The 68,524-nt window shown below is 50.4% G+C and overlaps 6 protein-coding genes across 9 annotated transcripts in view; 4 read left to right on the top strand and 2 right to left on the bottom strand.

Moving 5' to 3' along the window:
- Positions 1-5,036, bottom strand: part of gmps (guanine monophosphate synthase) — a 10,563-nt gene extending 5,527 nt beyond the window's left edge. Inside the window, exons 1-9 of the mRNA XM_018736114.2 lie at positions 4,885-5,036; positions 3,286-3,464; positions 2,861-2,975; positions 2,354-2,451; positions 1,833-1,936; positions 1,544-1,737; positions 1,196-1,361; positions 942-1,093; positions 135-308 (exon numbers count right to left, since the gene is read on the bottom strand). Coding sequence (XP_018591630.1) covers positions 135-308; positions 942-1,093; positions 1,196-1,361; positions 1,544-1,737; positions 1,833-1,936; positions 2,354-2,451; positions 2,861-2,975; positions 3,286-3,464; positions 4,885-4,911 — 1,209 coding nt within the window. The 5' untranslated portion in view covers positions 4,912-5,036. The remainder of the gene's footprint in view (positions 1-134; positions 309-941; positions 1,094-1,195; positions 1,362-1,543; positions 1,738-1,832; positions 1,937-2,353; positions 2,452-2,860; positions 2,976-3,285; positions 3,465-4,884) is intronic.
- A 3,858-nt stretch (positions 5,037-8,894) lies between these two features.
- slc33a1 (solute carrier family 33 member 1) lies at positions 8,895-13,343 on the top strand. 2 transcript variants are annotated; one of them, XM_018736112.2, is made up of 7 exons: positions 8,895-9,623; positions 9,901-10,687; positions 10,882-11,057; positions 11,242-11,426; positions 11,546-11,663; positions 11,798-12,016; positions 12,136-12,519. In XM_018736112.2, exons 2-7 carry the CDS (start codon positions 9,946-9,948, stop codon positions 12,301-12,303), a joined length of 1,608 nt encoding a protein of 535 aa, XP_018591628.2. In that variant the 5' UTR covers positions 8,895-9,623; positions 9,901-9,945; the 3' UTR covers positions 12,304-12,519. The 2 variants fall into 2 exon arrangements, with proteins under 2 accessions (XP_018591628.2, XP_018591627.2); XM_018736111.2 differs by having other exon boundaries at positions 8,896-9,623; positions 10,834-11,057; positions 12,136-13,343.
- A 2,082-nt stretch (positions 13,344-15,425) lies between these two features.
- Positions 15,426-18,974, top strand: c18h3orf33 (c18h3orf33 homolog (H. sapiens)). Of its 3 annotated transcripts, XM_029255272.1 has the most exons (6): positions 15,543-15,591; positions 15,720-16,242; positions 16,590-16,649; positions 17,134-17,287; positions 18,147-18,307; positions 18,407-18,974. In XM_029255272.1, the coding sequence occupies exons 2-6, from the start codon at positions 16,231-16,233 to the stop codon at positions 18,659-18,661; spliced, it is 642 nt and encodes a 213-aa protein (XP_029111105.1). In that variant the 5' UTR covers positions 15,543-15,591; positions 15,720-16,230; the 3' UTR covers positions 18,662-18,974. The 3 variants fall into 3 exon arrangements, with proteins under 3 accessions (XP_018591634.1, XP_018591636.1, XP_029111105.1); XM_018736118.1 differs by lacking the exon at positions 15,720-16,242 and having other exon boundaries at positions 15,426-15,591; XM_018736120.2 differs by having other exon boundaries at positions 15,509-16,117.
- Positions 18,975-24,819: 5,845 nt separating this feature from the next.
- plch1 (phospholipase C, eta 1) lies at positions 24,820-55,679 on the top strand. The gene is given in 25 exon segments (XM_029255583.1): positions 24,820-24,875; positions 25,023-25,114; positions 35,588-35,734; positions 36,505-36,748; positions 37,881-38,010; positions 39,517-39,687; positions 39,901-39,994; positions 41,309-41,512; positions 41,648-41,664; positions 41,666-41,769; positions 42,430-42,601; positions 43,620-43,727; positions 44,679-44,840; positions 45,441-45,509; positions 45,606-45,685; positions 46,300-46,397; positions 46,477-46,656; positions 47,155-47,262; positions 47,616-47,740; positions 48,200-48,284; positions 48,439-48,585; positions 50,643-50,722; positions 51,024-51,083; positions 51,809-52,139; positions 52,899-55,679. Coding segments are annotated over 24 exon segments (5,004 nt in total). The 5' UTR covers positions 24,820-24,875; positions 25,023-25,035; the 3' UTR covers positions 54,908-55,679.
- Positions 55,680-56,231: 552 nt separating this feature from the next.
- Positions 56,232-60,113, top strand: LOC108924622 (extracellular calcium-sensing receptor-like). The gene is made up of 6 exons (XM_029255584.1): positions 56,232-56,300; positions 56,385-56,661; positions 57,236-58,051; positions 58,165-58,374; positions 58,857-58,959; positions 59,169-60,113. Exons 2-6 carry the CDS (start codon positions 56,413-56,415, stop codon positions 60,077-60,079), a joined length of 2,289 nt encoding a protein of 762 aa, XP_029111417.1. The 5' UTR covers positions 56,232-56,300; positions 56,385-56,412; the 3' UTR covers positions 60,080-60,113.
- A 1,561-nt stretch (positions 60,114-61,674) lies between these two features.
- Positions 61,675-65,304, bottom strand: LOC108924621 (extracellular calcium-sensing receptor-like). The gene is made up of 6 exons (XM_029255585.1): positions 65,138-65,304; positions 64,650-64,941; positions 63,601-64,413; positions 63,206-63,433; positions 62,951-63,074; positions 61,675-62,585 (listed from the first exon to the last, which is right to left on the bottom strand). Exons 1-6 carry the CDS (start codon positions 65,245-65,247, stop codon positions 61,675-61,677), a joined length of 2,478 nt encoding a protein of 825 aa, XP_029111418.1. The 5' UTR covers positions 65,248-65,304.
- Positions 65,305-68,524: the final 3,220 nt, after the last annotated feature.

Here is a 68,524-nt window from a genome sequence, read left to right as displayed (position 1 = left end):
TTTCACTTTCACTAGTTAACCTCTTAAGGTGTTCATATGTGACTCATACACAAATATGGAAATGTCCATCTTGTCATCTATGCAGTCGACCTGATGGGAGTGTCAGATGAAGCAGTTCTCGGGGCTGTAGGCACCTCATCTCGCAGCTTGCGGATGAGCTCTGTGTCATTGTGGTGTGTCTTGATGACCTCAGCCTTCCCGCTGGCAATGATGGAGGCGCTCTCAATCAGGTCTGGCCGCAGTGTCCCCTGAGCCAGGAACACGTCCTCTGGTTTCAAGTTCATCTCCCCAATCACTTCATTGGCCACCTGCAGCAATCAGGACAAACAGTGGATCAACCGCAGATCAGTCACTTGTTAATCTGTGCAAAACATCCTGTTATGTGACTAATGAAAATCACGCACGCACGCACAGCTTTCCACTAGGGACAAAATGCTCTTTTTCAGAACATAAGTGGCTCCCCACAGCTTTCACTCACTCATTCATTCTTTCCAAACTAAGGGTCTCCTATGATGGACAACAGGTAGTGTAGTGAATAAAGTTGCCACCTTTGGACTCTGAAGTCCTAGGTTAAAATCCCAACACCTGTTGTACCCCTGAATTGGTCCAGTAAAAACTACACCACTGTATGAATGGGTAAAACAGTGCAAATAGTATAACGCTGTACTAATGAATGGGGGCACAGCGGCACAGCAGGTTTGGCCTGTGCCTGCTCTCAGGTGGGTCTGGGGTTCGAGTCCTGCTTGGGGTGCCTTGTCATGGACTGGCATCCCATCCTGGGTGTGTCCCCGCCCCCTCCAGCCTTGCACCCTGTGCTGCTGGGTTAGGCTCTGGCTTGCTGCGACCCCGCTTGGGACAAGCGGTTTCAGTCAGAGTGTGTGTGTGTGTGGTAATGAATAAATGTCAATTTAAATAACAGCCCACAGCTTGCATACACTAACCTTGACAAAAGTGTCTCCAATGATCTTCCTCTTCTCTTCTGGGTTGGTAGTCATGTTCAGTGTCTTGCTGATGCGTTTCCTGGGGGTCCTGTCCTCCTCTGAGATGGGCAGGGTGGTGGTGCCATTGTAGAACGTATGAGCAGCGTTCACGACTGCAGCGAGAGCAAACCCACAGAACAGAAGTCGAGTGGGTCAGCGAACGACCTGTGGGGATGACTATACGATCCTTGAGATGCCGGTGTGACTCTGCTCACCCTTGACATTGATGCCCAGCTTTGTCAGCGCCTCCTCGACGCTCTGGCTCTCCTTCTTCCTCATGAAGCCGTTGTCGATATGCACGGCGATGACCTGCTCTTGGTTCAAGGCCTTGTTCAACAGGGCAGTGCACACCGTCGAGTCCACACCCCCGCTCAGCAAAACCTGGAATGTGCATGTGACTGGTCCATAGGTGTTTCACCCAAACAGGCCAGGTATTCCACAACATGCTGACTGAACACAGGCTGGATCCTGTGGTTTACATCAATAGGAACAGGAAGCATAAAACATAGTGCAGCGAGATTGAAAGAACACTAATGCGGACCAGGGTTTGACAGGTGTCTCACCAGCACTTTGGACTTCTGGACTCTCTCCTGGATCTCGCAGATGCAGCTCTGCTCGCGGTCCTGCACAGTGAAGTTGCTCGTGCAGCCAGAGATCTCGAAGAGGAAGTTCTTGAGCATCTGCATTCCACGCTCCGTGAGGTCCACCTCGGGGTGGAACTGTGTGCCATACAGTTTCTTCTGCTCGTTGGCAATACCTGCGTACACGTGGAATGTGTGTTGCAGTGGGTCGAACGGAAGTGACTGTCTGCATGCTGTGATTCAGGAACAGTCACATGGACACAGCCTGTACCTGTAACGATGTTCCCCGACTGTGCCACCACTTTGAAGCCATCGGCCACCTTGTCCACACTGTCTCCGTGCGTCAGCAACACCACCTCCTCCTTCTGAAGACCTCTGCACAAGAGACAGACAGGAAGTCTATACACAGGCAGCAAGCAGCAAAAAGAAAGGATTTCTAAATAACAGATTCCTGTGCGATGTTCAAACTGTCTCTCCAAGGCTCTTCCAGACACGCCGGCTGCGCACACAGCTGACTAACGTGAAGGACGACTAACTTTAGCATCATCTGGTTTTTGAGGGTTAGGAAAAACAGCCAAAGTCACCCAGCATGTGGCTGACCCCAGACTAGGGTTCAGACGTGACACAAGCAGTTATGTGGCAGCTCTCTCAGTTGTTGAAATACAATACACACAAACACATGCACGGCCATCCTGAATAGTCAGTTCCTTGAAACTACTGAGAACACAATCAAACAGTGCTTATACCCACAACAAGTCTCATTTCTGTCACTCCAGAAGAGGGGCTGCCTACCTGAAAAGAGAGCAGGAGTTGTCAAGTCCTATGCTGAACACTCCATCCTCTCTCATGATCTTCTTGTGCACAGTTCCTCCAAACACTTTATTCATCATCTGTGTACAGGGGTGATCCAGGCAGTGATCATGGTGTGTATGTGTTGAATTCTCTGATTTCTAACTTTCAGTACAAACCTTCAGAACATTTGTCTCAACAAGACTACAAGACAGTCACAGGACACAAAATTATCTCAACATTTCAGAGAGAAGTCTCCTGTAATATTAGTCGGTTAATGCAATTTGAGTATAACTGCCAGTCCCAAGCAGAGCTCTTTAAGTAAAGATGAGGGTCATAATAAACAGGTAAACCACATTGTGCTAAAGATGGCAGGAACATAGCCAGAGGACCTGAACGACCCTTATCTGGGGTGCCAGACTGCAATTGGTCATTCCAGGAAAGGTCACGTGATGTCAGGTTAGGTGACGCGAAAGAGAAAGACGGAATATGATGTAGCTCTCCGCCTACCTGCATGCCATAGCAGATGCCCAGAACTGGTTTCCCAATGGTGAAGATGGCAGGGTCAAACCAGGGCGCATCCTCTGCGTAGACAGAGTTGGGCCCCCCAGATATGATGATCGCTCTGAGAAGTCAGACCATGGTAACAATTTGTCTTTAAGGACCCGTAGGGACAGTTAATCTACATGGCGCTTCTCCCTGTGCCTTTAAATCTCTGAGTGGCATACCATTTATTCAGGACAGAAAACAGGACAAACACTGAACCAGTAAGACCATAAACGCTCGTGCACAAGGACCGTCACCATGGAATTCACAACTCCAGCGTGCTCTTTCCGTACACAAGTTGGTTCAAAGGCTACAGGAATAGGAAGGGTCATCCTCTGATCAAAGGGGAGTCACAAGCAAGCGTGTGGTGCCCTCCGAGTTTCTCGTACCTGAAACCCTGCTCTCTGATGGCAAACGCTGGTGTCTCCAGTGGCAGGATCTCTGACTGCACACACAGCTCCCTGACACGGCGGTCAATCACTTTGCCATACTGCGCACCCGCATCCAAGATGGCCACGGCTCCCTCGTAGCGCCGCAAGCTGTCCTTCGGCTCACCGCTGATATCCAGCTGTAGAACAAGCACACAAGTTACTGAAAGGTCAGAGGTCAACTGAAGTTAACCAGGAGTGAGCAGGAATCCTTAAACACACAGAGAACAGCAGTAGGTGCAAAGGTGGGAGTCGCTGCCTTAAAACTCAAGACACGGTTTTGAATCCCATCTCCTGCTGTAGACCCCTTAATCAAGGTACTTGCCTTGAAATGACACAGTAAAAATTACCCTGCTGTATAAACAAGTCACTGTAAGCAGCTTAACACCGCAAGATAAATAAATAAAGACTAAAAAAAGAAAAAACTACGAGGCTGGGAAAAGAGTGGAACTATAAGCGCATGGTAAAGAAGTCACTGCTACTTATGATCTGACGCTTTTCTACAAGAAAACTTTACTATGTGACAATGAACGACACTGTAATTCGGGCCATATATTATCACCCATATACAGCATCTTATTATATATTATGCGTCTTATGAGTAATTTCTATGGAATCGTTTCACAGTAAGCACCTTGATCAAGGAACTACAGCAGAAAGGGGACCTGAACAAAGAACTTTAGACTGCAAGATCATGACAGCTGTAACCACTACGCCACCTGCTGGCCCAGGTGGTGCCCTGCAGCTGTGTGGGGACCATCCGCACCCACCTGGTCAGTCTGACTGTATGATACAGTGTATCCAATCAATGCCTTTGAAATGAAGCTTTTGCACAATTTCAGCCATAAAAGGCAATAATAAGACAGAAAACGTGATGAAATTCTGCATCCAGCTAGACACGTGTGTGAAGGTGCTGACAGTGACAGTGTGTCCGCTGCTGACCATCCCGCTGGACACGTGGGTGAACCCAGTGAGTGAAACTCGCGTGTCGTGTTCCGACCTGCTAACCAGATCGAGTCCCACACTGACTAACCACACAGCACGAGCCACTGACTGCACTAGAACTTAGACCCAGCAGTGGCACGAGACGGGTACAAAACAACCCAGGCAGCGCGTGTCGCGCTTGCACCCACCCACACACGTACCCCACCGCTTCGCGCCCTTCGCGGGCGCGGGCGCTCCTCCGCACGCGGCGTGACAGCCTTACCGAGCACGACACTCAGTGTCGCTCAGCTCAGTCTCAGACACCGCGGACAACTCTGCTGGACCGCAGCGCACTGAAGTTGCGCGGCTGATTCGTGGGTTTTTCGCTTTATCGCGAGCCGAGCGAGACAGTGCTGAAACTGTGAGAAAACGAGGCTATTCCTGCGTCCACAAACCCGCAGCGCGCTCTCCGACACAGGAGCAGGCCAAACCCTCAAGCCGCGGACTTTCCCAGCGCCTAAGACCAGGAGGGAGGCCCAGATGCTGAGGGTAGAGGCTCCCGCGCCGCCGCTAGGGAACCGGCAGCTCACGGTAAACCCTCCCCGAGAGCGAGGAGCAGCGTGGCGACGCACTCACCTTGGAGTCCCCGTTGCACAGAGCCATGGAGGAGCGAAGCGGACAGCGCGGTGTCTTATGCGGGTCCCGGTGAAGGAGCTGACTGCGGCTTGTCGCTCCGCTCGCTCCCGCGGCCTTTCCCACAATGCCGCGCCGCTGCGCGGGTCACTCCTCCGGCCCAGGGCTCGCTTTGGAGGGGCGGGGCTTGGCTTGACGTCGAGCGCATGCTGGACGTCGTCCGCGTGGCCCTTCTCGCGTGAACTGGATCGAATGGAAGAATTAAATTAAATTAAATTAAATTAAATTAAATTAAATTAAAGTAGAATAAAATAAAATAAATTAAATTCCCTAACAGACTGACCGGTCATTTGACCACCGGGCTCATAAACTAAAGTCATTAAAAGTGCCTTTTTGAGTATCTGAGGCAGGAGACACACAGCCTGCGATCCATCCATGTTCATTTTTTTCTACGCCAGGCAGGCTTTGCCTTTGCCTTTGGCATGAATTCTTCTGCTCCTGTGACCCAAAGCAAAAGTGTTCCTTTGTACTGCACCAAACCTCTGTTTGTCTACTGCACTGTCTAATGCGGTGCTCTGTTAAGATAAAGCAGGTGTGCGCGCCATTGCTGTGCCTGTGGTGCTTTAACTGTTTCGTGTGTCCGGATGTTTCTGTGTCGCTGCCATTCCATTAGGCCTCCCTTCGCCTGTTTTGTGCCTCATTAATCCATAAAGTAATAAGAAGGGGATTCGCAGTACAGTATTTGCTGAAGTCCAGAACATGAGCAGTGTGGTAGAGGATTCGATCGATGGGCAACGCGCTACCTTCCCTCAGCGCATCTCGCAGTGGTACTCAGGGCAACAAGAAGAAAATTATCGCATCTCGGCGTATTTCAGTCTTTGAATATAAGGGCGTAATGACACCCATATGAATGGTCATATTTCATATTAAATCGGACGGAGCAATTAGTTCTGTTTTCTACAGTGCTAGCTGGGTCTCGTCGCGTTGATTTTGTGGGCTCTTAGGCGACATGTAGCTACAACATGTAAGCGTCACGTTGAAGAAAAGGTGGCGAATGCGTAATGTGAAGTATGAACTAGAAGAAAGCTTGCTGTTTCCTACAAGCATCTAGTGTCTTAGAGTCACACTTGTACAACGGTTATACGGCGCCCACAGGACAGTCTCCATCCACGGGGCGGGGGGGAGGGTGGTTGAGTTCAGCGAACATTTCATCCACTTCCAGTTACTCATTACACATTGGCCTAAAAACTGTGTAAAATGCTCTCAACACAGACGATTTGTGTGCGAGCGGGGGCACAGTCATGGTCAGTCAACGTAACCAGTGTCACATGGATTCACGATCCTGTGACGTGCCACACGGCCCGCGACCAAACCTGCATGAAGCCACGTGGTTCTTGACTAACTGGGACATGGAGGCAGAACTTTCACGAAATGTGCGTATTCAGTGACACACTCACACGGAGAAGAGATCCCCTCGCAAACACCCTCAAGATGGTGAAACTTAAGACAACAGGATGGGATGGGATGGGATAGGATAAGATAAGAAAATACTTTATTAATGAGACATGAAACAGCAAAACAACACAACAACAACCAAATTGAGTTATATAAGAGGAACACTTTTGAAGAGGAAGATGACATGGCAGAAGTTCAGTTTCGAGCTCAAAAAAGTGTGTGGCTGCTGTACCCCTAGGCAGCTACACTGTGCAGTACCAGAAAATCTGACACAAATAGGCTCAACAAGACTGAGTCCCGAGGGGAGCAGGTCAACGGGCCCTGCAAGCCACCAAGGTGTCACATCTCTTCGGCTCGATTTCGTCACCCTGTAACAAGGATGAGGGCTCTGATGTGACCAGCCTACTATTTATAGCCATGAAATATATACTGTATATTATTTGTTTATTCCCGGTGGTGCGTTTACAGAGCTCTCCAGACACTTCTTCCACTGCTAGTCAGGTAAGCACAGCAGAGAGAAAATTATTTAAATGAATGATAATTATGGCATGGACTGAATGGCCCTGGACAGCTCATTTGTGTTCTGTAAGGGGCCATTTAATGGATGTTACGAAGAGATTGGTAACAAACTGTTGGAGGAAATGATGCAAACTTTAAAATCACATATATTCAAACTCATACATGGGGACAGCTCATAGCAAAGTGGTTAGAGCTGTTACCCTTGGTCCCAGAAATTGTAGGTTTGAATCCTGCTGTAGTACTGTTACATATGGTACTTACCAGTATAATTAGCCAGCTGTATAAATGGGTAAATCATTGTGAGTTGTGTTGGAGAAAAACATCAGTTACATGGAAATATTTTATTTTGGAGATATAGGTTGGTTTGATTGAGTGTTCACAGAATTGTTCTGCAACCAGCCAGCAATGGTGCGTCTGCTATGAATGAACACACAGGGACACTGATAAATGTGCCCGATGAATTCACTGTCAGACAGGTATGTTGACCAAACACATTTGGTACCTGAAAATCATTGAGCAGTTATTTAGGAGGCAGCTGGTAAGAGCTGTTGCCTTTGGACCAAAGGTTGCAGGTTTGAACCCCACCTCAAGCTGTCATACCGTGAGAAAGGTACTTGCCCTAAATTGCTCAAGTGGAAAAAAAGAACCCAGCTGTATAAATACACAAATAATTGTAAGTAGCTTAACACTGTAAATTGCTTTTGAGAAAAGCACCAGATAGTTAAAATGTAGGGGTACTGTTCACAGATTAGCACTATCCTAAATTTAGTTATAATAATGCATGTATAAACTAAAATTAGGTAATATATCTAGAAAACTTGTCATGGTCCTTGGACTGCTGTTTTGTGCAAGGCTGAATAGCAATCTGGTAAGAACTGTGCATATTGTAATGGCAAGAAAACAATTGATACGGTGCATATATGAAATGTCTCAGAGCGCAGTTGTGATGTAACCCTGTTACAGGACTTGCTGCAGACCTCCTGGGACCAAGCCACTGCGGCCTTCTACTGTTCTTCTCATGTACACATGTTGTCCTTGTATCTCCATGTGACATGACTCCTCCTGATAGATCATCATGAAGATACCCCCAAACAGATTCTCTTCTTATTTATTCATTTATTTGACACCTTTGTACACAGGAGCTTAAATGCATTTCACACGCCAACACAGAGAAAAGAAGGCAGAAACCGCAGAGTGGGACAAAAGTCCTTCATGAAAGGGACAAACATCAGTGGCATCAATTTCTGGTCTGTCTGATTAATGAAGTGCGTGTCAGCTAAATACTACATAGTAATTACGGTACTTTGCGAGGGGGGGGTTAATTCCCAGCAAAGGCTCTTTATCTGTATGCACCAGGCCCTGGTGGCACCAACGTACTCACGCCGATCGCTCCACCAACTCTGCAGGCCAGATTTTGAAGAGGCGCGGGGACCACACACACCGTAGACTGTCCCTCTACTTGCTTGCGCTGCTCCAGCAGCAGCGGGGATGGACACTCGTCCTCCCGGTGTCCCTCAGGACCTCCCACTAGAGTGCTTGGTCACCTACGTGTGGGGAACCCGCGCTGATCACTGCGGTCACTGTCCCTGCTTCAGATACTTTACTAGAAGTCGGGAAACGTGGTCCCACACCCGGATCTTTGGCAAAAGGCCGAGAAGCAGCGGATGCCCGGGGGACCGGACGCTGCAGGTTCAGTAGCGCTCCGGCGGCACCCTCCGGTTAGGGTGGCTTCCGGCAACCGGGTGGTTCCCCTGCGTCCAGCGCTACCGGCACCGACGTCCCGGCCTCCCAGCATCATTTCTACCAGATGATGATGGCTCCGCCGTCCTCCGCCGCTGCGGACCGGCTTCGTCCCGCATGCCGGTCACCGGTTCTCCGCTTGCCGTCTTCAGCTAGTGCCCCAGACTGAGCCGAGCGTCTCGTACCTGACGACGTTACCGCACCTTGACCTTACCTTACGCCACTTCACTTGTGGCACCAACGCTACGTATGAGCGGAGGGCGGTGAACAAAGCAACCCGGCCGGGATGGTTTTCGTGAAGCAGTCAGTGTTAACAGGAACACAGGACAGCGGGGAGAGCAGCAGGTACACATATAATATTGTTTGAAACCCGAGGAGGCGCTTTGCTTTTCAGCCAATGGAGCGAGTGAAGTCTTGGCCCAAAAAGTGGCCTAGGCCCCTAAGCCGACTAACTAAGTCTAAGTCATAACGTCACCGCCGGGGACACAGACAGAGTCGAGCCTCTTGTCAAGTGCCTTAACACACTGACAGTGTGACACCGTTATTGCGACTTTGCGATTCAGTGCCCTGTTTTCCCCTCCTCCACACCATCTAGTCGCTGCTGCAGGCTCTTTCTTACCGGCGAGCGCGCGCGCACACACACCTCAACACCCGGCACGAGCGGCGCTGCGCGCGCAGCCGGTGGCGGAACTGCGTTTCGGCGCTTTCTGACACGTCAGCCAAAGCGGCCGGAAGGCTTTCACTGTGACACGCGCACCGGGGCGGAACCCAGTTCACGCGCTGTTGCAGCACGGAGCGCTTTCGCGGTGACGCGTTCGACGCGCACTGGACACGGCGGCTGACCGGCCGGTTGAGCGGCGGAACCGTTTTCGCGCGGCCCTGTCGCCACTTTCGCCTGTTTCAAATTATAGCTTCAAAGAGCAGCTGGCGGCGCTTTGAACGGGATGTCATCATCATCATCATCACCACACACACGCGGCGCGCTGCGCGGGCTGTGTCCGTCATGAGGCGTTTCGCCGGCGCACAAGGTTGGTACCACCGACCGTCCCCGCGCAGGCTTCCAAACGAGAAACTTCCCAAAACAAAAGAAGAGGTGATTTTATTATTTATATGCGAAGCGGGAGTCACTTTTCACCTTCCTCTGCTCTGCTCAGCGCCTCAACTAAAGATGATGTACATGTAGGAAAATGTGTCCCTACCGCATACTGAGTACCTGCACCTGCCTGGGCCGCGGGCGGGCGTCACGTGACCTGCTGTCCCCCCCCCCCCACACCACTTCCTGTTGGCCCCTTCTGTGTGTTCCAGGTTCCTTCAGAGCTCTCCTGGGTTGATGTCCCACTCGCCTCACACATGGATCTGCCGGAGTCCAGCACCGCTAAGAATGGCCGGCAGAGGAAGACCGTTGTCTCCTGGGAGATGAAGGACGGTGAGGGCAGCTACTCGTCCAGCTTGCCAATGGAGGACGAGGCGCTGCTGGGGCCCGGCCATGAGGATGACGAGGGACGCCCCAAGGGCCGCGGAGGCATCGGGACAGAACTGGGCAGCGTCTCCCTGCTGCTCTTCCTGTATGTCCTGCAGGGCATTCCCCTGGGCCTGGCGGGAAGCATTCCTCTGATCCTGCAGAGCAAAAACGTCAGTTACAAGGACCAGGCCTACTTCAGCTTCGTCTTCTGGCCCTTCAGCCTGAAGCTGCTGTGGGCCCCCCTGGTGGACGCGCTGTACTTTTCTCGATTTGGCCGAAGAAAGTCCTGGCTCGTCCCCACGCAGTACCTGCTGGGCTTGTTCATGCTGTGCCTGTCGGCGACGGTGGACTCGCTGCTGGAGAGCGACAGGGGGCCGGACGTCATGACCCTGACGGCCGTCTTCTTCATGCTCGCCTTCCTGGCCGCCACTCAGGACATTGCGGTGGACGGCTGGGCACTGACCATGCTCTCGCGGGACAACGTAGGCTATGCCTCCACCTGCAACTCAGTGGGCCAGACGGCCGGCTACTTCCTGGGCAACGTGCTTTTCCTGGCTCTGGAATCAGCTGACTTCTGCAACAGCTACCTGAGGTTTGAACCCAAGGCCACCGGCATCGTCACCCTCTCCGGTAGGTTGGGCAGTCTGACGGCTTCTGTGGTACCATGAAGTGTGAATTGGGGTAAACCTGGTGTCTGCGTGGTTTTCATAACTATTGACCAGTTAAATGCCGATGGTACCAAGTGGGTCGCCCTTTGTTTCCTGTCCTGCTGTTAGACTTCCTGTTTTTCTGGGGGGTCGTGTTCCTGGTGTCAACCACCCTAGTGGCCATCTTTAAGAAGGAGAACCCCAGGCAGCAACAGCATAAGAAGAAGAAGAAGAAGATGATGATGATGCCCCTGGATGAGTCCCAGGGGGTCATGGAGACCTACAAGCTGCTCATATCCATCATCAAGATGCCTGCAGTCTTTACCTTCTGCATCCTGCTGCTCACCGCGAAGGTACATGTGGGATTTGAACCCAGCATGTTACGGAGTCACTGAACAGTCGTATTTTGTTTGACTCCTTGTTTGTCGCCTTTTAAACACGTGGAGCTGCTTGCTGTGAGAAGGGTTTCATGTGTCCCACTGTGGTACAGTGTGTGTGATAGTGACCCCCTTCCTCCTCCGTCTGCACCTGCTCCAGGTGGGCTTCTCGGCCGCAGATGCGGTAACGGGACTGAAGCTGGTTGAGGAGGGCGTACCCAAGGAGAAGCTGGCACTGCTGGCTGTGCCCATGGTGCCCCTGCAGATCCTGCTGCCTCTACTCATCAGCAAGTACACGGCAGGGCCCCGACCCCTGGATGTGTACTACAAGGCGTTCCCCTGCAGGTACGTACACACACGCACTCTATACAATCCCATTAGCTTTCTTCCGCTGTGCTTGGTCTTCCTGTGATCTGTGTTTTTGTCAGTGACCCCCGCACTCTCCTGGCTCTTGTTGAACGCAGGCTCCTCATTGGCCTGGGCTATGCTGTGCTGGTGTGGTGGACCCCCAGTGTTAGGCAGGAGAAGGACTTCCCCCTCTACTACTATGCCGTGGTCCTGTTCAGCTACGCTGTGCACCAGGTGGGCCTTCTGGTCACACTTCCATTCTTTTTATTCTAGCAGAGACGTGGAGACTTCCTTTGGATTAGTGCTGTTTCAGAGTGGCTGCTTTTTTCCTGACGCGCCGCCTCTGTCGTTCCTGACTGCTCCAACAGGTGGCGCTCTACAGCATGTACGTTGCCTCGATGGCCTTTAACGCCAAGGTCAGTGACCCTGTGATCGGAGGCACCTACATGACGCTCCTGAACACCGTCACGAACCTGGGCGGGAACTGGCCGTCGACACTCGCGCTCTGGCTTGTGGACCCGCTCACGCTGAAGGAGTGCCGGGGGGCGGCGGCAGCGCAGAGCTGCGGCTCCCCGGAAGCGGCCGAGGTGAGTTCCCACCTGCACCACCCGCTTCGTGTGCGCAACTGTCCTGCCAGCGTGTGCCAGCGCTCATGTGTTTGCTCGTGTTTGCGGTGTCACTGAAGCATCCTGCCCTGTGTCCCCAGCTGTGTTCCCGCATGGGGGGCACCTGCGTCACCTCGCTGGACGGCTACTACGTGGAGTCACTTGTGTGTGTGCTCATTGGCTTCAGCTGGTGGTTCCTCCTGGGGAAGCGCCTGAAGAGCCTGCAGGACGAGACTCCTTCGGCCTGGCAGTGCCGGACGCACAAGTGACGGCCTTACCGCGGTGCTCCCGGCCTTACTGTGGTGCGCTCCACCTCCCGCTCACTGTGAACGGTGTGCTCCTCACGCCTTCCGCTGGTCGCTCTCGTCTCGTATCTCCTGCTCCTCCGTTGCTCCCGTCTCTTTGCTGCACGAACCACGCAGGCTGAAGTGGACGTCTGGGACGAGACTCATCAAGTCCTTCTCTCACATCACCTCAACAAATGGATCGATTGATTGGAACTTTTTGCACCATCTGCTGAATACAAAATGCATTTGGCTGTAAATCTGGTGCAGTTATAAATGGTTACTTGATGCAGAAAACACAAAATTGTGTTAAAAGGAAGTTTCTCTGTACTTTTTTGTGTTCCAAGTGTTGAACTTAGTTTGGGGGGAAGGAAAAGAAAACGTGTGGATCGGTTGCTTATGGAGGTAATTGTAACTGATAAATATTTTTTTAAAAGGCGTTTAAAGGCGGCATTCTGTGAAAATGAGTGTTACCCACAGACGAGGGCATGCTGCAGAAAGGGGGATGGCCGAGGAGGCAGGTGAGCCGAGGTGCAAATTTACATCTCCTCTGTATGCTGTACATTGTTGTGTATAAAGGTCATGGTTGCGTGACTACTGCTGTTTTATTTTAACTTTGCGTTAATCATTCATTGTCTTTTGTGTTGCCTGCCTTGTGGATGTTTTACGAGCAGCAACCTCCCTGCTCTTTTTCCACTTGTTTTCCCTCCACCACCGTATGAAGGTGGGATGGTTGGACATTTTAGACATATTCTGTAAACAGAAGTCTCTCAAGTGCGTTTCTGTACATCGTATATAAGGTGGTGCTACTGCGGTTGTGCAAATTCAGTTTGACGGAGCTTAATTGGAACCAAAATATCGACAATGTATCTGTTTCTGATTTGCCAAATCCCAACCACAGGAGTATCACCATATTGAAGCTCAGTGGACATTAGTTATGGTTTTTATTTAATTTTTTCCTGATTGATGTAAATCATTCTTTGACGTCTTTTGATTTTTCATAAAGTGAAGTGACCTGTCTATTACATGATGTAACGTGGTGTCCACTGTGAGACCTCACATATGTCAAGTGCTCTTTATTTGAGCTCTCCTCACATGTGACGAAGGTAAAATGACTGTAGGGTTTGTCAGAGTTGAGACAAGCTCAGTTTTCCTCGTTTCATCCACTAAAATCTCTGTGTGCCCCTGTCTTAGCCTGGGGAGGTGGGACTCAGTAAAATAGCTTTTTATTCTCTTTTTCATGAAAGTGCTCTTCCACTGCACATGGATACCATCTAATGAGAAGATGGTTAACTGTCCCAGAGGCTCTGGCCTGAAGTCCTCTCACCACATTCTTGACCTCTTGATTTCCAGGATCATGCCTGTGTTAGCGATGCGTTACATATTAACTGGGAAGGGGTGTCACCAGCTGATCGAGTTTCTGCCGTTTCTGATTGGTTGTCTATTGGTTGTCTTGTGCTTACACCTGGGGGGGGTCAGCCCTCATCTGGTTTTATACCAGTGCATAAAAATGCTCTTCTGTTCATCCCGAACACACAGGTTACAGGATGAATATCGTATGTGATTTGTATATATATGCTAAACTGTAAACGGTTCCATGGGACTTTTTTATGGGTGACCAAGATTAAATATTTTAAAGCTTTATTACATATCATATATAATAAAAATATTCAACATTCCTTTCTTGTATCTTCTTGTGTAGTGTGCTACGCATTTTCACATCTGAATGAGCTCAGTGCCAAGGTGTCTTTTTGGCTGTAACAGTGAATTCAGCCGTAACGAGCAGAGCCATTTTTATGCCATTGTCTGCTTCCATGTTATTTCATTCACTGGTTTTATAATGAGGGGTTTAATGTGAAGTGGTAAGCTAGCATCTTATGCTACGTTTTTGCTTATTTTTTTTAATAATCTCTTAATTTTTATCTGTTTTATAAAATCTGACTGGCAGAGCACACATAACCTGCGGTTACCTGCCAGACCAATAGAGGAAAGAATAGCCCAAGAGGAGTGTGACACCACCTTCATCCAACTCGCGTCCCCATTTTTTACAGCTTGTGCCCGACGTTTACAACACAGAAGTAAGAAGAGGTTTAACGTTACCATGGTGTTCAAATCTGAGATCATAAAATAAATTTTTTCAGCAGTTTTAGTTTTTTTTTTTTTTTTTTACATTAGTTCAGAATTAATTTTAAAATGCTGTACAGATTTTAAATGTAGCTATATCTGAGGTAAAGGGTGCGATGGCGCAGTGGGTTGGACTGGGTACTGCTCTCCAGTGGGTCTGGGGTTCGAGTCCTACTTGGGGTGCCTTGTGACGGACTGGTGTCCTGTCCTGTCCTCTCCGTGTCCCCTCCTTCTCCAGCCTCGCGTCCTGTGTTGCCGGGTTAGGCTCCGGCTCCCTGTAACCCCGTATGGGACAAGCGGGGTGTGTGTGTGTGTGTGTGTGTGTGTGTGTGGATGGGGCCTGCTCCCATGATGGACTGGCATCCTGTCCTGGGTGTGTCCCCTCCAGCCTTGTGCCCTGTGTTGCTGGGTTAGGCTCCAGTTTGCTGCGACCCTGCTCTGGACAAGCGGTTGTAGACATTGTGTGTGTGTGTGTGTGTGTGTGTGTGTGTGTGTGTGTGTGTGTGTGTATCAGGTTTATCCCACAAGTCAACTTCAGAATTATTATGCTAGTGGTCACATCTGTGTTTGTAATTGGAGCGGTGCATAGCTCAGAAAAGCACTTTCTTTCCCCTGTTTATAAAAGAAAGTAAACATTACACTACATTATACTTTTCTAATTTCTAAAAACCCCAAAGCTGCGAGAATTGCTTCTGTCGACATCTTAGTCTATTTGTGATTAATAAATTTCTATTTTTCTTTTTATTTACTTATATATTTTCTCCCTCTTAAATTTGCTATGGCATTGTTTGGTGCTATTTTTGTTAATAATAAAAAATGAAAGAACAAAACAAAAGCAGGAAGAGAGCTGTATCCTATTGGAAATGTGACGCAGAGCTGCTATGAAAACGGAATCGCGGAACCGGAAGAATAAGATTGTCCCTCGTGACGCGCGATACTGGATGGGCGGAGTCTCGCTTGTAGTTCAGTTCCGTTCCGTTCCGTTCCGCCCCCCGATGTTTAGACAAGATGGCGGAACGCGTTAGCGCGGCATCTGTGGGGCGCAGTGAGTCGGTGGGGGTCGGAAAGACCTCGGAAAAACAGGAGGCCAATTTTAATATCGTTCAGATCACATCTGAGGTCGTAGAAGATCATCTCACGTTAGTGCGGGTACGAGTGGAGCGGCACGCAGGACGCCTGGTGTTTGTTTGACGCGTGTGGAGGCACTCTGAATATATTTATATGCTGTATTTCACTCATTATCCTAATAAGTGCTTCACAATGTCCAAATTTCACAGCCCATCGCAGTAGTGAAGTCCACTTAACGCTGGTGGGTGAATCATCATGTACACTGACTGACCTGCTGTGTCTAGTCGAATAATCAGGTGTGAAATGATCCAAGACACATTTTTTCCTTTTTTTTTCTTTTTTATAAACTTACTTTGACTCCGCATTTCCTTCACTCCTGTTGTGTCAAATTTGCTGGGGAACGAGTGGCCTGCGTTTCAGCGTGGAGTCGACGTCGAGCGGGGCAGAGAACCCAAAGAGAATAGGAGTGTGTGACCGCCTCGCTTCAACTCGCTTCCACAGTGTTGTTTACAGCTCCTCTGTGCTGCTGCTGAGTGTCTGTGATCACGTGATCAACGGCGAGACGAGGAACGGTGCACGACTTCGCGGGGGGTCGATCGTCATGACGGTCAGCAGGAGTTTGGGGACACAACATGCTTCAGTCCTTTTAGTTTATCTCACAAAGTATTTTTTAAATTTTCATAAAGCGTGTGAGTGTCACGGAGTGAGTGTGTTTCACCGATGCGTGGATGGGTAAGTAGTGTATCTATCTAGCAGCGTAAGTCACCTTGGCGAATAAGGTGTGACACGTGTGTGGGCTGGTAACATTAACATAGTATCCATTGGAAGTCGCTTTGGACATAGCATCCACACTTTCTACAGCATATAAATGAGGGACATCAGTGTTATTTGTCCTTTTTCCCCCAGGTACTTCGTTGTGAAAGTGACTGGAGTGACGAGCAAAATAATTGACAAAGCTTGCATGGGGGGCTTGCGGTCCCACTTGTGTTTGTGCCTGGAGGAACTGGTGAATATTTACTGTCGAGATGGTTGCTCTTTTAATGACGTTTCATCTGAACAGTTTCATTTTTCTTCCTCAGAACCTCAGCGTAGCTCTTGCCGCAGCCGGGGTGATCGTACTGGCGCGGAGTGTCAGACTGGTGCGTACTTCTCTTTCTCGTGTAATAGCAGCACGCAAAGTGTGTGAGGTGCGTGTGGCCGCACATATATAGTGCTGCACGCTGCTGAAGGCTTTAATAATCAATGACCTCGTCGTTTATTGAATAGTGAGCCCTCAGTCCTGTCCTCCATAAATGCGGCCCCTGGGCCAGATGACGATGACCACGATGGCACACGCTCCCCACTTTTTATTCATTTAGGAGACAGATGGCAGGTTGTGGGAATCTCAGAACCTCGACCCACCGCCCCCTGTTTTGCATAATTATGTATCACATGCCATTAATTTACATTTCCACCAATCCCTCAAGTCACTCTCTAATTTACATGTATTCGCGTGGCTGACGGAGGACTCGAATCGGGGTCCTTCAGTGGCAGGTGGCAGCTCTAACCACGGTGCCCCCTGCTGTACTGTTGACTTGACGAGTCTTTAGAAGACCGGCGACAGCCTGTTCTTTCTCCCTGTAGATGACCAAGTTTGGCGCCGCCTCAGAGATCCCGGCATGGTTCGTGGAGAAGAATGTGAGGCTCCGAGGTTGTGTGCGCAGGGTCACGGAGACGGGCCTGCAGGTGGAACACGTCCCCATACGAGTCCCGCTGCTTTCGCCCCTGCTGGGGAAACGTAGGCCACCTTACACCTGTTTGCCCTTTGACCTTCCGTCCCTTGGAGAATCACAAAACGGCGCATGTCCTGGACCCCCCTTCCCCCCCAACACTATTGAGACCCTCATCCTGTCACGGAGCAGCTCTGAACATTTAATCACAGTTTGTCAGTTGTGCACTATGGTGTCTGTCCAGTGAGTGAGTCCCACTTTTTTGAAGACACACTGAAGACATTAATTGGACCTTGAAACTGTGCAGGGGAACTCCCCTGCCCTCCCCTCCCCTCCCCTCCCCAAAATTAGAGTTGCATTTTTGATGCATTTTTCTTTATCGATTAAATTGTGCACCCAGCCAAGACGAGTAGTGTTGGGTCGTATCCTTAAAAATAAATGGAAATTGAATCATTAAAACATTTTCTGCGGATAGGGTTTCTGAAATCCCTTTGTGTTTGAAAACATAGAAAAGCCTGTTAGTTGAACAAAACCCATTGCTCGTTACTTTCTGAAGGAGCATCTGATGAAACGGAAACAAGGGTTACTGTCTGGAGCTTTTTAACATGTGCTTTGTCCGGTCCCACACAGCACAGGCATACAGCAAGAAAAATTGATACAAATCGTACCGTCCCTTCACCCTGAATATGGGTTATCATTTGTTCTTCAGACTCTTGAGATGGTCATAAGGGACACAGCTGTTTCTGAGTCTTTATGTTGTGGTCCAGAAGGCCAGGATTGGAACATGTGATTGCCTGGGTGGGAAGGGTCTGCATTGGTCTTTCCTGCACTCTTTCTGGTGCTGTAACCGAATTAAGCGTCAATGAATTATTATACTTTTGGGTACTTGTTCATGCGGTACTGTTGTGGTACTCTTGTTTTCCTCAGGCCACGTGGACGGCTTACTTGATGTGCGTCTGGCTGGAGTGGACGTCGCAGAGGAGGGCCGGGCGTGGCTGCGGCAGAACCTGATGGCCACAGATATGGTGTGGTTGCGACTCATTCGACGGGAGGCTGACACCGTGGACTGCCTGGTGTCCGTGAGCAGGGTGAGCAGGGAAAGGCGGACGAGGGCTGGGTGGGTGCCTTTGAACCACGGCTGTTAAATCTCACGGGCAGGTATCACTCTGCCTTCCCACTCCCTCCAGAACATGTTGTTGAACACGTGTGTCAATGAGGAGCTCCTGCGCCTCGGCTTGGGGAAGACCGTTCCCATTACGGGCCTACACTACCGCTCCCGCCTCTACTGGGGGCTCCACAAGCGGCTCCTGAGGGCCGAGGCGCAAGCCGAGAGGCGGGGAAGGGGCCTGTGGAAGCGGCAGAGCGTGTGGACCAGAATGATGGAGGCCACAAGCCGCACTGCGGTAGCGAGACTCTTCAGAAAGCTGCTGAGACGGCCATAAGAGTCAAAGGTCAACGAGGAGAACTGTGCTGCTGGTTTGCTTTGGAGAGTCGGGGCTTCACTAATAAACTCCGTTTCCATCCCATTTGCACTTGGAGCCAAGATTCCATTGTCTCTGTGTACAAACTTGTGCTTTATTGTTATTATTATTTATTCTTTTATCTGTTGCTGCTCTTCAAATTGACTAACATTTCTTACTGTATTTGTTCAGGGTTTATAACTCAAGGGTTTTGCAGCAGGAGAAGGATTTTGATCTCAGGTCCTTGGATTGCAAGGTTCCTCTGAGCACTACGCCACCTGCTGCCCCTCCTTACCGGGTGTAATAAATGTTGTCTTTTTAAATTGGGGAGTCATTGAGTCGCTTTTTCTCTGACCTTTGCAAACGAAGATGAGGTGCAGTGAGCAATGTCCGTCCACAAGCTGTGTCTTCATAAGTGACGCACCGAGGTGGTTTCCACTCCCCAGCGCTCATTCACCTCCGAGTTGCCCCACGGCCTTCTGTTCAGGGGGCTACATTGTTATGGTAATGAGACAGAGGAGGTTCACTAGTCCCCCCCTACTGAGGGGGCTATGTTGTCATAGCAACACAGAATCAAAAGGACAAAGCACAGTACAACGGTGAAACATGAGAACCCTCTCAGAGGCCTGACACCTCAGAAAGGACAGCTCTAAGGGCGCGGGGTACTTGAAGACACAAATGAAGTAGAGGGTAGGAACAGGAAACGACACAAGCACACTGGCAGTAGCACACTGACGCTCCTGTGCTGGTCAGGCAGTGTCTCTCGGTCTTCGAAGGCTGTGAAATGAAACTCTAGAGACGTCAGTGATTCTTTACAGGAGAAACTTCCTGAAGATGGTCTTTTGGATGCAATACACTGTAGAAAGACACCACTTTGCTGAGTGTGACGTGTGGCCCACGGAAACGCAGCGGTCAGTGAGCCAGCAGGTGTGGCTGCAGGGGCCGGAGCGTCCAGCGCCTCTCGCTCCCCATTGGATGTCCTTTCAACTGGAAAGTAAACGAGACGGTGCTCAGAGACGCGGCAGACTTCGGACCGAGGGAGTGTGGAGGGCCGTTGGAGGCAGGACAGTGCGGGAGGGAAAGCGTGGAACCCGGAGCTAGGGGAGGAGCGGGCAGTGTGTGTGTTCGTGTGTGTGTGTCGGTCCCACTGTGTGAGAGGGCAATCGAGACGTGATGTGCTGTAAATGGAACACATTAACACCCCAAGAATGGAAAGTGCATTTTATTTTACACTCGATAAATATTTGTTTGTGTAAAACTGTTATATATGTATAACTATTAATTTCATTCATTACTTAGTTAGTCATTATTTACTTGTTTCAGATTCTCAACGGGAAATTTTATTTAAGCAATTTCCATTTTATACCACCTGTAATGAAAATTAAAGCAAAATAACACAATCTTCCACTACAATGTTAAGCAGGGGTAGCTCAGTGGTTTGAGCTGCTGCCTCTACACCCCCAGGTCACAGGTTTAAATCCCACCTTGAGCTGCAGTATTCCTCATCATGGTACTTATGCTAAAATTACCCAGCAGTAAAAATAGGTAAATAACAGTAGAATAGCTTAACATTGTAAGTCACCTTAAAGAAAAGCATCAGTTAGATGAATAAATGTGAACAACAACCTTTTCACACAATTTGACTGATGACAGTTTTAAGAGCAGTTTTTTGCTCTTCCATTCACCTGGACGGCGATTCTGATCAGATGGGTGCGTGAGACCTTCGGAGACCTTCGGAGACCTTCTCCCGTTAGTACAGTGCTGAACTCTGCAGAAAAGTCCACTTTCAGAGATCCACTCCAGCTTTTCCTGCAGCCTTGGCTCACGGCCTTTGAATGAGATGTGATCCAGTGGCGACAGGGACTCGATCCAAGTGAGCGGCCACAAGTCGGAAATCTGAGCGAAGGAAATCTTCGTCTGTCTTCTCCATCTTCACCTGCGCACATGAGGGTCGAAGGAGGGATTTCCGGAAGGGAGGGATAATCTGGACGAGATCGGAGCAGCAAGTGGAGACTCAAGTCAGTGGAACCTCTTTGTGTTTCCCTGGAGCTGCGGCCGTCCAACGGCAGCAGGACAGCAGGGTCCCGTTGACTCTGGACGCGGAGCTTCAGGTGAGACCAGGACCTGCGCACCTGTGCGGTGCAGTGCTCATGCTGCAGCCCCGTCACCCTCACTCACTCACTTTCAGTAACGTGAACATTTCATAGCGCTCTTCTCTGGACTTTTCCTTCGGCGCAGGGCGTCATTTACACTTATTTACCTTGTTTCCTAACATTCACTTTATTGCTACACCAGTTTTTTCCTGTCCTTGGGCTTTTCGTCTGCTTTTCGCAAAATGCATGTCTTCCTTCGCTGGTCTCAAGGCCATAACCGATTGTCTGTGATGTGGAGCAATGGGTCTGGACCATCCCAGGTGCCGGGGGGTGTATGTCCAGTTTAGGGTCGGTGTCCTCAGGGATGCAGGGCTCACAGCAATCAGGCATCAGGGGTGACGGCGCCCCCTCCCAAAAGACACATCAATATGCGAGTACCCTGGGATGCCCTACAGACCCCACTGGGGGGCACTGATCATGTGACCACATGTTCCTGAGCCATCGCAGGCCGTAAACCCAGCCAGGTGTTTCTATTTCCTGGAGTCTAAGAAGACGTAACCAGGAGTTCCTGGAAGTCCTTGGTCCATCGCTCCTTCCTCTCCGGAGTCACATGGTCTCACACCGATGGTTTCAGTTCTTCCAGCCTTTGTGGGAAAGTTTGTTTCCCACCATGAAGAGGGTCAACTCTCCTCTGTGGAGACACATGTGAGCCCAAGGAGCTCAAGGAACCCATCCTGTGACCGTCCCGACACCTCCATGGCGGAACCGTACTCATGCACACCTTGTGTGGTCCAATGCTCGTGTCTCTCTGGACCTGGGGGCAGGTTCTCCTTTACCGCGGTGAAGGCACTCAGTCGATGTGCCGTGAAAATGGAAGAAGAACTTCTACGGAGTGTCTCGGTTTGCCGCGGCGCTGGAAACGGCACACTTCGATGAATCATTGACCTCTAGTCTCGGGTGTCGGACTGAACCGCAGTGGGTGTCTGCGCTCACTTTCCGTAAGAAAATGCTGCGTTCCTCTTCCTCAGCGTGTCACTCAGTGGCACACTTACTGTATTCTGCCATTTATCATCTTCAGTTTGGGCAAACTGCTTGTAAACATTCAGCAGGGATGCTTGGGCAGCTATACACTGTGTGGTGCTGCTGCTCCTGCCCAAAACTGCAGGAAGCACTTTTTTGAGCCATATTTAGACATTGGGCGGCACAGCAGGTAGCGCTGGTGCCACATACCATGGCTTCTGGTGCTCTGGTTTCCTCCCATAGTCCAGAGACATGTGTTTCAGGTGGATTGGTAACCCTAAATTTCCCCGTGTGTGTGTGTGTGTGTGTGAGAGATTGCACGCTCGGTGGCAGTCCTGAGGAATTATTCAGTGTGCGCTACATGCAGAGTGAATCTATTATTTACCGCAGCTCCAGAGTGCCGTGCCAGTCGTCCTCACGTGTGTCTCCTGAAATGTGTTCTTCTTCGCCCGTCTCCTGTGCCCTCGCACAGCAGGAGGCTCCACACACTCCGCAACACTCACACCTCACATAACCCCATGAGATGGTGCTCTGAACTCGTGGAGCCGCCTTGTTCTCATGCCGTTCCAACCTGCGTGTGCCGCTTCCCCTGCATCGTGTTCAGAGTTATTTGGAGTGTAAACATGGTACATAATCCTGTCAATTCGGTGCAGGGACCTACTGAACGCTCCCTGCTGGTACGCCTGGTGTCGGTGGTGGTGTAACAGCTGTTTGCTCTGGGCTCTCGCATGGGGGTCCTCATGTAGCTGTTCCCATGAGCCACCATCTGTCTGCTCTGTGGACCTTCTCAGCTTATCAGTGCGAGGACGTTTAGAGGGTAAAACTGTGGAAGTGCCCCCGAGCAACACAACACCTCTCTTAAGACTGGCGTGGACCCCCTGCTGATACAGCGGTGACCCTGTGTCGGCCCACTGTTCCCTGCGCTCTGGTGGGGTTCGCAGGCGCTGTTGCCGTGATGGACTTGACGAGTGAAGATGTTTCCACTCATAGTTCCACTGTGGACAGACCGGACAGTGCCGTTCACACGCGCTCAACGTTCCAAAGCCCCTCCCACCGAGGATGGGCTCCGCGTGCGGACCGGCGACCAACGGCGTCTGAGAGACTCCCGGTCGTCTGCTGCGCTCTGCTCACCCTCCTATCGAGAGCTTCGTGGAAGGCTGAGCCAGCAGGTCACGTTCAGTCTGTCTCTCTCGGTGTGTCCAGCGCAGTGTTGGACGCCGGCACTCGTCATGCGTTTTTCACTGAAATGGCTCATTTATTGGCGCAGAAATGTCAGGTATCACATTGTGAGCAAGGTGCAGCTCTCTACGTTCATCCTTAGTGTGTGTGTGTGTGTGTGGGTTTCCCATCCATCCATCTCTATGCTCCCTGTTCAGATGACCACCCTAGAGCCGACTGGGGTCCTGCTGTGCCCTCTCTCCTTTCTACTCCAAGCTCATCTGTGTGTAATGACTGTTCCCCATCTGTACATTTATATTTGCTCAAATTCTTCTGATCCTTCTGTCTCAAGTGACGTACAGTGATTGTTAACTGTACTTGTGTCACACCTCTATTCAAGGTGACTTACAGTGTTTGATACACTATGGTAAAGCACCTACAGTCATTCATGCTCCTCTATGTGGGGTAGCGGGTGGCACCTTCGGACCCAAAGGTTGTAGGTTTGAATCTCCCATAGCACTTTAGTACTCTTGAACAAAATACTTACCCTCAATGGCTCCAGTAAAGTTACCCAGCTGTATAAACAGGTAAATAATTGTAAGTTGGGGGGGGGCGGTGGCGCAGTGGGTTGGACCACAGTCCTGCTCTCCGGTGGGTCTGGGGTTCGAGTCCCGCTTGGGGTGCCTTGCGACGGACTGGCGTCCCGTCCTGGGTGTGTCCCCTCCCCCTCCAGCCTTACGCTCTGAGTTGCCGGGTTAGGCTCTGGTTCCCCGTGACCCCGTATGGGACAAGCGGTTCTGAAAATGTATGTATAATTGTAAGTTGTTTTGGGAACAAACACTAATCAGTTAACTGTGTACAGCACAGCAGTGTAACACACACAATTTAGAGTTACCAATCCATCTTTAGACAGTGGGAGGAAACCAGAGCACCCAGAATAAACCCATGTGAGCATTAACTGGGCAGGGATTGAACCCATAACAAGTTGTCCAGCCCAGGTACCGTGAGACACCCACACCACCAGAGTACCACTGTGCCACCTGCCTATGGGTTCGAATCTCTAAGTATCTACATTCCGGAAGCTGGCAGCCTGATTGGATGCGGCAGAGTTTTGCCTTGCAGGTTGTTTGCCAGACGCTGAAGGGGGGGGTCTTCTGCAGTGGACTCTGCTCTGGTGTCTCCTGTAGCACTCCTGCGTTGCCTCATTTCTGGTGTGCAGTTCTAACAGTTACAGCGTTTAACTGCTAGCGAGGCAGAAAAGCAGCAGTGGAGGCTCTGATGTGTGGAGTGTGCCGGGGCTCCTTCGGAGCGACGCCCCCTACTGGCGCGGAGCGAGTCACACCGGAGGAGCTAAGCAGCAGTGCTGTGAATAAGAGCTCAAAAAAGTAGAATGGAAGGAAGGTACCGGTGTCTGAAAAAGAGTAACGAAGCAGAGTACAATCAGGGTAAAAGAATCTTCAGTCGTCTCAGAGGAAGAATTTACAGTTCATGGCTGAACTCTGAGTGAACATTACAGACATTAACGGGATGGTTTATAGTTATTTTTTAATGAGGTTCTGTGTGTGTGTGTGTGTGTCTGTGTGTGTTTGCTGCTGAGTCCAAATGCCTCCGTTTGCCCGTGGCACCATTAGCGCCGTCTTATGCACGGAGTGATCTGTGGAGGTCACACCAGCCTGGGGGCAAGCCGCCACCCCCCCGCGTCCACCCCCACCTCATCATGGCAAGCGGGGCCACAGCTGTCGCTCTCTATCAGGGACGTCCATGTGAGCTCTGGGCTCGAGGCGCCTCTCAGCTCTCCGTCAGGGTTCGAGTATAGGACAGCCAGATGTCCGGGTGTTCGCTTCCTACCCTCTTCTCTGTCCACGCTCCCTCAGGGAGGAGTCATGTCTTTTCCAGGAGCAGCGTCTCCAGACCCCCTCATGCAGGTAGGTCCAGGACTGCTGTGGTCCTCGAGTGACCAGCATCGCACCTCATTCTCTGCCTGTGGCTCCTGCTCTTCACAGCATCACTAATGGAGCTGGTGATGAACACATGCTGATCTTTCTCTCTCTGTCTGTCCCTTTCACCGCCAGGTACCTCACCATAATGAACTCGAAGCGCATCGGCAGGCAGCCCAGTCTGTTGTACTGTCGTCATTTCCTCGCGGACAACAGCACTTTCCATGGTGGGTTTTCATGGTTCTCAGACGTCTCCAAGGTCTGGAAAAGAGTTTCTTAACCTGTCCAGTATGATTTGCTCTTCACTCAAGGGCCTCACTCAGCTGACAGCGCGTTCTTCTGCACATAAAATAATTTAGACACTGTTATGGTGTTCGTTTTTAATGGTTGTTTGTGTTGTCGGAGTGGGACACTAGGGGGCAGTCTGTCCCATCGTTGACGAAATGTGCTCCGTATGCTGGGACAGAGAGGTTTGTCTGGAGGGTGTCAGGTCAGGGCCTTGTTGGCTGGAACGACTACTACAGAGGAGTCTTCGTCATATATTTACCTGAGATCTCCCCCAGGGGCAGCAGGTGGCGTAGCGGTGAGAGCTGCTACCTTGTACTTGGAGGGGCCAGCTTTGAATCCCACCTCCTGCTCTAGTAGCCTTGATCAAGGTACTCACCCGGAACTGATGCAGTAAAAAAACATTAAGCAGCTCCATAAATGGTTCAATGAGCATAAATGGCTTAACACTGTAAATCGCAGTAAGTAGGAAGGTGAGTCGCAAAGTGTATGTGGTATGTTCTTCTTTACCAACATCATCGCATGGATATGCTCTGAGTTGCCCTCGTGAACACGTCCAAGTGTAACGAAGACACCGATGAGGTTGGGGGGGGGCACAGTGCCGCTCAGCCTTCGGAGAGGAAACCTCATGAAAGCTACCACTACATTTGCATGCAGGGGAGCTCCTGGTGCAGAAGCATGAGGCCAGTTTGTTCCTTATGAACATTTATGTCTTCTAATGTCGCTGAACTTTTTATGAGCATCTTAATTATGGATGATTCAGGAGAGCGGTGACAAATAAAAGCTCCGGAAAGCAAAAATCCAGGAATTTTCAAGGAAAACATGAGAACTGGGTGCACGGTGCACAGAGCGGCGAGCCGAACACAGGAGGACAGTGTGCTGCTCCGCACTCTTCGGATGACGTTAATGTGAAGTGCTGGCCAGCAGGTGGTGCAGTAGTGAACGCTGATGATTTCCTGTGTCAAGGTTCCGGTTGGAGCTTGAGTACCCTGCTGTGAAAAAGGGCAAATCACTATAAAATTGATGATGTAACAGTGTAAGATGCTTTTTTCAAAGCTACGGAGGACAAATAACGGATAATAGGAATAAAAGGCACAACTCTATTTTTCAGCACCGGCGACCGGCCGTCCGGCAGTGCTTGTGTTCAGGGTCGGACACCCTGGCTCTGTTCCACTTTTCTGTCCAGCCGTGCCCGCGTGGCTCGAGGTGCTCGACGACATGCCGTGACGTCGTCACAAATGGGGAAGTGAGAGTGTACTCCGCCTGGGGCCAACTTTGCCTGTGCAGAGTGGTTAAGGCATCACTGAAAGCCCAGCCTGGGTGTAATCCTTTCCCCTGCACAGTAAATGATGAAGGCCCTGAATCATCCAGACTTTTCGGGACTTGCACTTTTGTCTGTGTTTCTCTCTCTTCAGTGGTCAGATGGATACGATCATGAATTTTTGAACGTTCTTTGATATTATTCATTCCAAGAAGGTTTCCTCTGACTCTTTTTGTGAATATCATCAAATCCCATTTTTTCAATGTTACTATGATTGAACAGGGTTACAAATACACAAAGAGAGGGATTAATGTTTATGCCAAATGCAGCTGTCTAGTTAAAGGGCCCCAGAGCTCAGTTCTATTTAAATGTTGTGGGTTAGGGTTAGGGTTAGTCGTCAGGGTTAGAGTTTGGATCAGGGTTAGTGGTTAGGGTTAACAGTTAGGGTTAGGAAACATGTTTGGCATCTCGGGGTCAATTAAGTTTTGTGTGGGTAAGCAGTTGAGTCCTGTTTGACATTTGCACATTTGCATTTGTTTTGTCACTGATTGTCTTAATTGAACAGCTCATAGTGTAGTGGTTAGAGCTGTTGCCTTGGGCTCCAAAGGTTGCTGGTTTCATCCCCACCTCTAGCTGTAATACCCTTAAGTAAGGTACTTATCCTGAAAGTTGTTCCAGTAAATTGCCCAGCTCTATGAATGGGTAAGTGATTGTAAGTATATAACAGTTATGACCTTAACATTTGTAAGTTGCTTTAGAGAAAAGTGTCAGCTGAATGAATAATGTAAATGAACCCTGCTGGTATTACACTCCTTTTACACTGTTACGAACTGAACACAGAGGTGAGCCAATTCACCAGCGGTGCTTTCGGAAAATGCCGCAAATACTGGACTAATGAGAACTGTGCAGCACAGGTGGATGTGGGACTGAAGCGGCGGGTCAAAGGGCCAGTAGCAGGAACCAGGAGCACCGACTGCTCGTCTGCTCGCAGGGCGACACCGGTTTCCGATTCAGGGCGCTCTGTGATCGTGACCCTGACTGTGTGTGGAGGTGGAAGCGCTCTGTCAGGGTCGGAGGTCACGCAGGTACCGCTTCAGGTGAACTTCAGGCGAGGGGGACTGCGTCAAATCCCAATCCGAGTAATTGCAGCAGCAGCCACCCCCCCGCCCTGCCAAATTACACAGCAGAGGAAGCTGCAGCCGCTTTAATGAAATTGCCCTCTTTCTCCTATGAGTATGAGCAATAATCGTGAAAAGTGGGTCCCTTGTAAAGCCGCGCGCGCGCGCCTCTCGTCGCCGTCCGAGCCGCTTTGTTTGAAGAGCTCCGCTGTCGCCCCCCTCCCCTTGGTGCCGCGCTCCTCCAGGATCGCAGGGAACCTTCCGCCGGCTCCCCGGGGCGCGTGGACGTGATCTTTCCACGCGTCCTCGCGACGCGTTCATTCCGCCAGCTTTACGCACGTTTTGCGCACGTCTTCGCCTGCGGTGCGCGCCGAGTTCTCCGCGCACGCGTCCTCATCTTCCACCACATAGCTTCATCGTCATCGCCATAAATCGTCATCCCTCTCCCACCTCATCATCATCATCATCATCATCATCCGTCATCCGTCATCCGCACTCGGTCCCTATTGGAAAACTGCTCCCTCGCAGAGTCGTCTGCTCGACTCGGGGTTCGACTCACATGGGCACCGAGCACTGCTGACAGTGAGTGCGACGGGGCGCGTGCCATCTGCGGTTGGTGCGGTGCGGGTCGCGCGCTGAGCTCGGCGCTGGACGGTCTGTGCTCGCGCGACGGCTGGTAAAAGAGGTGTGCTGCGAAGGAAGGGGAGGCGAGGCGCGCAGCCCCGCGTCCCTCCGACCTGCTTCTAGAGAAAGCCAGGCGTTTCTGCACGAAGACATGAGCACGCGCAGGGCGCTGGATCGGATGGATGGCGGACCTTGAAGTTCTCCGACACCTAAGCTGCGAGAAGGGTGAGTGTGAGCCGGACTCACTGTGTGTGCGTGTGTGCGCGTGCGCGTGCGTGTGTGCCTGCGTACTTTTGCTCTTCTTGTGTGTTGAGATCTGCTTGGAATTGACTGAACTCGTCCCACATTCGTTCGTGCTCTAAATTCCTTTCTTCGTAGACGCCGGTTATTAAAATTCATTATTAGGACAATTAATACCGCCTCCCGGCCTCTGTATCTGTGACGCGACTGCATGATGATGCAAAGTTATGGTTCTGATCGTAATCGGTGAACGGGTTTGGGTACCAGTCCCAGTCGTAAACAAGGTGGGCTCCGGACATGGTGTGGGGTCCGAACCCACCTTCCCTTCTTCTTTACTACACGATGATCAGATGCTCCTCGTTCCAGTGCGTGAAGCGTCAGGAGCCCCGGGCAGCGCGCTGAACACCTCGGTGGGGGGTGGGGGGTGGAGGGTGAAGGAGGGTGGCGGTTGTGTGGTCGCGCGCTCTCACGTGCGCACCTGCGGGGCCGAGGGCCCTTTAGCGCCCCGCTGCTTCGTGTCGGTGCGCGTGTCTGTCCACACAGGTAGATGAAGACCAGAGGGCACGAGGGCACCTCAAACAGCAAAGTCCACAGTCCACACAGTATTTCAGAGTTATCAGAAGAGCTCTGGTCAGAGCAGATCTGACTGACAGGAAGGAACAGGTGGAACCCGGTGTTGGTCTCCATCAGTGGTCTTCCTCTGAATCCACACAAGGTCTTCATGGCGTGATGATGGATTTCGACAGCACTTATGTAAATATTTAACTATAAATAATAAGTGTTAAATTAAGTATAAATAAATATAAATATTTCTATGAATATGAATGTCTGTGTGGGAACATAGTCATCTTTTTAATAATATAAAATATTGTCTGTCATTTACCGTATTATTATTATTATTATTATTATTATATCTCTAGAGTGACAGGCCTCAGGTGTCCTGGGCTGGTCTGCCATGGTTCTGGTTTTATGTCGTTTGGAGGTTTGGACAGGAATAAGGGCTTTTGGAAAGAGGTGGCTTCCAAGATGAGAAATTGATTGCTGTGGGACTGTCACACCTGGCGTATCTGGGATCCTGCCAGAATGGACTTGGCAAGATGGCGACATGTTCTGCCTATGATTCATCTCAGACGTGAATCAATCCCTCGGCTCCGGGACGCCGCACACGTCCACCGGACTGACCGCTCTTATGCTCCACTTGTGAATGTGTCTGCTGGAGCAGATCTTAATACACAGGGGATTGACTCACACAGGAGTTGGCTGGTCCCTGGTAGCCAGTTTAGTTTCCACTCTCTTTGCTCACATGGCATCGATTTCTTGCTGATGAGATTCGCATACTGACTGAGAACTGGGTAAAATGAGGGGGTGGAGGCTGCATTCACCATTCGATTGGCAAAGGAAGTGAAATGCCAAAAGGAAACATGGGTACATGGAGAAATGCGCCTCGACGTGTGTGTGGCAGGTGATGCTGTAGCACTGCAAGCTCCCCCACCCTTCCTCGAAAAGCCTCTCCAGTTTACTCTGATGTTTTCAGCACTTTGCCAAAGTCTGTCATCTGTATCCCACTCTGTTTACCCTGGTATTCTCAACACTTAGTCTGTGAGCTGTATCCCATCCAGTTCACCTTCTGGGCTATATCTCATCTCCCTTCTCTTTTGTCAGTCGACAGATAAATCCCCAGTGCCTGGAAAATAATACTAGTAGCTGAGGCATTGATGCCAGAGTGTTTTGGTGTGTTTGTGTGTGTGTCAGAGAGACATATGTTACACCCTAATGAGCACTGCATTGTCTGTGAATCTGCGTGCTTTTTCTCGCCTCCCTTCCTGGCACTGCACTTCTGCCGCTTTGTGGCTGTTTGTTGCTGCGGGGCACAGAACTGGCACGTCTCTCGCGGAGCAGCACAGTCCTTGGCGAAACCCGCTGCTCACCTCCTGTTCTTCAGGGCCTGCATCCGACCAGAGGCCAGACATCTCTGTTAATGTCTGAAGGTTCAAGAGTGGACGTGATGGCTGAAGTCTGCAGCTTCGAGTGCTTCGAGTGCCCGCTGGGGCCTGGGCCAGTAGCACCAGGAAACGCGCCGCAGCTTAACGGGTCCCACTAAATGTGTGAAAGTGGTTTAGGAAAAGCAGTATCACAAATGACGAAACGGTAGTTCCAACACTTCCGTGTGTTCGGAAACTTACGTTCACTGCTGACGCGCTTAGCAGAGGAGCTGGAATGGTGGCATCACCCACAGGAGGGCTTCAGTGGTGGTTGTGAACTGGTGCTCGCCGAGCATTGCTGGGAACCTCAGTGCTCCAGGAGGTGCTCAGCCACGTATTTCCTCCCCGTGGCCGAAGGTTCGTCTTCCCGCTCGTGCGAAATTCCTGCAGACTAAGGGGGAGGGAGACGGGTTCGCGTCCTGAAACAAGCGGCCCTGACCACGCGAGGTGCCTCTCTCTGCGGGCCAGACCTTGCTGAAGACCCCGAAGAGGGCTGCCGGCCTGTTCTGAATGTGAAACGTGTTGACGTCGCTCCCTTATGAGCGGAACCACGGGGGGAACTCAAGCGCAGATGGGATGAAATTGTGAGGAAGGACAAATTGCGCTTTGATTCGTTCACATCTGTCCCTCATTTCCGCTTCAGCGGACGCTCGACCCGGCGGTGCGTTTAACGTAACGCCAGAGTTCGCCGAGGGCCTTTTAAATACAGATTTGTTCGTTGAACATTTAATTCCGACTTTACAAGAGGAGAAGATGAAGGCGGTGGCTTGTTGTCCTGATCCCGGACGTAGATTGCAGCTCAGATTGACCGACGCACATCTGGCCGCTGCATTACGTGTCCTTCCTCAGAGACAATGCATTAAACAGGATCTTCTCGGCAAATCCCTGCTGGGTCGCTTCGGCGGCTCCGCTACTCATGTTCAAAGAGGCCTGGCCGGGTTGGGGGGGTGGGGTACGGCAGGCTGCGGGGGAGGGTGTGCGGTGGCGAGGCTGGCGGTGCCATTGCGGAGGTCCGAGGCGGCGGCGAAGGAGTTCTGCTCGGGGATGGGACGCAGGCTGGACTAGGTGACCTTTGCACCGGGACATGGACAGGTTCCCCTGCCCTGCGAGCCGCACGGCATCTCCCGGCACGGCAATGCTCCTGGCTCACCGCATCTACCACGTGGGGGGCAGCTTGGCCATGCCTCAAAAGTGTAGGCTGGTGCAGATAGGTGAGGGGTGTGCGGGAGAGTGTGTGAGCGCTCACTCGTCTGTCACAGTCGATGCTGTGTGCGCGAGCGTGTGAGTGTATTCCTTCCGCTGCGCCCTCCGGGGCTCTTCCCTGTCACCTGAGAAACGACTCAATCAGCTGAGCCTGGCAGCGCCGAGGGGGCGGCTGTCGCTCTCGAGCGGCGCTTCCCGCCTCGTCGCTCTGGCAGAGCGCTGTGTTTGTGTGTGTTTGTGTCTGTGCCGTACCGGGCGTGTTCGCGTGCCGCGTAGCGGATGGAACCGAACGCAACACAAACACTGGCGAACGGTTATTTTTAGAGCTGTCTGTGAAGCCTCCCTGTGGGCTTCTTCTCTGAGACGTTCGCACCATGTTGCAGTAACATCCCCAGTGGACTCCAGACCAGGGGAGTGTGCTCCTTTGGGGGTGTGTGTGTGTGTGTGTGTAGGGGGTTTCGGTGCTGTTTGGGCATCAGGGGAGCTGAAGATGTCTCTCTGTGGCGGAAACAGGCTCTTTTACATTTATTAATGAAATATACATCCCTTTTTTCCCTGCTGCCTTGCTGTGCACCTTCCTTATTTGTCACACTGGTGGGATTATAGGGACTCTCTCGTAACGCGTGCTTTCCGTTCTCCCTCGTACCGGGTTTTGCTCTCTCTTTCCAGCCTCGCTGAGACGGTAAACGGGGTGTTGCAAAGCGAGGGACGAATGGGGCCAGATGATGATGGTGGCGGTGGCGGCGGTGAACATGGTGCGGTGTTCAACAGCTGTGTGCTGCATTATGCATCACTTGTGTTCTGCTTTATTGTGCCTGTGACTCTTCTGAGGTGCCGATGGAGCTTTGTTGATGTGCTCTTTGCACACATGGGTTTTATGCCCCAATTACCGCATGTTTGATTCTCCTCTGGCTTTCGCCTCACTCGACACTTTGATCCCTCCTCCGCTCTCTTGGTGTTGAATATAATTTCACACGCATCCCCCTCCCCCCATCTCGGCTGGAGATGAGGGCGTAGTGCTTGTGGGGGCAGGTGTAAGCTGTAGTAGTGGGGATGCGCAAGATGCATAGTGGGTGGAGGAAGGACAGTAAGAGGACAAAGTTACCTTTTTCTGTCGTTTCCTGCTTTGAAAAATGAACATGTTCAGAGTGAGAATCCAGCAAATGTTCTTTTCTCACTTATTCAGTGTCAGGAAACGGTTACAGACATTAATCTATAAATCACGTTCTTTGTGTAACATGGGGCATGTCAGCAAAGACAGGGTGTAGCAGAACAGCAGTTAAAGAAGTGGAGATGTAAGCTGAAGGTTGCTGGTTCAAATCCCACTTCTCGCCTTGATCTGCTACCCATGAGCAAGGTACTGTCCCTTGAATATTCCAGCAAGGGTATCCTGCCGTGTGCATCGGTCACAAGTGTCATTATTATTAATGCACGATGATGATGAGGAGGAGGGAAAACCTCAGTCGTATTCAAGCTCTGTGCCACTATTTGTACATTTTACACCATTTCTTTATGAAATCTTGAATTGCTCAGTTCTCCTCTTATTGTTGTCGTGTAAAATGAAATTTGAAATTAAAATGCGAACACACACACACCCACACCGTCAGGACTGCTTGTCCCATACAGGGTTGCGGGGAGCCGGAGCCTAACCCGGCAACACAGGGCGCAAGGCTGGAGGGGAAGGAGACACACCCAGGACAGGACGCCAGTCCATCGCAAGGCACTCCAAGCGGGACTCAAACCCCAGACCCGCTGAAGAGCAGGACCCGGGCCAACCCACTGCGCCACCACGCCCCCCTGAAATTAAAATGCTTTGTGTTCAATTTGACAATTATTGACTGTATTCTGGGGTGGCGCGGTGGCGCAGTGGGTTGGACCACAGTCCTGCTCTCTGGTGGGTCTGGGGTTTGAGTCCCGCTTGGGGTGCCTTGCGACAGACTGGTGTCCCGTCCTGGGTGTGTCCCCTCCCCCTCCGGCCTTGCGCCCTGTGTTGCCGGGTAGGCTCCGGTTCCCCCGCGACCCTGTATGGGACAAGCGGTTCTGAAAATGTGTGTGTGTGTGTGTGTGTGTGACTGTATTCTCTTTTTGCTGTCCCACCCCCCTCGAAAGAGGCGGCTGTGGAGCGAATCCCTGCCTTTCATGCATGTGCCTTCTTCTAATTGGATTGAAGATTTTCCCCAATATGGGTAGAGCAGATAGCAGGAGTCCTTCGTTTTGGGAGCTGTGCGCCTGCCTTGACGTCGCCAAGCCCATCGGCCGGTGGGTGGGATCACTGGTGGGGGCTGGGCTGTTGTACAACGGGAGTGCGTCCTCGTGTTTCGCTGCACCATAATCTGGGATCAAAGCAAATTGATGGCAAACGGTTTTGCAATAATGCAACGAGCCTGTCGCATGTGTACCTCACTAAATGTAGCGTGTTTTCCTGTGACGGAGGAGGAGCGCAACCCCTGCCCATCCTGTCTCGCAATGAAAAAGAGGGGAAATGAGGCTTCCCCCAGGGTTGCTGGCTCTGGCTGATGCCATGGATAGCAACTATGAAGCTCCTTTGATGAGTCGGTAGAACACGTTATTCATATGAAACGAGAAAATGTTTGCAATGGGGGGGTACAGTGATAGAACAGTATACCTACTGTATTTCTATAGAGTACTCTTCTCAGGGGCAGCCGGTGGTGTAGTAGTTAGAGCTGCTGCCTATGAAACTGAATGATGCAGGTTTCAATACCATCTCCAGCAGTAGTATCATTGAGCAACGCACTTACCCTGAATTGTGCCGGTAAACTGACCCCAGTGGTGTAAATAATTATAGGTTGCTTAACACTGTTAGAAAAGTGTCAGATGGGTGAATAAGATACTTCTCACACAGTGGCACAGAGTGCCGAACAAAGGAACAGGTGATTTTGTGTGTGTGTGTGCTGGAGAAAGGAGGAAATGTGACGGGAAACGAGAAATTACATTTATTCATTCAGCTGAAGCTTTTCTCCACATCACCTTACAATGTTACTTGCGCTTATTTATCCATTTATACAGCTGGGTGGTATTTACAGTATCAATTCTGGGTGTTACAACTGATCTTTTTTTTTCAGTGTGAGGCACAATAAAACTTAAAAACAGATTTTATTAGTGTTTCTACAGAAGGTCACCAGGTGCTGTCCATCACTGACGTACCCACAGGATGTCCAGCCGCGCTGATGTTAGTATTCCCCTGTGCGTCCCCTGTGTGCCCCGTGTGCTCACCCCCCCAGGCACGTCTCCATTCTCTCCTTCCAGACAAAAGCTGGTCAAGGACTTTTATCTTCCTAGCCTTGGTCTGGGGAAAATGGCCAAGCTACACTGACACTTTGCGTTCTAGAACTCTCCACATAGAGTAGAGTAATAAATAACACAGACAAATACAGAAGAGATTATGAATAACATAATGAAGGCTAGGAAATAATAAAGCAAAATAATAAAAAAAGTTAGTGCACTTTAAGAGCAAATACCTTCATCAGTGGTTCTATAGCAGGAGGTGGGTTTCGAACCTGGGTCCTCTGAGTGTAAGGCACCACTTATATGTACTACTGTACAAGCCGAATAGAATGATGCTGTATTTTTTTTTTAAAGCACTTTAGTAGATGTCAAAATGGTGACGGCAGTGAGCCTTTTATACCCATATCTGTATTTCTCTGTGAGCCTCTGAGCTTCCAGGAGGAACATTAAAGTTAATGGTCCTTTAAATTTTTTCACTTTTAGGAAGTAATAACCTTCTCGATTACTCAGACATTATTCTGAGACTGTAGCTGCCTTCTTTTAATCATCTGCTTGCAGGGGGTCCTATGGGGTCACATGCATATCAGGGCTTTGAAAGTGTGAAGGCACATGAGGACTCAGGTGGTCCTTTGAGGACCACAGTGAACCTTCTGAGATGTCTGGCAGAAGCCCAGCATGGTGCTCCACATGCGGTCCAGTTTGCCTACAGCTCACCCTAACCTGCGTGTCTGTCCCTTGCAGTTGAGCGATGCATGGGTGTCATGCAGTCCGGGACCCAAATGGTCAAGCTGAAGAACGGTTCCAAAGGGCTCGTGCGACTCTTCTACCTGGACGAGCACCGGTCCTGCATTCGCTGGCGCCCATCCCGGAAGAGCGAGAAGGCCAAGAGTAAGTCCCCCACTGCGCTGTCCTAAAAACCTTTGGCTGGACAGACTGGCGGCCTTGGAGACAGTGCGGATCCCGTCTGCTTGACCTCTCGGCTCTCCACCGGAGGTTAATCTGCCTGGTTCTCTCCGGCCCTCTCCTTCCTCGATGAGCCCCAGAGGTCCTGGCCTCTTTGTACTGCCCACCTGACACTTATGGTGGATTAATACTTCACAAAAATCTAGGTTTTTTTATTGAGCTTTCTGAGTTTTTCTTACTAAAGATAAGCCTCTTGTAGTATCTCCGTTTGCGTAATTAAAAATGGTGACCCTTGTCTGGTTTAGAACAAATTCCACTGGAAGTCGTCACCAGCCGTGTCATTTAAGGGACTTATGGGATCCAAGCAAATGAGATTACATTCAAAATGAGATGCGTGAAATCCCGATTTGATGCCTTTTTTCATTTGTTTGTTTTTAAAGATACCCAAAAATAATTGGGGAAAAAAGATCCAGATGTAATTATTGGCAAATCCAGTAATATTGTGGGTTTTTAAATTAGATTTCCCTCGGGTGGGAGGAAGGGGTACAGAAAAGCTCGGCTGCGAGAACTCGAACTCAGTGGCAGGTGTGCAGTTTAGCCAAAATGAAGATCAAACACATTGTATTTGTCATGTGGAGTCAGACTCCATCAAACTGCATTGTCTTGTGCAGATGATGTGTAGATGCTACAGTGGTGAGACGGATGCTTTGATTGGTCCCCTCCGCTGTGGTCCCTCCCTTTTTCCTCTCTTTCAGTCACGATCGACTCGCTGTACAAGGTGATGGAGGGCTGCCAGTCTGACATTTTCCACCGGCATGCTGAGGGAAACTTTGACTCCAGCTGCTGCTTCACCATTTACCATGGCAACCACATGGAATCCCTAGATCTGGTGACCTCGAACCCTGAGGAGGCACGCACCTGGGTCACTGGGCTCAGGTACCTCATGGCAGGAATCAGCGATGAGGATTCACTGGCCAAGAGGCAGCGCACCCACGACCAATATCCTTTCAGTTCTCTGGCATCAGGGGATAAGGGGATTAACTCAAAACTGTCACTGAAAGTATAGCAATAATAATTAAACCGTAATCAATGTGTAAGAGGGTATGTCCCATGATCAACAGCATTATGGTTGCCAGTAGAGCGGCAGTGACCTACAAATGAGACCGAGTACAAAATCTTGTTAGAACGAGACACACACCCCTTCATTCGTCGAATGCCCCATGCCATGGTGGGCTACTCATCCCATCAAAGCCTGGGTTCGTGGAATTTGCTACTTAGAGTGAAAACGGAATGAAAATAGATTAAACTGCAGTAAGAAGATTGTGTTGTCTTCATATCAGGAGCTTTGTGGGTTACAAGGTGGCTGGAACTTTCTGTTGACTGTGTATATTTTTGTTGATACGACAGACCAAGGGTTTCGGTTGGGTGCTTTGCATGGCTCGGGGGGGGGGGGGGGGGGTGTCCGGAGACAGGAGCCCCATGGGAATCATTAGGTGGTACAGAACACCTGACTGGAAACAGTAGAATTTAACCATAGCGAGGACAGAAGATTTGCAACATTTGGACAGGACATTGGACTTGACTGAATTACAGGCTGTTGACTTTACTGAAAATAGACTACAGGATGGTGACTTTGTTTTGCCATCAGACCAACGCTGCCACTTGTCTGGCTTATTTGGATGCCAGTCAGAAGACTGTTCTTAGTCTCATTCAATATGAACTTTTTACCTCTGTTTGCACTTTGAAAGAAACTGTGTTCAGAAATATGACGTTCTCGCAAACCTGTGGAGCTGAAACCGCACAGCTCTAGGGACCGAGAAAGGCTTTCGAATCGGCTCCCTGTGCATTTTCAATAAGACCCCATCATATTACATAAGTCTGAATTATGTATTACAGAGGGAAACATAATAACCTTCCTGGTGTTTTTTTGGTTTCGGCATCAGGCTTAACTGTGCTTTCAAAGACGAAAGTGGCCCATCGCGTGGAGAATTATCTCCAGCAGATCCCATCACTTACCCCGCTCTTGGGCAGTACCCTCGATGCAGCAACTATATGACCCCCTTGGGGAAACTGTCGGTAATGTGCTTGATTTTACAAGCTTCCCACAATGCCTTTCTTTAATGTGCACTACGTGGATGAAACAGACATTTGAGGAGGCGGACAAGAATGGAGACGGCCTCCTGAACATTGAAGAGATCTACCAGCTGCTGCACAAGATCAATGTCAACCTGCCCCGGCGGAAGGTCAAGCAGATGTTCCAGGTGAGTCTCCCATAGCTGTGACCATATGAATATGGCGAATGCCTGTTCCACACCTTGGTTCTGCATGAAACTTCTCCGGCAAGGTCATCAACACTGTCATCAGCAAGGTCATCTCAGGCAAAGTTCAGTGGAAGAGAAAGTGCAATTGTCTCCACTAATCACCCACACATTGTTCTAGGAAGGTGGCACCGCCAACAGCAACCCCCCATGCCTCCTAGTTGATTGCTGTTTATTCACACACACACACACACACACACACACACACACACACACACACACACACACACACACACACACACATTTTCAGAACCGCTTGTCCCGTACGGGGTCACGGGGAACCGGAGCCTACCTGGCAACACAGGGCATAAGGCCTGAGGGGGAAGGGGACACACCCAGGACGGGACGCCAGTCCGTCGCAAGGTACCCCAAGCGGGACTCGAACCCCAGACCCACCGGACAGCAGGACTGCGGTCCAACCCACTACGCCACCGCACCCCCCTGCTGTTTATTCATTTTTTTGTATTTGTTGATTAATCTGTGGATTAAATCAGTTCATTCCTATGAACAAAGACTTGACTTTCTATGGTCTGTGTCAAAAACACAGTACATTTTCCAAGGTTCAGCACAATGTGTTCAACACACTAATGCTAAATGGTGCCACACTGAATTAAAACTGAATTGTCTGCATTTTTACAAAATGTCTTTAAAAGCCATCTTTTCCACACTTATACTAATGTTTTTTAGTTAAATGTGTGTTTTCTAAATTGTGCCCAATCATGATTATTAACACTTGAGGTTCTATGTTTAATGTGCCATTTTCAAGAATGAAGCCGGTCTAAAAATATGCTGGGCAAGGTGTTGGCTTAGTAAAGTAAAGTTGTCATTTAACTCCCATGGGAATTTTTAATACCGTAATAGTCATAGTGTAAGATTAATTTTACTGATGGCCAACAGTTATGCTCTAACATTGAGCCTAAAATAGTTCCTCATCTGCTTATGTGCTTATTTTTTGTTCATTAAACATTTTTTCAAAGTACACACACACACACACACACATTTTCAGAACCGCTAGTCCCCTACGGGGTCACGGGGAGCCGGAGCCTACCCGGCAACACAGGGCGTAAGGCCAGAGGGGGAAGGGGACATACCCAGGACAGGACGCCAGTCCATCACAAGGCACCCCAAGCAGGACTCGAACCCCAGACCCACCGGAGAGCAGGACTGTGGTCCAACCCACTGCGCCACCGCACCCCCTTTTTTCAAAGTATATTTATTAAAACACTTGAATGAATGAATGAATGAATGAATGAACGAACGAATAAATGAATGAATGGATTAAATAAACACTGTAAAATATAGCTCCCAGAATAACTGTTACCGGAGATATCTGTTCCTGCTAGTATGAAACTGGTTCCATTGGAGTAACCATGGTTTATGTCCCAAGTTTAGGCTGGTGAGGGTGATTTATTGTAGGTAATTTCTGATGCATTGTGGGTACTTTCTCAGGAAGCAGACACAGATGACCAGCAGGGCACGCTGACCTACGAGGAGTTCAGTGTCTTCTACAAGATGATGTCGCTGCGCAGGGACCTGTACCTGCTGCTCATGGCCTACAGCGACAGGAAGGACCATCTGACCGCTGAGGACCTCGGAAACTTCCTGCGCACGGAGCAGAAGGTCAGCCCCGGGGGTGCGAGAGCCTCGGCATCAGGAGCAGCCAGTGTCTCAGGCAGGGGGCGCTCTGACTGAGAGGTGCACGGGGGGCGAGAGTGGAGGTTTGCGTGGAAACGCTGTCTATGTGTCCGCGTGATGAAGGATGTGAAGGATGAGTCTGCTCATCTTCAAGGTTGGTGGCTGCAGTCAAGTCGTGTGTTGGCCTGTGTCTCACAGATGACCAGTGTGACCACAGAGTACTGCCTGGACATCGTCGAAAAGTTTGAGGTGTCTGAAGAGAATAAGCAGAAGGGTGTCCTGGGCATCGAAGGTAAGATGTTCTCCTCCTGCCCACCTTTTTGCTTTGTCCTGGATCATTTTGGCTCTTTCCGTGCTTTATGGGGAAACTGCAAAAATGAACTGACACAGGATGTTAATGTGAGTGAAGAAAGAATTTTCTCTTGTAATGAATGTGAGGGATGTTTGGGACCAGACTTTGTTCCACTGAAGCATTCGGTTCGAGAGCTGCTCTTACCTCGAGGAAGAAGCTAAAGCCGAGTGTCTTCAGCTAAAGAAGCAACTGCATGAAACTGCTACTCTGCACGGCACCTGTGATGGACTTTTAAACAGACAAATCATTATTACCCCTCTGACTCCTTTTATCCCAGGTCACTTAGGATGTGAGGAGTTTACACTGAGCTGTTGACACTGATTTGCACCTTTACTGTATACAACACAGTAGTTTGTATCGTATCAGTTCTGGGCAAGTGCCTTGACCAAGGGTCCTACACAGCAGGACTGGGACTCGAACCTGAGCCCCTTAAGTGGAAGGCTCTAACCACTGTGCCACCTGGACAAGAGGAGCAAGTCCTTGTTAGGGCTGGATGGACAATAACATCTGCTTTGGTCTGTCCTGACAGAACATAAGGGGCAATCAGATGGTTCTTGCTGAATCAGGAGACAGTTGAGCCCATGCAATTTTAACCAGCCCCTCTCCGGTTCCTCGTAAATTTCAGCTTATCGACACTCCAGCAAGTCATTGTCGGAATCTGGACGCAGGGGTTGAGGCTGCTGCTGAGAAGCGTCAGTGGTAGAACCGGCCACAGCTCTTCGTTTCGCTCTGCGGTGACTGCAATTGGAGCCCCTGCTCTCTCCTGGAAGGTTCCGGTCCACTTCTGGACACCTCGGGTGGAGGCTGGTTTCACTGTAAAAGCTCAGGCACAAGTCGACTCCTCTAAGCCCTTGGCCAGTTTTGGTCCTTGAACTCATCCTTGCACCTCTGTCCAACCATTCAGCTGCTACATAAAAATGAAGGACTTTGAGATGGTTCCCGTCCCCAGTGCCAGTCACTGAGGAGACGGTGAGCGTTTGTGGCTTACGGACGGATAAAGAGGATTTCACGGCACCGAAATTGAACTTGGCCTTTAGAGCTTTTTAATTAGACTTGAGAAAACACTTAATGGATTGAAAAGTGTTAGACGAGACCTCTTTTACTAACAGCTTTGCTTCCCATGGCTGTGTATGACTGCGTGTGTGTGTGTGTGTGTGTGTGCACGTGTGCGTGTGAGTTCTTGCATGGGACTGGAAAAGAGATGATGGGTGACCACTGTTTTAAGTAATGTCGCTGTGTCTCTCCTCCCCCCAGGCTTCACCAGCTTCATGCGAAGCCCCACCTGCGATGTGTTCAACCCGCTGCATCACCAGGTGAACCAGGACATGGACCAGCCGCTGTGTAACTACTACATCGCCTCGTCTCACAATACCTACCTGACGGGGGACCAGCTGCTCTCCAACTCCAAGACGGACATGTACGCCTGGGTGCTGCAGAACGGCTGCCGCTGTGTGGAAGGTGGGTGGTCTGTCCCTCCGTCACTCAGGAGGTCTGAAGCCTCCTTTATTTATGAGACGTGGGTCGAAGGTCCGTCATACGATAAACACGCTGACCTGGCCGATCCTCTACACTCCCTCTCTCTGCCGTGGCCAGTGGACTGCTGGGACGGTCCCTGATGGAGAACCCATGGTCCAGCACGGCTACACCCTCACCTCCAAGATCACATTCAAAGCTGTTGTGGAGACCATCAACAAGTACGCTTTCATCAACAACGAGTGAGTGCTTCAAGGTCCTCCGTCCCCTGACAACAGCAGTGCTGCCGCTCCCCTTGCTGCTCATGGAAAACTTGATTTCATTATCGATTCATAAATCAAACAATTAGCCCGGTAACAAAATATCAAAGGCTGGAAACCTCATTGCTATTCAGGTGGACGTTCTGTCTTTCTGAAGAGGGGCCAGTGCAGTAATCGTGGTGTTTGTATAAGCTGATGGGTTTTTGCTTTTAGAGATTTTTCCCATAGGACATTGACATTTTACTTTAAAGTGTAACACTTTGGTGGCTGGAGAGACAACTGTGTGTGTGTATGTGTGTGTGTGTGTGTGTGCGCGCATCTAAAACTCCAAGCCTTCTCTTACGTTTGGCTGTAAAATGTTGTTTATTTTATTTACTTATCTTTCCACTGCTGCAGCAGATATATTACTTGAGAAAATTGTGTTTGGGAAATAAAGCGCATGTATTATATTCTCCTGTCGCCGAGTTTTTCTAGCTCACGCTACTTTTTCATTGACTTCCTTGACCTTTCATGCACATGGCATTTAGACATTGTTTCCTTGTGTTGTTAAATTCACAGACAGTGCAGTGAACAATAATAATAGCCATTGTGGTCCTAAAGAGTCCTTTTTCAGTGTTTGCTGTTTGCTTGTCCTGCTTTCAGGTACCCCGTGGTCCTGTCCATAGAGAACCACTGCACCATCCAGCAGCAGAAGAAGATGGCCAGATACCTGCAGGAAATCTTTGGGGACAAGCTGGACCTTGGAGGCGCCCTCAACAAGGACTCAAAGCAGCTGCCCAGTCCCAACCTCCTCAAGGGCAAGATCCTCATCAAGGTGTTTGATCTTGGACGAAGTGCTCGCAGGGACCGCTAGCCGAGATAGAGCCACCATGGGCCTCATCCTAGACAGACCTGCCATGGTCTGTGTCTGAGACAGATCTACCGCAGTCCTTATCCTGGACTGATCCACTACGGTCCCTTTCTGAGACAGATTCACTGCAGTCCATAACTGAGATGGAGACTGTGGGGCGGATCCAAGACAGGCTGAAAGACCAAAGTTTCAGTCATAGATGATTCTCAGAGAAATTTTTTTCGTTGTGTCTCATTCTTGGGTTTAAGTGTGACACGCAGGACCGATTTTTAATTTTCAGAACTTGACCCAGTAGCAGCACTGCAGTAACATTCATGCGCCGTTGCTTGTGTATGAGTAAAACGTTTGAACTTTGAGCATTTTAATCCCTTTTGACATTTCCTATTTCCATCTGTGATATGATGCATATAGGCACATGGCGTTAGGCGTAGGATGGGGCGGAGAGGTTGACGCAGAACAGAGAAAAATAAGAAGTAAGATGTTCTACGGGTCAGGGCAGTGGGGAGGAGATGGGGAGCGAGAGGCTGCAGGCTCCTCAAACCCAACAAATGCGGTGATAAGCAGATCCACCAAGAATGACTGCTTTGCCGAGGGAGTCGCTGTCATGTGCCATCAGCAGCAGCTCTCCCCAGAAGGGCGGGGGTTTTATTGTCTCATTCTCCAGCGTTGACCTTGCAGAGTGAAGAAGGTCTCGTAGGAGAACCGAGTGGAACGTGTAGCGGGTGCGCTGCGCTCTCAGGGTCCTGCAGCCAGAGCCCTGGACCTCGTATTGATTTTCTATTGATTTCCTTTCAAATGCACAGAGCCGCCGTTTCCTGGTGGCATTCAGCCGCGTGAAAGATGGAGCACAAAGAGGGACAGAGAACAGCCACGGTCGCTGGTGAAGGGTTAGGGGCAGCGCTGCCGCTCAGGTGTGTGTACACCATTTACAGCTATGTGTTTGTCTGTGTATCCCTGGCAACCCCACCCCACCCAACTCCAGGGGAAGCGTCTGCCCTCGTACTTGTCCGCCGACGCAGATGAGGGCGAAGTGTCGGATGATGACAGTGCTGATGAGATTGAGGATGGCTTCAAGCTGAAGAACAGCAGTGTAAGTGTGCTCTCTCTTGGCCGGCTGGCCACACACACACACACACACTCATGGACGCACAGATGGTGCTGTTCAGTCTCAGCCCAGACTGCAGAAATGTCACCTTTAGTCATCAGGAAATACTTTTACTCACGACACCGGTCTGACGGCATCATGGCTTCTCCGGCGCCCCCGTGTGGTGACCTCAGTCCTGCACCCCAGCACAGGAGCCTCCACCGTCCGCTAACCCCGTCAGCTCTCTGTCCGCTGGGCCAGCATTTCATTCATGTTTTGCTGCCAGAGGAACGACGGGAGGCCGTGGGGGTGGGCGGCCTCTCCTCTCGGCTGTTTATCTACCTCCCCCGGAGCTCGAGTTCAATGTATGCATAAATTGTACTTTTGCTGAGATGTACGTTGCTTTGGACAAAAGCGTCTGCTAAATGAATAAATGTAAATGTAACTGTAAAATGTATGCTAATCGATGCTTCATGAGCACCGGTTCAGTTGCCTTGGTCTGTTGTAGCCAACAGCTACTTATAGCACGGTACTCAGCGGCTGGTGAATACGAGACATTCACAGCCATAAATCATGCGCTTGTTTTGTCTGTCACCAGTAATAACATCCTTTGCCACTAATTGCTATTAATTGGGCAGCAACACCCATCTGTTTCTGAGACGGACACACACCTGTAAGCGAAAAATCAAACTGGTCCCAAACCCGTTTAATTTTCTCGGATCGCGGGTTTGAAGGCATGCTCGTGATCAGTGACCCGAAAAGCACCGGACGTTTTTCTCATCACACAGCTTGCTGAACACGACTGCTCTAACGGAAAGTAGACTTCCGGTCTGTTAGTCGCTGCCAGCGATATACCCAGCATGCATCAGCCGTTACTGCCTAGCTGCTCTCCGAGCATCGGCACACAGCTCTTGCGTCCCACCCTCATCGCGATCCTGATCACCGCTTTGTTCTCAGAGCAACGGGCACAACCAGCACCAGGTGGAGTCTGTCATCAGGAAAAAGTTGGACTCGCTGCTGAAGGAGTCCCGGATCGGGGACAAGGAGGACACCGACAGCTTCTCCATCCGCGCCCTCCTTCAAGCCACCCACAAGGGCCTGCAGGGCAGCCTGAAGCAGGTAGTTCTGCACTGCGAACCCTTTCCGCCATGCTGCTCGCGAGGGCAGGAGCTCAGTGTGGAATCCTGTCAAGTGAAAGTGACCCTCGCTGCGGGATGGCACCGCGCTCCCCCTCTCCTCGCTGCCTTCTCATTGCCATTTTCATTGTGGACACGAGTCACGCAAAACGCCAGTCCTCAAGGTCGTTTGCCAGTCGGCGGTCCTTTTTTTCTGGCTCTGGGGCATATGGCCAGGAATGGAAGGCGCACGCACGCACGCACGCGCACGCACACACACACACACACGGAGACTTGTGCCCCTGCATAAACAGTCTGATGGAGAATTTCAGTTTGTACTTACTGTGTCAGACAGAAAGAAAAGCAAAGCCTCGGTTGGTCAGAACTCGAGCAAAGATCTGATCAGAGCTGTGATGTGGCTGCAGTAATGAGAGACGTGACCCCGGCAGACAACACACATGGGGTTCACACACGTGAAGTGTGACAGCTGCTGTCAGGGTGTCTATGATGTGCAAATGTTCTAGGAAATACCAGTTTTTTCCCTATAACAGTCTACCTTCATTTGTGTGTGTGTGTGTGTGTGTGTGTGTTCTCCCTTCCGTAGAACTCCAGTCTCAAAGACAGTGGGAGAAAAGCTCCGAGCCGCTCTTTCATCAGCAACCTAAAGCAGAAGGTACGAGTGTTTGTGTCCTCTGCTCTTGCTTGGCTTGCCTCTGATCGCTGTGTGCGGTGCTGACGGCGCTCTTCTTCCTGCTCCCCTCGGTCACAGCGCCACTCCAAATCCAGGTTCCGGTGTCAGAGTATGGAGATGGATGAAGACGGACAGCAGGAGATGGGACATTTCAACAGGTGGGAGCTCACTGGTCCACTCCCACGTCAGTCACCTCACGCTCATTTCTGATTCGCTCTCTCTCAGCTCGGCCCCTCCCTCTTCTTGTGGAGACGGGGTTTGCATGCTGGCCGACATTTCGCTGCCTGCTGTCCATCTCACATGGACACGGTGGCCTTTCTGCATGCAGAGACATGGCCGCCTTACAGCTTGAGTGTGTGTGAGTAGGTGAGGTGAACAAATGGTGAAACGCCTTTGAGGTGCAGGACACAAAATAAAGAGAAAACGAGTCGTCGGTAAAAGACGTGTTTTCGTGTGTTTACACTCATGTTGGTGTTCATGAGCTGCACCCTGTGCTCTCTGACTCAGCAGTAAATCGAAGGAGTTCAATTCAAAGGCCAGGTGGACTACACACACACACACACACACACACACACACACACACACACACACACACACACACACACACACACACCATCCAGGATTGACCCAAACTCGCTCTCAGTCCTCGGTGTGAAATGCGCCGCTCCCTCTTTCTCAATGTCTCTGGCTCGGTTCGGCAGGCCGGTCCAGCCTGCAGTGACTGAGGACTAACACCTTCACTTTGTGTCCATCCTCCCCTGTGACCGGCAAGGGTGGGACGAAGAAGGAAGACCATCAAGCTGAGCAGAGACCTCTCAGACCTCGTGGTGTTCACCAACTCCATTGCTGCCCAGGACAGCCTGGAAGAAAGTAAGACAATCTGTGCATGTGTGTCCAGGGCTTGAGGAGGGAGCAGCCTTCGAGCGTGTCACTGTGCCTCTTCTTCCAGGCACGCCCCTGGACGTCCTGTCCTTCAGCGAGACCCGCGCTCAGCACTTGGTCCACCACCAGGCTGAACGTTTTGTTTCCTTCAACCAGCGGCAGCTGTCACGCATTTACCCTTCGGCGTACCGCATCGACTCGAGCAACTTCAACCCACAGACCTACTGGAATGTGGGCTGCCAGCTGGGTGAGACACACACACACACACACACACACACACACACACACACACGCTCTACATAAACGGCAGACAAGTGTTCATCTTCCTGCTGAGGCGACACACTCAACACCAGAAAGCCTCGTCGACAACACATCTGTATCGAAACTAAGACCAGGAGCCTTTCCAGGCTGTCGGATCTGCAGTCACAAGTGGCCAGGCTCCTCGGGATGCGTCACTGGACTTGGCTGCCTTCCTGGGGAGTGTTTGCTGTACCATCCGACCTCCAGGCCATCAGTGCGTGCTCTCAGTCCTGCTGGACTTGGCCTGATTGATGCCTCCATGTGGCTCCGCCGCTGGTGGTCCATCCTTCGGTGATGTCTCGTGTCCCATGGTGTGTCTTTTGAAGACAGACAGCGTCAACGGAAGGGCCATTTGCTCATGCTTGTGGCAACACGGTGTCTGCTGACTGTGTGTGAGCTGTGCTTCACTGCGCTTCCTTCACCTAGTTGTGTCTGTTGTGCCCAGTGGCTCTCAACTACCAGACCGAAGGGCGCATGATGCAGCTGAATCGCGCCAAGTTCCTCGTCAACGGCAACAGCGGCTACGTCCTGAAGCCGCCTCCCATGTGTAAAGGTGAGCTCTGCTCCGCTTGCTGAACGCAGCACATGAGTCCAACTCCATTGTATCGTTGCTCCGAAAGCCGTGCTGATGGTGCCCAGAGTCAAGATGCATTAAAGGCGGTCCGTTGACACCTTGGAACACACATCGTTGTGTGTTACTCCTCTGAAAGCAAGTGCAGGAGGGCAAATGAACATGGACAAGGGCAGGAATGGGCTTCAAAGACTCATTGCTGCACGTCCGTTGGAGATGCTGCTACCTTCTGTCCTAAGATACTGACATGCACCGTTTCCCCTTGAGGCTTTGTTGATCTGCACCGCGTTTTGAATAACTCTCCTTTAAGTGCTAGGAATTGCGCTCTATTTCAGGGTCCTTCAGCCCCTTCTCCGATGACCCTCTCCCTGCGTGTCCGAAGAAGCAGCTTTTGCTGAAGATCATCAGTGGACAGCAACTGCCCAAACCGCCGGACTCCATGCTGGGAGACCGTGGAGAGGTGGGTGCACGCGCTGCCCTGCAATGTACACCAAGAGCCCCACCTCTTACCAAGGACAAGTGACCTTTATTTACCCAGCATGCACCAGGAATGGAGTCTGGAATGTATTGTGTGCCATGGTTCCTGGAGCCACCTAGACACCAGTAAAGGTCCTGACCTTTGTGCTAAAACGGAATTTAATGGCAATTTTGATGTTGACTTCAGTTATTCTTTCAAAGACTGTCCTGCTTGCAGTGCCAGTGTCACCAGTGTTGTGTATTTGTGTACAACGAGTCAGAGTTGAGCATCCAGAAAGTTCTGTAGCAATAAGTCGTGAACTTGTCAGTTCCCACAATGCACCATGGAAATTAAATTATTTCACTTTGACTCTGTACAGTTTTGCCAGTGTTCATTTCTGCGCAGGTGCAACATCGATGTTCATCCGACTGTCTCTACTGACTGCTGGCTTCTCCTTCTCAGATCATCGACCCGTTTGTCGAGGTGGAAATCATCGGTCTTCCAGTGGACTGCTGCAAAGAACAGACGCGGGTGGTGGATGACAACGGTGCGCTCCTCATACTCGTCTCTCACGCCAGTCGTACAATCGTGTGGTTATTAATTTTCATGCTTTGTTGAGAAATGACTGAGCGCCTTCAGCCCGGTGCTTGTCTTTTTGTGCTCTCCGAATTTATTTGCCTGCGTCCTCTGCTGTTACTCAGGGTTTAACCCTGTGTGGGAGGAGACGCTCTCGTTTACGCTGCACATGCCTGAGCTGGCGCTGGTTCGCTTCCTCGTCTGGGACCACGATCCTATCGGGAGAGACTTCGTGGGCCAGAGGACAGTGGCCTTCAGCAGCCTTATGCCAGGTGAGCGTGGACTTTGCGCTTGGATCACCCGCGGGTCCTGTTCTGGCGTCAGTCGCAAGTGGCCACATCAAAAAGAGACGAGACGTGACAACAGCTGGGCTGAGGCCCGTGACCCCACGAGAAGTGGATGCTTTCAGAAATTGGAACCGACTCCCAACAGTCCGGTCCCAAGTTCCCCGGCGGTTGTCAGTGTGGTTCCTCTGCTACTGGCGGAATTCCCGGTCGCTCTGGTCGTGGTGCCATCAGGAAGGGCTGCAGGATCTCGGTCTTCCCTGGTCATTCAAGAGCTGAGCTCAGATGCACAGCGAGATCAGGTGGCACAAAAAGGCATCACTCGACACCACCAGTAATGCAATCAGAAGTGTTCCTTGTTTAAAGTATTGATCTGAACACAAAATTAGCAGATAATTTTCGAAAACGTCTATGAAACTCTATAATGAGTACTCAGCCTGTCATTGTAGTACTGAGCTGACGACACTGCTTTTTTGCCGTTTTACTTTTTGTAGAGCCGTCTTTTTTCTTCTCTGGTGGTTTGGTGTGTGTGTGTGTGTGTGTGTGTGTGTGTGTGTGTGTGTGTGTTAATTTATTCCTGCGTCACTCCGGTGTTCTTTCTGTCAACTTGTTCTGTCACTGCATCTATGTTTTTGTCACCGGTTTTGCTGCAGCTTTGTGCAGTTTCCTCCACGAGCAAAAACACAATACAGCACAAATTTTATTAAGTCCATTTTTCACTTTGTACTATATGTTAGTTGGGCGGGCGCGGCGGCGCACTGGGTTTTGGTGGGGGCCCGCTGTGTGGCGGGTCTGGGGTTCGGATTCTGCTTGAGATGCCATGTGGTGGACTGGCATCCCATCCTGGCTGTGTCCCCTCCCCCTCCAGCCTTGCATCCTGTGTTGGTGGGTTAGGCTCCGGTTCGCCGTGACCCCACTCAGGACAAGCGGTCTCAGACAGTGCGTGCATGCGTGTGTGTATATGTCAGTTCTTAGAGAAATATTTCACATTCTTGAAATTCGCAAATTTTGGGTCATTTTGGCACTGAGCTCCAAACACCGAATATTCCAGTACCTTTTAGGATCTGGTGTTTTCTAGAATGTTTTGGTGCCTTCTCGAATCTTCCAGTGGCTGTACATTTACATTTCTTCATTCAGCAGACTTTTTTCTCCTAAGCGACGTACATCTCACAGAAAAATAGTATGAATGCATTACATCAACAGAGGAAGAGACTTGAATGCAGACACGTGAATTCACACTGGATTATTAAGCATATACATTTAAATGACACAAGTTGCTACATAAAGGTTTATCCATAGTTCAGCAATTTGTAATCACAAAATTATTGAACATAAACATTTACACGCTGATCATGCTCTTAAGAGATCATGGGAGAAGTGAGTTTTTAGACCCTTCTTGAATGTCGAGAGAGATTCAGCAGTTCTGAGTGAGAGGGGACAGTCATTCCAGCACAGCATAGCTAGCACCGAAAACCTTTGCGCTTTTCTTTTTGGACCTTTTTTGTGGGACCATCAAGCGATCAGAGGTGGAGGAGCGTAGCAGTCTGGCTGCGGTGTAGCGAATGATCAGGTCTTGTAGATATCGAGGAGCAGATCGGTTGATGGTTTTGTAGACCGTAACCAGAGTTTTGAATTTGAATTTGATCCGGGCAGCTATAGGAGGCCACTTCAGAGAGGCGGGGGGAATACATGGAACACTTTGGCAGGTCAAACACAACTCGTGCAGCAGCGTTCTGTGTTAGCTGTACAGGTTTGATGGCAGAGGGTAAAGTACCGAAGTAAAAGTGACACTTTCAAAGAGCAAGTGGTATTTTTGTAATCACTGAACTCTGTGTCTATTAACAATGCAAAAATCCACATAACTAAGGACTTAGAAAAATTGGTTGTGTTGCGTAATCGATGTGTTTGTGTCTCTGTCCATGTACTGTATGTATATATGTATATATGTATGTATCTGTCTGGCTATGAAATGTACTTAGAGGTCTGAACTGGTACATGTGCCTTTCTTGTTCTCACAAACACATTCTCGCTGTGTGCTGCTGCAGGTTACCGACACGTTTACCTGGAAGGTCTGACCGAAGCCTCCGTCTTCGTCCACGTCACAGTTCATGACATGTTTGGGAAGGTGTGTGAGTGCGTCGCCTCTGTTCCGACCACGCTCATGTCCACACACACACACACACACACACACACACACACACACACACACACACACACACACAGCACAGAGAGCCGTCCGTGCTCCCGGCACTGTTGACACGGACATCCCACAGTAGACGCTGATCATTTCAGCACACTGGGCAACCGTTGTCACCAATACAAGTGTGCCGTGGACTTTTTTCATGAAATCGTGTTTAACAACTGAGAAATGGTTGACTGATGACCTGTTCAGTGGTCCAAACTGCTAAACGCTTTTTGCCTTACAGTGGAGTCCTCTAGTCCTCAATCCCAGCTATACCATATTGCACTTTCTAGGAGCTCACAAGGTATTCTGGGTATTCTCTGACCTGCATGGCATCTGCATGCATGCATTGTGGGTGTGAGGTCTGCTCCCTGTTCTCGTGACTCCTCTAAATGTGCTGTTTTCAATGGAAAATGCATTTCTTTATCACCCGGAGGAAATGAGACTGATGAGGTGCTGCTGCAGTTCTAATAAAACAGCGTCTCAGATGTACAGACGGCCGCACTAAGAGACGGGAATGATTGGGTTTGTTTACGCATGGCTGTAACGTCAGGGAGGTCGCTCATGCTCGTTCATTCCTGTAGTTACACCCCTGTGCCCTGATGTTTACATTTACAGTTATTCATTTGCCACTTTTCTCCAGAGCACCTTACAGCGTTAAGCTACTCACAGTGATTTATCCATTTATACAGCAGGGTAATTCTTATTGTACCAATTGCAACAAGTGTTTTGATCAAGGGTTCTACAGCTGGAGGTGGGATTCAAACCCATGTCCTTCAAGTGAAAGATGGTCGCTCTAACCACTACGTCACCTGCTGGCCCCTGTTGTGTCCCTGTTCGTGTGTTATTGGTGTCACTCGTGGTTTGTGCTGTTTTGTGTACTTTTGTGCAGTGGGACACCCTCACTGTTCACCTGTTGCTTATTCTTATTATTTATTCATTTAGCTGATTTGGCTGATTTGTTTTGCATAGATGCTTTTCAGAAGTCTGGGAGGCATGAAAACATCCTCTCAAATGTCCGTCCTGCAGGGCCGTCAGCTGCGGGGCATTAAAGGCCTCTTCAGCAGAGGTTCCAGGAGCTGTGCGGACGCCCCCCCAGGACCCCCACTGCGCAAACGCTCCATCAGCCAGCAGCTGCTGCGCCGCACTGCCAGCGCTCCCGCCAAGGGGCGCAAGAAGGCCAAGCCGCTGCCACCACCTGATGGGGAGGGCGTGATGGCCCCCCCGCCCGCCCGGCCGCCCCGAGCCCCCCTGCGACACCGTCCCATCTCCATGCCTCTGGAAAAGCAGCTCCAGGGGTCACTGGTGTTGTCCCCTTCTGAGCAGGATGGACCCGTGCCAATTTCAGAGGCCCCACCTGGTGAGTATCGGGAGGTGAGGCGGGGATGATGTCACTCTGGGGTGACCTGTACGGTGTGTTAGCGCTTCTGCAGTGGGACCAGATCTGCTCAAACCCCTTGCGGACATTAAGGCAATTGGGAGATGTGTCTCAGCTCTTGGAGGGTGTGCTCGGCGAACACCTAGGAGTGTGACGCACGCTCTTTCCCAAGTGTGATCCAGGTTGAGGCTCCTTTTGTTTTCTGTTTCAAAGTCTATTATAACAATTTAACGATAAGCTGTCTGAGCACTGGAAACTCTTCGTTTGGTCTTCTTTTGCCGCATAATTTTGCACGGTCATGAACGCAGCCTTTCCCTCGTAGGTCTTTAACACACCTCTGTTTTGTTCTGTCTTTATTATTGTGCTTTGCTGTAGTAGAAAACTGACTAGGAAACGCTGACAGGTAATGGACCAAGTTCACGGAGGCCACCTCACCCAGAACATCCCTCTGCTGTTTCATCATTCCACTGATGTGATGATGACTTTCGAAATGTGTTCAAGGCATGACACTCTGTGAACGACAGTTTAGTCACATCACATCATGTCCTTGAGAAGCAGCGTGTCATGATTTGTAGTCGTTGTTGTTTCTCCTGCACGGTATCATTTTCTACTCACCCTCACAGTGGTGTTTGGTGGCGCATTTCATCCGTCTTTGTCTTGGAACACGGTATGTGCTTTGCTCTTTTGCCTTCGGAGCTGGGCAAGTTGCTGACCCTTGACCTCTTCCAATGGTTTCCTCAGAAACGGCTTTCTGTGAGAGGCCCCGGTCCTCCTCTGTTGACCTCCTCATTGAGATCTCCGCTTCACCAAAGTCCCGAGACTTGCCACCTCCCTCAGCCCTGGCTCTGTCCCTGACTCCTCCGCCCACTGAGGATCCATGTGGCTCCCACCTCGGCCTTGAAGGCATGTTAGACAGGGGCCAGCTGGACTACTTCAGCAGCATGGGCCACACTGCTCCTCAGTATAGAACCATGCAACACCACCCTGGCACTTTGGCGTTGCCAGGTGGCTCCGCAGAGTGGACCACATTTTCTGAGGGGGAACGACAAGTGCTGAACCCTGACGCTAGTGCCAGTCTGCAGCAGAGTGTGGCCAGGTCTGCGAGGCTGAGCGAGGTCTCCCTGCAGGACAGTGCTCTTTCCCAGCTCATCGATGCTGTCTCTCTGGGCAATGGCGAGGACACCTATGGGTCCATCTCTGCACTGATTGGCCAGATTGATGTCACTGGAGAACAGAACAGCCTGACTGTGGTGTCCAACACTCCAGGAGTAAATGGTCATAACTTCACCTTGACCCTCGATGGGGTCTCACCCCCTGACACCCATGATGCCTTTGACACACCGCTGTTCTCCAGCCCGGAGACCACCGATCCAGCCATCTACACCATCCTTGATGAGGTGGTGCTGTCCCCGGTCTCTGTGTACAACCTCAATGAGCAGACCGTCCAGAACTTGGCCTTGGAGCCCAAGGAAAACACCTCTGTGGGCAGCCTAGACCCCTCCCCCACTAAGCCTCCACGCTCCCAAGGCTCTGTGCCTGGAGACAGTTGGACATCCCGCTGTCTTGAAACCCAATACAGCTGGGATCCAGCACGAGGTCCATGGAAGGGATTTGGGTTTGAGAAAGGCTGGGACTCGTTCTACAGTCCCTCGCCGATGGAGCAAGCGAAGGTGCCCTGGAGGTCAACCAGTGGCTGCACCAACAGCACCGCCTCTGACCGCTTCGTCCTGTGCCAGGACTCAGCCAACAGCAGCCTGATGGAGGTGGAAATAAATGTGGATGGAGACCCACAAGATGTCACACTGACCTCTCCTGGTTGGCGTCCTTGGTGGGCAGACCTGAACACCTCCCAAGGTTACCACATGGTGAATGGTGCCCCCATGAGACCATGCAGTGACTCCATCACCTGTGCCAGGACTGAGCAGCATCGTTCCGCTAATAGTCTCCATAAACATGGCGATTGTTCCCGTAATGGAGGCTGGGTCAGCAAAGGGTTCCAGCTTCCTGAGAGGACACATAAGTGCCACAGCACACAGTCCAGCAGTCCACCGTATGATTGGCCACGTTTCCATACGTCGGAGCACGCTACGGTGAGTCCTGACCTCACGGCCCACCTGCCAGGCCCCACCTACAGCCCCGCCCCCAGCCCCTGCATGTCCAAAAGCCTGGGTGACCTCACATCCGAGGACATCTCCTGCAACTTCCAGAGCAAATACAAGTTCATTAGTCGAAGCTTCAAGGCAGAGGGGACGGGGGGCAGGAAGCAGCCGGGCAGTCTGGCGGAAAGGTTGCCGTCAGCTGACCCTCTGACCGAGCAGCTGCGACGGTTAGTATCCTTTGATCAGGATGAGTGCTCCTCGCCTCACCCCTCCCCTCTGCCAGAGCACCCACGCGTGCTTTCCCGCAAGCTGTCGTCCCGCAGCCAGAGTCGCGTGCGCCACATCGCCAGCCGTGCCCGTGAGAGACAACAGGAGGTGGGCCAACCGCGGTTCGTCGGGACTCCGTGTGGTACCCGGGGAGTGGTGCTCCGCACCAAGGCCACTGCTCACCATCACCCTGCCAACAGGCACTCCACGGGCTCTTACATCATCAGGTACCTGGAGCAGCGGGAGGACCGCGGTCTGCCTGAGGGCTCCTGCACGACACCGCTCCTTGCTAAGGGGGATCGCTGCTGGGCTGGCGAAACAGCGCCCCCCGCTGACTGCTGCCAGCCCTCAGAACCTGAGGTCTACTTCCTGCTGAGACTCTAAATTTACTCCCTGTTTTCACAGTTTGTCGTTTCGAGCAAAAAATATCAAGCTGGAGGATAAAGAAGGGAAGTGACATGTCACACATTTTCATGCATCCCTCAAAAAAATCCCAACCTCACGACATGCAGACAAATTCCTTCATTTTAATAATTTTTGAAGTCTTCCTTCCTTTTTGTTCCGTGTGTTAGCATTTGCTGTATTTACAATGTCTTTGTTATAGATTAAATTATGTAAAAAAAAAAAAAAAACCTGTCAGCCAATGTTTAGCCGTCTGCATGTGAACGTGGACCGGTCCAGCATGACTATGCACAGGGCTTCGGCCATCCGAGTGGCACGTTTACACAAAACTCAGCTCCTCTGCATTGGGGGCTTCACACACTGTTGAGATGATTGTTCTCTGTTCCCAGACTTGGACCAACATGATAAAAACCTGTTGTTTAAAATGCTTTTTTTTTCACAAGTCTGTGTTTGAAAGGGGGGGGCAGGGGGCTATGCTTTTTGTTGGAAGACACAGCATGGTTAAGGCACCTGTGGTGTGAACCCTGGGCACGTACCCCTCAGAGGTCCCTCTTGACTTTTTGTACTGGTGCAGTGTAATTTTGGACTGGCGGGAGAATGAAATAAAAGACCCAAAGTGTCATGCTGCTCATTGTCTGTCTTTCCAAGGTTCACACTGTGGGGGACCAAAGCAGGACCACGTGACCACTGCCATCATCACTCCTCACTGCTGCCTTTGTACCCGTTCACCTGTGCCCCTGTACCTGCATTGCTTATTCATTTATCTGACCATGGTAACTTAAACTGTAAGGAGGTGGGATTTGGAGCCCTGTGCATCCATCTATCTATCTACCTATCTATCTGTCTATCTATCTATCTATCTATCTGCTCTTCTCTCCACTCCACTATTATTTTCTTGCTTTCATCTTTATGGTACAAAAACATATTTTTCTGCAGTCTGTGGAAGTTCACTCATCTGGAAAACAAGGTAACAATCGGACGATTATCGACTATTATGTCGAAGACTCATGGGAAACTGAACCTAGACCCTTCCAGCTCGTTGTTTACCTCTGTGTCTTGATGGCCCCAAGGGGCCCTGGGGGCCCCGCAGCAGGGATAAAGGCCGACTGCCTCCTGCGCAGGGGTACGAGTGCGTCCTCATGTCCCTGCTGTCTATGCCACCACGCTGGCTGCCCTTGGCTTTGCTGCTTCTGTCCTCTGGTGCATGGGCTCCGCCACCGACCTGTTCGCGGTACGAGGGCCTTGGCAGCCAGGACGAGTACGGTCTCTCCCAAGACGGAGATGTGCTGCTGGGCGGACTGTTTCCTCTGTATAACCAGCCGGTCCTGCAGGACGTCACTTACACTCGTCCCCCAGAAGTGATCAACTGCATCAGGTGGGTAGTATCTGTTCTTCATTCACGCATTTATCGCAGAATTCCTGAGCTTGTCCTTTCTGACTGTGTCAATTCACATCCCAGCTTCCAAGCGCGACCGCTGCGCTGGGCAATGGCCATGGTGTTCGCTGTGGAGCAGATTAACCGCGACCCTTGGCTCCTCCCGGGTGTCTCGCTGGGATACCGCATCCTGGACAGCTGCTCCAAGCACCCCTGGGCCCTCGGAGGGGGGCTCTCTTTGGTCAGTGGGGGAGGACACAACTGCAGCCAGGTGGTCGGGGTCCCGGTCATCATCGGGGATGCCTCCTCCACCCAGTCTATCACTCTGTCCACCACATTGGGACCGCTGGGCGTCCCGATGGTAGGTCACATGAGCTGGGGGTGTGGGGCTGGGGGGCCGGGGGTACAGTGTGTCTTGATATTTTGTCAGTGAAACATCAGTTTCATTTAGCAAAATGTTTTCTTTTTTAATTTAAGCCACTTTCATTGGGGGAACTGTGTTATATAAGGAGTTCTTCTTTTCAAGATATTTGAGTGAAAGGCTGGGAAAGTGAGAGTGGCCACGATTATGATGCAGTTATATTGGAGCCGCTGTTAAATTATAGATAAAAATGGATAAAATCAGCATCAATGATTCGTGAGGAGTTCTCATTGACGTGACTCTCATCACTCAGGCAGTCAGGCGGGTGTGATCTTCTCCGCAGCTACTTAATGTGAACATCACTCCTTTGCGCACTGATATACAAACAAGAATAAACGGATGTTTTCACTGTCACCGTGACAACCACACAGACTGATACTATCCTTGCGTCCTATAGGTGGTTTTTGTGGGACTGAGGAAGCTGGGGGGGCTGTTTATGGTGATCATGCTGTTGCTGTTCATATTGATGTTTTGTTGCCCCTGCAATTGCAACTGATGTTGTTATACGGTCCAGGTCAGCTACCAGGCCAGCTGCGCGTGCCTCAGCAACAGGCTACAGTTTCCCAATTTCTTCCGGACGATTCCCAGCGACTTCTACCAATCGCGGACGATGGCACAGCTGGTGAGGCGCTTTGGCTGGACCTGGGTGGGTGCCGTCGCCGTCAACAACGACTACGGGCTGCTGGGCGTCCAGGTGTTCTCTGAGGAAGTGAAGGCGGCCGGCGTGTGCCTGGCCTTCTTTGAGACCTTCTCCCGCGAGACGCTGGCGAGTGACCTGCCGCGACTGGTCAGGGTGATCCGTGAGTCCGAGGCCCGCGTGGTCATCATCTTTGCCTGGTACACGGACGCAGGGGCGCTGCTGGCTGAACTGGCTCGCTGCAATGTTACCAACCGTGTGTTTCTGGCCAGCGAAGCCTGGAGCACCAGCGACAGTCTGCTGCAGGACCCAGCGCTCGCCTCGATAGGGCGCGGAGTGCTGGGCATTGCGGTCCGTGCTGCACCCATTCCAGGGCTGGAGCAGTACCTGCGTGGCGTCCGGCCCTCCCAGTACCCTGGAAGCGCCGTGCTCAGGTCTCTGTGGGAGGAGACGTTTGGATGCAGCCCGAGTGAGGCAGGCCACAAATTGCTGCCCCCTTGTGGAGGGATGGAGACACTGCAGACAGTTCAGAGCACCTTTGTAGACACGTCGCAGCTGAGGATCACTTACAACGTATACCTGGCGGTGTACGCAGTAGCCCATGCCTTGCACAACCTGCTTGCCTGCAGCCGTGAGAGCACTCCCTACAGGAAGCCGCAGTGTGGTCTTGGCCAAAATATTGAACCCAGACAGGTACACTGCACGTGTGAGTCCTGTAACCTTGGTTTTACATTTTCACACATGATGCGTGTCTGTGTCTCTGTGTGTCCCCTGTGTTTACCTCTGTCTCCCTCGGGGTCTCTCAGCTGCTGCACTACCTGGATAAAGTGCACTTCACCACCCAGCTGGGCCAGGACTTCTACTTTGAGGGCGGTGACAGCCAAGTGGTGTACGACATAGTAAATTGGCAAGCCAGTCTGGATGGTTTACTGCAGTACACCACCGTTGGCCATGTGGAGGGACCCTATCTCATCCTCAATGACTCAGCCATCGTCTGGCCCTCCGGGAGGGACACTGTGAGCAAAACCATCTGTTTACAACAGTTTATGTGGTTGCAGAGCAGGGTAAGAGAGAGAGAGTGTGTGTGTGTGTGTGTGTGCGAGAGAGAGAAGGGGAATGACTGTGCTTGTTGACACACATGCACGCACACACACACACACACACACACACACAAAGCTATTAGAGATTATTATTCCACTATTATCATTATGATCACACTTTAATTACTGCTATTCATGCTTGTTCAGGGTTCATTTTCTTCAACATTGTTGAAAAACATTTATTTATTCATTCATTCATTCATTGACTGTTACCAAATACTGTTAATAAAAATTTTTCAACCAGTGCTTTGGCAATACAAGTGTATACAGTTTGTCATACTTATAAAACACACTATACTGAAAGTGAAATCGGAATAGAATAGAAAGGGATGGAGACATCCCACCCCCAAGGGCCCTTGCTGACTGCAATGTCCACTTTGCCCCCGACACTTACTTAGGTCCCTCAGTCTATTTGCACGGAGCCATGTCACCCCGGGACACGCAAGGCCACCAGGAAGGGCGAGCCCATCTGCTGTTTTGACTGCTTGCCTTGTGCAGATGGTGAGATCTCCAACAGCACAGGTGAGCGCAGCTCCAGGTGTGTGCATGTTTGCGCCCATCATATTTCCCAGCTGTACTAATTTTTGAATTGCCTGCACAGCCACAACCTCTGAGCTGTGACATCAATTATAACAGTTTTCTGGTCGATGCCCCCTGCAGTTTTTACTTTCACGTCTGTGCTTCTCTTTTCTCCACTCGTTCATCTGCAGGAGCTGTGCACTGTGACCGTTGTCCGCCGGCGTTCTGGTCCAATGCGCACCACAACGAGTGCATCGCTCGGCAGGTGGACTTCCTGTCCTTCGACGACTCCATGGGCATCACCCTGATGGGCGTGTCTGTGTCCGGGGCATTCGTGACGGTGGCTGTGGGAGCCGTGTTCCTGTACCACAGGCACACGCCGCTGGTGCGCGCCAATAACTCGGAGCTGAGCTTCATGCTGCTCCTGGCGCTTGCACTCTGCTTCCTGTGTGCGCTACTCTTTGTGGGCCGGCCCTCGCCCTGGTCCTGCAAGGCTCAGCACCTGGCCTTTGGCGTCAGCTTTGTACTTTGCCTGTCCTGCATCCTCGTGAAGACCATTGTGGTGGTGATGGCGTTCCGCTCCACCCGGCCCGGTGCTCATGCCGTCAAGTGGTTCGGGCTGGTCCAGCAGCGAGCCAGCGTGCTCTTCTTCACCTGTATCCAGGCTGCCATCTGCACTGCCTGGCTGTCCCTGAGCCCCCCGCACCCACACACCAATACTGGCCTCCAAGGTTCCAAGGTCATATTGGAGTGCACCGTGGGTTCGGCCCTGGGGTTCGGCTGCGTGCTCGGCTACATCGGCCTGCTGGCGGCCGTCTGCTTCTTGCTCGCCTTCCTGGCTAGGAAGCTGCCCGACAACTTCAACGAGGCCAAGTTCATCACCTTCAGCATGCTCATTTTCTGCGCCGTGTGGGTCGCATTCGTACCTGCCTATGTCAGCTCCCCGGGAAGGTACACGGTTGCCGTGGAGATCTTCGCCATCCTGGCCTCCGCCTCTGGCCTCCTCTTCTGCATTTTTGCCCCGAAGTGCTACATCATTGTACTGATGCCGGAGAACAACACTAAGAAGTTCCTGATGGGGAGAAAGTCTTCACATCAGTGATCACACAGCAGAAAGCTCAGGGTTTCACTGCAAAAAGTTCATCGCATGCTTCTAATTACCTTCTATGTAATAGTCGCTAAATGTTAATAAGTCAAACCAGACAGTAATGAAATATGTATTTTCAGAATTGTAACTTTCTCTTAACGTTTTGAGAAGCATATAATATGTTTTCCTGCATTATTCCTTCTCTGTTCCATTTTAATTAAACATCTTTGTCAAGAGGTTTGATAAATTCAGAACAATCTGCAATGTCTTTGAAGTCAGAAAATTTCAGTGAGGGAAAATTGTATGAATGATTCATTCATATTTTTCTTTTAAACTTGGGGAATGTGTCTGCATGATAAATACACAAAACATGTTTCATGGAAGGATTGGTGTGTAAATCAAATGTCATTAAAGTGTAACAGTTGAAAGGTTTGTGTCTGAATGTGTGTGTGTGATGAGTTGAGAAATAACTCCCTTTCTGTCTGTCGTGAGGAGGGGGGTGGTGGCTGACAAACACAAATAATTTCCAACCATAAATACACACACACACACACACACACACACATTTTCAGAACCGCTTGTCCCATACGGGGTCGCAGGGAACCGGAGCCTACCCGGCAACAGAGGGCGTAAGGCCGGAGGGGGAGGGGACACACCCAGGACGGGACGCCAGTCCGTCGCAAGGCACCCCAAGTGGGACTCGAACCCCAGACCCACCGGAGAGCAGGACCCGGTCCAACCCACTGCACCACCGCACCCCCTTACAACCATAAATAATTAGTCCTCAGTGTGCCGCATTGCACCACCCCCCCCGCCCCGAAACCTAGCTGTGCAAGAAGACCCAGTCATCAGCGTCTGTGCAAACCGTGTGGTTAAGGTGCACTCCTGCCCCCCCTACCCATCTGTGCCATGTGCTCTTCTTACTACCAGACTGTGAATCTGAGACGCTTCATCCAGGTGACAACGAAAGCCGGTTTTTCAAAATGTACAAAAAAGACAAGCATACAGTAATGCCCTGGGAGTATGAACATTTACATTTACATTTATTCATTTAGCAGATGCTTTTGTCCAAAGCGACGAACATTCAGCAAAATTACAATGTATGCATTACATTAAGAGAAGGAGACATAGCTGCAGACATGAAAGTCTCAGGCAAACCTAGTTTACCTACCACTTGCTGATCCGATGCTTATCGTTCAAGTACGTGCATAAAACACATACCCTCCTACCAATTTTTTTTTTAATATTATAAGATACACAAACAAGCAAATACAATGCTGGAGTAGTGGCTGAATAAAGGCTTTTTTTGTCTTTATTTATTTATCTATAATTTATTGCCAGAAAATATACATATTTTTATTCTCAGTGCCCCACCAACCAAGTCAATATTTTTCATTAAGAAAAAATGCCATTAATGCAGGCTCATAACACATGAAAAGGTATAGTAATATTTTATGTGAGTGAAAATTCAAAACAAGTTGAAAAAGGAAAAAAAAATAAGTGAAGGAAGTAAAAGTGGAAGCATGAAGGTGCTTGTGCATCTGTGTATTCCAGAATGTAGTTGTGACTATTTTGGAATGTAGTTGTGAACATTACTGAATGTTACAGATCTACTTTTTGGTAGCGGCTCGGCCCATCATGGCCTTCTTGGTGTTTCTCTCCGGATGGAGCAGGATGATGTAACACTTTGGCATGAATATTGCCAGCAGGAGGCCGAAGCTGGAGGCCAGGATGGCAAAGACCTCCACAGCATCGGAGTACTTCCCCGGGGAGCTGACGTAGGCAGGTACAAAGGTGATCCACACGGCGCAGAAGATGAGCATGCTGAAGGTGATAAACTTGGCCTCGTTGAAGTTGTCGGGCAGCTTCCTGGCGAGGAAGGCGAGCAGGAAGCAGATGGCAGCCAGCAGGCCAATGTAGCCGAGTACGCATCCGAACCCGGCCACGGAGCCCACGGCACACTCCCAGATGATCCGAGAATTCTGGTACCGGGTGTTTTTGAAGGGTGTGGGGGGTGCGGTAGTGAGCCACACCACACAGACCGATGCTTGGATAGCGGTGAACATCACAACCGTGCCCCTCTGCTGTGCTGCTCCAAACCACTTCATGACGTTGCCGTCTGGCATGGTGGCACGGAACGCCATCACCACCACAATGGTCTTCACCAGGATACAAGAGATGCAGAGGGCAAAGGCCAGGCCAAAGACCACGTGGCGTAGCCTGCAGGTCCACTGCTGAGGCTGCCCGATGAAGAGCAGTGCACAAAGGAAGCAGAGTACAAGCGCCAAGAGCAGCAGGAAGCTCAGCTCCGAGTTATTGGCACGTACAACGGGTGTTGTGCGGTGCCATGCGAACACGGATAGCACAACCACGCACACACACACACCCAGCAGTGATGTGGCAGTCAGGCACATGCCAAGGGGTTCCTCAAAGGAGAGGAACTCCACAGGCTTGGGCTCACAGCGGTCCCGTGCCTCGTTGGACCAGAAGTCTGGTGGACACCTGGAGCACTCGCTGGAGTCTGAAAGAGAGGGAAGTGCATGATGGGAAGGGCAGGAGCGGAGCAGCAAATGCAGCGGAGCGGAACCCTGACAACAAGGCAGAATAACAGGTTCAGGGCATCCAATCAGAAGGATCTGGAAGGATCATAACCACAAGGTGCACACTTAACTTTCCATTTCCCAAATGCAGAAATTGTCATTTTATGACGAGATCCTATGGTTTTCAATTAGAAAAGAAGGGATCAAATTTGCCTATTTTCTGTGAAACACCAGCAGCTGCAGCGGAGATCATGTCTTAGTCATTATGAAACCAGCGGGTTTCTTCTAAATAACTGGCTACATTTTCTAAAACTTAAACTCGTTTTACTGACAAGTTCTTGCTCACCTGTGGCGTTGTTGATCTCGCCGTCCGCACACGGCAGACAGTCGAAGCAGCAGACTGGTTCGCCCTTCCTGGGGGCTCGCCTAGCTCCTGGGGGACACGGCTCACTGCACACCGATCTGGGGGGCTGGTTGGGGTCATGTGAGAGGGGAGGAGAGCAACAGCCATGACACTGACAGGGAGGAGGAATACAGAACAGGACTGAGAAGATGAAAAGTCACAATGGTTTACACTGCAGGAGGGTAAGAATTCACGCACTGTGTGTGGTTCAAAGTTCCAGAAGATTCTTTCGCTGTCCAACGTGAGTTTGTTTGTGCTGAGCATCGCTTCATCGTACATTCCAACGGTGATAGCCTGCATACTGCCGTCGGGAGCTGCCTGCCAGTTCATCACATCGTAGATGGCCAGAGCGTCGCCGTTCTCGTCGAAGGAGACACGGTCCCCGTAGCGCGTTATGAAGTTCACCCGCTCCAGGTAGTGTAGCAACTGGGGGAAAGGTGATCACATGGGCACCTGAAGGACACAGATGAACTTCCTTTGCTGCGGTTACAAAGTAAGGTGTAGAAAAGCCCTAGATTTTGACCCACATGGATGTGCGTGTAGGATTAGAAGGCTCGTTGTTTTCACAAAACATACTGAGACTGCAGCTCTACCTGCCAAGGCTGCAAGCTGTGCAACTCAGCACAGGTGTTCCCCGTGAAGGGCCCTTTTCCTTGCTCACAGCTAAGCAGGTCATGGAGCGCATGTGCAAGGGCGTACACAGCCTTGTAGACATTATAGGTGGCCCTGAGGTCTGACACGTCGATGTACGCCGACTTTGTGGCTTCCAGCTCTTCCTGTCCAGTGCAGATCCTGCTCTGATTGTCTTCTTCCTGCTGCTTGAACCGGCAGCCAAACGTGTCCTCCCAGAACAGAGAGACCATGTTGTTGTTTGGACGAGCATCAGGCCGCAGGTGGAGTAGGAACTCGCGGAGCCCCTGTATCTCCCCGCGACGGATGGCAATTCCCAGGGTGCCGCCGAGGAAGGGGAGCAGCTGACGGGTGTGGAAGACGGGTGAGGTGGCCCATGCCTCGCTAGCGATCCACTGCAGCCCTTTCACCTGCTGTGCCACTAGCTCCTCGGTCAATGGCAGCAGGTATGCCTCGGTGGAGAAGACCACAACAACTCGCGCTGTGGACTGCAGCACAGTGGCCACAATACGACGCACCTCAGCTCGATTGTTGTCTCGGGGCAGAATCTCGTGGAAGGCCACGCACCCAAAATGGCTCACCTCCTTGTGGAACGCACGTGCTGCGTAGAGCCCATAGTCATCATTGCTGACCACCAGACCGACCCAAGTCCATCGGTACCGCTGCAGAATCTGTACCATAGCCTTGACTTGGAATGCGTCACTGGGAATAGTTCGAAAGAAGGACGGATATTCCCTCCTGTTGCTCAGACAGGAACAAGTGGCAAAGTAGCTTACCTGGGGAAGGTAGAAACGCCACAGAATGATCCTCATCTGACCACAGAGGTCAAAGAAACACTTCCAAAGGACAAAAATACAGAAAAGGTAATTCGTTTTGGCATTTTTTCAGAGGCATTAATGACAGAAAAATGTGAAGAAATCCAGGCAAAATAAGAATAGTGCAGGTAGGGACTTTCTCCGTTCCTGAACCAGCGGAGTCGGAGGCTACAACAAAGAACATGTCAAGAACTTACCAAGGGCATATGGAACAGGCTCAGCACTCGGGAGATGGCAATGGAGTGGGTGGATCCCGGGTCTCCCACAATGCCGAGGACTGGTGGTGGTCTGGTACAGCCCAGGTCTGAGAAGGAGCTGCCCGTGCCGCTCACCAATGCCATGGCCGCCCGGAAGGCCACAGCCAGCTTCACGCAGTTGTCGTAGAGGTGGAATCCCAGGGTGATGTTGGGCAGGAGAGAGGGGTTGTGGTTGATCTCCTCAATAGCAAAAGCCATCGTCTGTGCTACCTGAAAGCCGGCTGGGTCTAACCTGGCAGAGAACCCCGTGAAGAGACACAGACAGCCTGCATATATTCTACATTCAAGGCAGGTAATGGGACAAAACTCTCCTCATCTACTGCTTGACAGAATTAGTGTGTAAATACCGTGGGTTTCATCACAGCTGGCAGAAGAGAGCACTGCATGTCTAAGTGTTGTGTTTTTCCACCCGACCTCCCCACACTCACCGCTCACACCAGGGCTGCTCTGGCTCTGATGTGAAGGACAGCTCGGGGAACACAGTGAGGAAGTGCACCTCAAAGAGCCCCCCGAAAACCACGTCTCCCGGACGCTGCATCTCATTCAGCCGGAACTTTCCCAATGGATGGCATGCAATGTCAGAGATGATGGTAGCCGAGGAGGGCAAGGCGAGCGTGGCCACCCAGAAGATGGACAGAGCCAAGTGCAGTTGTTTTAGAAGTAGCCCTCTTGGTTGCACAGGACAACACATCGCTGCCCCCTGCTCAATGCCTCCGAGAGGGTCACCTCCCTGCTTTATACCAGCAAGCACCTCCTGGGGACCAAAGCCACTGTTACTGCGCTGCACACGGGGCACTCCCAGGAGTCCACGTTTCCCCACACCTCCTCGACTGACGGATCTAATAATACCTAGCAGTTTGCATGCTACTCCAGTCAGTCATATTAAAAAAGCAGGTTTTTAGAGTTATTCTAATATTATAAATGTATATATTTTCATCAATGAATAACACATTCAGTTTTGTACACTTTTCTTCACACGAGTTTGGTCGTCTGAATGCTTTGGTCAGCAATACATCACTGTTACCTCATGAATGCTCCGCCATGTTTACTTTGCTTTCTTTTGTGGGTTTTGTCCACACTTATATTTCCCGTGTTATTGCTATTAATTGTGCTACTTGTATGTTTCTCTGGGGGTGCGGTGGCACAGTGGGTTTGGCTGGATTCCGCTCTCTGGGTGGTCTGGGGTTTGAGTCCTGCTCGGGGTGCCTTGCGATAGACCGGTGTCCTGCCCTGGGGATGTCCCCTCCCCCTCCAGCCTTGCACACCATATTGCTGGGTTAGGGTACGGTTTGCTTCAACCCTGCTTGGGACAAGCGGTTTCAGACAGCACGAGTGTTTTTCTCTCTTAATTATTTTTTTTGTGGAACTAAAATCACTCTGTGGACAGGAGTGGAAATGTTTCCCTCTGCTGGATCAGTGGAGCAAACACTGCCAAGTGCAATGAGCCAGTGGAAAGACGCGACAATGTTTTTCTGCACTGGAATGCAGTCTGTCTGCAGGTGGTGCTAGTGGACCGATGTGCAAACGCGTTACTGCTCTCCTTGGCCCAGATGAGCAACCTGAGCCACAGGCCCACACATTGAGTGGGAACACCGTGCTCAGCATTTGAAATCGAGAGCACTGCTCTTTTGCTAGTCCATACTCTCTTCATTCTCACTTCATGCAATGATTTTTCTGACCTAGTGCAACCCCCCCCATTTACAGAGGGCTTTTTTACTCCTATCCCATCTATTTACTCCCATTTACTCCTGTCTAAGCTCCACTCTCACTCTCTCACACCATGACAGGACCTTCTCTCTCGTGCTGATATTTTGACTGCCCTTTCTTAGTCTCTTTCAGTGTTTATTTCTCATTATGTATTTCTGCTGTTATAGTTGCATCATCTATAAGCAGGTATTACTTGTCCTGTAATAACTAATTAATCAAGCTGCTCTGAGTGCAGCTCTCCCATGGTCTTTGAACACATGCTGTAGTCCGCAGCCTCCATCCGTCACAGCATCATGGCTCAGTCACAATGAAGAAGAAACCTTAACTGTCTGTGATTGTGTGTATGTGCACATTTGAGGCTGAGCTTAAGTGTATTCAGCCACTGGGACATAGGGGGGTATGTGACCTTATGACAGTCATTGTACTTTTCTGCACCGAGTTTTCTGAAGTTACCAAAATGCAGGAACTATCTGATATCTAGAAGAAAGAAAATTAGGCCAAAGACAACAAAAAATAAATTTAAAACTGTACCAGCTACTATCAGAACTGTGAGGTAAAATACGAGAACACGAAACTTCAGCAAACAAAACAAGAACCATTCTCAGGATAAAACCACTGTTCCTGAAACTCCACAATTATCTGCAGAATGAACAACCATAATCAACTCATATCCCCAACCAATCACACCCAACCCTCTCCCTTTTATTCCCCTTTTCATCAACTTCTTGGTTCCGTGTGGAGTCACGGTGGTCTTAGGCCTATTCCATTTGCACAGGATATGAAACATGGTGTACCCTGGTTGGGATGTCAGTCTTGCACAGTGCAATCACACACAAACACCAAGGGCAATTTAGAGGGACCAGTTCATCTGAAATGCAAGTCTTTTGACTGTGGAAGGAAACCAGAGTTCCTGAGGGAAACCCACCCAAACACGGGGAAAATATACAAACTCCACACAAGATCTGAACCTATAGCCTGTTGCTGGCACCTCCCAACTTGGTCTCTTTGACTGGGTCACCTGGCCTCACCTGGTGCTTATTTCTTGGCAATAAACGGGCCACCTCTAGAGCAGGAGGTAACAGCCCTTACAGGGCAAGGCGACAAGGCTGTTTTTGGCACCAGAGGAGGTCATTACATTTCCTTGAGAATATTTCGGGGTAACTGGGTCACCTGTGTCATGGAAACAGGTGGCATAAACCATCTCAGGAATGGGATGAAACAGGGGCAGAAGGTCCCGGCTACATGGAGGAGAAGGATCCAACCAGGATATGGTCTTTTGAAGAAGAGAGATTGACATGGGCAGAATTTGTGGAATGGACTTGGGAAGGGATATTTACATTTACATTTATTCATTTAGCAGATGCTTTTCTCCAAAGCAATGTACATCTCAGTGAAAATACAATTTGTGCATTACATTAAGAGAAAGAGACATGGCTGCAGACATGTGATTCTTAAGTAAACCTAGTTTGTTACTTTCCACTTGATGCATCGATGTTAATCACTTGAGTAGGTGCATAAAACGCAGGATACATGAATCCTGTCAACCTTCCTACAATTTTTTTTTTTTTTATGAAGTACACAAACAATCACATACAATGCTGGGGTAGTAGCTGAATAAAGGCTTATCAGGGTATGCTCATGAAGTTACGGCGCATGAACATTTACACCGTACATGAAGCTCTTGTTCCTTTCTAACAAGCTCTCCTTGGGTGCCGGGAGAGATGGGGGTGTGGTCTGGGATCCTGCCAACAACAATCATATTTCTTCAACTGCTTTGTGCAGTAAACCACTGAACCCTTGTGAAATGCACTCCACTACATCTCCAGTATGTACATAAATGCAGATAAAAAAAAATCATGAAAATCAACCCAGTAAAGTGCTGAATTGCCTTATAGTTAACATACATTCTTTGACTAATTTGGTTGAATTTTATCAATTATGAAGTAATACACACCATAAGCCTTCTAATATTTCTTTATATTTTTAAAGAATTATTAATGTGTAATCCATCTACCAACCACAATATGGCATGAGTCAACCTGAAACACAGAGGACACCATTCTGAGTTGAGGAAGACACAGCGCTACACTTGCTGCGTGTCGTTTTGC

Source organism: Scleropages formosus, chromosome 10 (genome assembly GCF_900964775.1).
Source record: "Scleropages formosus chromosome 10, fSclFor1.1, whole genome shotgun sequence".
NCBI classification, from domain to species: Eukaryota; Metazoa; Chordata; class Actinopteri; order Osteoglossiformes; family Osteoglossidae; genus Scleropages; species Scleropages formosus.
This window is presented reverse-complemented; position numbering and strand designations above follow the sequence as displayed.

What these genes read in the sequence shown, in the direction of transcription:
- LOC108924622 (XM_029255584.1), top strand. Translation starts at nt 56,413, where the DNA reads ATGGCCATGGTGTTCGCTGTGGAGCAGATTAACCGCGACCCTTGGCTC. An exon ending in GACCGCTGGGCGTCCCGATG is followed by an intron (nt 56,662 to 57,235) that starts GTAGGTCACATG and finishes TATACGGTCCAG; the next exon opens with GTCAGCTACCAGGCCAGCTG. An exon ending in GGCCCTCCGGGAGGGACACT is followed by an intron (nt 58,375 to 58,856) that starts GTGAGCAAAACC and finishes ACACTTACTTAG; the next exon opens with GTCCCTCAGTCTATTTGCAC.
- slc33a1 (XM_018736111.2), top strand. Translation starts at nt 9,946, where the DNA reads ATGGATCTGCCGGAGTCCAGCACCGCTAAGAATGGCCGGCAGAGGAAG. An exon ending in CGGCATCGTCACCCTCTCCG is followed by an intron (nt 10,688 to 10,833) that starts GTAGGTTGGGCA and finishes TCCTGCTGTTAG; the next exon opens with ACTTCCTGTTTTTCTGGGGG. An exon ending in GCTCCCCGGAAGCGGCCGAG is followed by an intron (nt 12,017 to 12,135) that starts GTGAGTTCCCAC and finishes CTGTGTCCCCAG; the next exon opens with CTGTGTTCCCGCATGGGGGG.
- LOC108924621 (XM_029255585.1), bottom strand. Translation starts at nt 65,247, where the DNA reads ATGCAGCGTCCGGGAGACGTGGTTTTCGGGGGGCTCTTTGAGGTGCAC. An exon ending in GAGCAGCCCTGGTGTGAGCG is followed by an intron (nt 64,942 to 65,137) that starts GTGAGTGTGGGG and finishes GTTCTCTGCCAG; the next exon opens with GTTAGACCCAGCCGGCTTTC. An exon ending in ACAGCTTGCAGCCTTGGCAG is followed by an intron (nt 63,434 to 63,600) that starts GTAGAGCTGCAG and finishes CCTTTCCCCCAG; the next exon opens with TTGCTACACTACCTGGAGCG.
- c18h3orf33 (XM_018736118.1), top strand. Translation starts at nt 15,451, where the DNA reads ATGGCGGAACGCGTTAGCGCGGCATCTGTGGGGCGCAGTGAGTCGGTG. An exon ending in ATCATCTCACGTTAGTGCGG is followed by an intron (nt 15,592 to 16,589) that starts GTACGAGTGGAG and finishes TTTCTTCCTCAG; the next exon opens with AACCTCAGCGTAGCTCTTGC. An exon ending in GCCTGGTGTCCGTGAGCAGG is followed by an intron (nt 18,308 to 18,406) that starts GTGAGCAGGGAA and finishes CACTCCCTCCAG; the next exon opens with AACATGTTGTTGAACACGTG.